This window comes from Rutidosis leptorrhynchoides, chromosome 1, assembly GCF_046630445.1.
Source record: "Rutidosis leptorrhynchoides isolate AG116_Rl617_1_P2 chromosome 1, CSIRO_AGI_Rlap_v1, whole genome shotgun sequence".
Lineage (NCBI taxonomy): Eukaryota > Viridiplantae > Streptophyta > Magnoliopsida > Asterales > Asteraceae > Rutidosis > Rutidosis leptorrhynchoides.
In genome coordinates, this window is record NC_092333.1 from 627,497,364 (window position 1) to 627,565,000 (window position 67,637).

General features: G+C 32.4%; 1 protein-coding gene and 1 long non-coding RNA gene across 6 annotated transcripts; both read right to left on the bottom strand.

The window, feature by feature from the left end:
- Positions 1-54,802: 54,802 nt before the first annotated feature.
- On the bottom strand, positions 54,803-55,882 carry LOC139885611 (uncharacterized). Its single transcript, XR_011772015.1, has 3 exons — positions 55,795-55,882; positions 55,435-55,500; positions 54,803-54,931 (listed from the first exon to the last, which is right to left on the bottom strand). It is a non-coding gene; the product is annotated as an uncharacterized lncRNA (long non-coding RNA).
- Positions 55,883-56,032: 150 nt separating this feature from the next.
- On the bottom strand, positions 56,033-59,443 carry LOC139885612 (type IV inositol polyphosphate 5-phosphatase 7-like). 5 transcript variants are annotated; one of them, XM_071869363.1, is made up of 10 exons: positions 59,380-59,443; positions 59,000-59,087; positions 58,504-58,572; positions 58,322-58,397; positions 58,121-58,225; positions 57,515-57,895; positions 57,136-57,370; positions 56,833-57,026; positions 56,590-56,698; positions 56,033-56,416 (listed from the first exon to the last, which is right to left on the bottom strand). In XM_071869363.1, exons 1-10 carry the CDS (start codon positions 59,407-59,409, stop codon positions 56,051-56,053), a joined length of 1,653 nt encoding a protein of 550 aa, XP_071725464.1. In that variant the 5' UTR covers positions 59,410-59,443; the 3' UTR covers positions 56,033-56,050. The 5 variants fall into 5 exon arrangements, with proteins under 5 accessions (XP_071725464.1, XP_071725463.1, XP_071725461.1 ...); XM_071869362.1 differs by having other exon boundaries at positions 58,322-58,427; XM_071869360.1 differs by having other exon boundaries at positions 57,136-57,895.
- Positions 59,444-67,637: the final 8,194 nt, after the last annotated feature.

The window sequence follows — 67,637 nt, forward strand, 5'->3', positions numbered from 1 at the left end:
AACTAGTTTTACTATCATTTAATATTAGCATTAGTATCACTTTTGTAAATATTAGTATCATTATTAGATAAAAGTATCATTATTAGCAATATCATGATTATTATTAATATTATCATATTTTTTTTTTATAAAATTAGTATAATTATGGTTATTAATATTATTACTATTATTATTATACTTATTCTAATATTATTATAAATATTATTTTTTTTTCAAACAAAAGAAATGGCTATAAAGACATATTTAATACATACGTATACTAATATTATTTAATATTAGGATATAATATTATTTATATTGATATAACGATAACTAATTTACATATTGAATAAGTATTATGATATATTATAAGTATTAATAAAATTGTATATGACTATTAATTTTAGTACATAAAAAAAATATATATAAATTCCTCGATTACGATTACATGTATTAATAAATATACACAAACAGTATAGGTTCGTGAATCGAAGGCCAAACCTGCATTGTTCTGTTGTTCAATATCGTCATATGTATTTTTACTACAAAATACATTACTGTGAGTTTCATTTGATCCCTTTTACTCTTTACATTTTTGGGCTGAGAATACATGCAAATGCTTTATTAACTATTTTACAATATTTATATGCGTGAGTTTCATTATTCCCTTTTTAAATGCTTTTGCAATATATATTTTTGGGACTGAGAATACATGCGCTGTTTTTATAATTGTTTTACGAAATAGACACATGTAATTGAAACTACATTCTATGGTTGGATTATCAAATCGAATATGCCCTGTTTATTAAGTCTGGTAATCTAAGAATTAGGGAACAGACACCCTAATTGACGCGAACTCTAAAGATAGATCTATCGGGCCCAACAAGCCCCATCCAAAGTACCGGATGCTTTAGTACTTCGAAATTTATATCATGTCCGATGGAGGATCCCGGAATGATGGGGATATTCTTATATGCATCTTGTTAAGGTCGGTTACCAGGTGTTCAATCCATATGAATGATATTTTTGTCTCTATGCATGGGACGTATGTTTACGAGAAATGGAAATATGAAATCTTGTGGTCTATTAAAATTATGAAATGATTATTTATGTTAAACTAATGAACTCACCAACCTTTTGGTTGACACTTTAAAGCATGTTTATTCTCAGGTATGAAAGAAATTTTCCGCTGTGCATTTGCTCATTTTAAGGATATTACTTGGAGTCATTCATGACATATTTCAAAAGACGTTGCATTCGAGTCGTCGAGTTCATCAAGATTATTATTAAGTTAATTATAGTTAGATATATTATGAAATGGTATGCATGCCGTCAACTTTCAATGTAAGATTGTCTTTTCAAAAACAAATGCAATATTTGTAAAATGTATCATATAGAGGTCAAGTACCTCGCGATGTAATCAACTGTTGTGAATCGTTTATAATCGATATGGACTTCGTCCGAATGGATTAGGACGGGTCCTTTCAATATCAAGTATGAAATTTGATAAGTAGAAGTTGTTATATCATTATTGTTAATATTATTATTATTATCAATAAAATTAAAAGTTTTTATAACTAATAATAATGTTAGTACCATTAATGATATTAATATTTTTAAGATCATTATTAATTCAGTGTTAGATGTGTTATTATTATTATCAATAAATAATATATAACTATGGAAATTGATATATATATATATATATATATATATATATATATATATATATATATATATATATATATATATATATATTATTAGTATTATTGTTATTAATAATATTATTGTTATACATTAATTAATATCATTATAATTAATAACAATATTATTATTACTACTATTATATTTGCATTACTATTAGTTATAATATTAAGAGTATTATTATTGTATTTAGATTCATAAAGAAGATTAATTAAAATCTATAAATGTAAATATATCAAGATAAGAGATATACATTTATGATATTTGATATATATAAAATATCATTATTATTATTGTTATTAGTAGAAAATAATATATTATTATTAACATTAATAATATGATTGTTATTATTATTATGTATTATTAATAATATAATTATTAATATATTATTAATTATTAATATTTATTATATACATCATAAAATCAAGAGAATAGAACTGAATCTGTTAATTTCAACAATCAACTGTGATGAATTTTTGGAAATGTCAGATTCAGTTTCATGTCCATCTCAATCACAATTATCTGTAAAGCCTGTACGATTTGTAGGGGTCAACATCAAGAATTATAATTCAATTAAAATACAAAAATTATGACATGTAAACAGATAAAGTATCGATTCAGTTTAGCATCAACATCAGATATCTTTTTATTTTATCTAAAACCGTCCTTCTTGTCTTCAAAACTTGTACTCGATGGAATCAATTTCTCAATGCCAACAAAGTGATCAAATCATCTTTATTAGCTCAATTATATAATTACTATCTATATACAGTACTAGTACTCACAGCAGGTGAGGATTAAAAACAGAAACTAACAAAATCAAAACTCACTTGATTATCATCTATCCACCTCACACAAACATATACCAAATATACACAACCATGTATCTTTGTTCCTTTCTCTGCTATTCGAAAATCAATCGAACGATCAATCACCTTCAACATTACATTACTTAACTGATTTGAACGACAACCACCACCGAAGCATATCATCATTATTATTCTCGTTTCCTTAGTTTCTGTTTCGGATCTTCAAACCGAGCAAACCATCACCTTTCACCATACACCACCTTCAAACCGAGAATCACCACCCTTCTGTTTTGGCTCGATTCTATAGCAACCTATCACTTTTCTTCTCCTCTCTATTAACATGAACAACTACCAAAACACCACCTTAACCATCTACACTTCTGCTTCTGGCTCCTTTTGTTTTCTATTTTGAACACCATCGAACTACTTCGATTTAATCTCCTGTCTTGCTGCCAACCCCAACCAAGAAACTAGTTGCCTTAATAATCATTCTTAATCGACAATCTTTATAGGAAAGATACCTCACTCTTCAATATAGCTCGATAGTGGGTTACAAGAGGAGGTTTAATCTAATAAAGTTAGAAACAAGTGGTCCTAGTGGAACTAGTAGCAAACATGGCCGACATCCACTTGATAAGATAACCCCACTCATATAGAGAAAAAGTTGATCAGTTTACAATTAATAACTGGAAAGTTATATTTTTTTACAGGCCACATAAGAATACACTTGATGGGCCGATATCTTATTTTTCTGTTTGGGCCAAACGAGTACTCCATTGGCCATGAACGTATTTAATTATTGGACTTTTGTTTAAACTACTCTCCTTTTATCTGCTCGAGTTAAGTGCTGCTGTTGCAGCTGGCATTGCTTCAATGATATATCGTGACCAGGAATGGGTAATGAAACCATGAAGATAGTAATGATAGTGATGATCGTAATTATGATCATGATTATGAAATTATGATAAAGGAAATCACGATGGTGATTATAGTATGGTGAGGATGACGATGTAGCTGATAATAGTTATGATTAGAGAAGATGAATGATGAACGTGATAATGAAAGAATGATGATGATGGATTTCAATAATGATGATAACCGATACTGTGATGATGATGAGATTGATAATGTCTGATGAAGAACCGAGGGTGAAATGTCCCGTTCTTATTGATTAAAAACGTTCCATATTAATTGATTTCGTTGCGAGGTTTTGACCTCTATATGAGACGTTTTTCAAAGACTGCATTCATTTTTAAAACAAACCATAACCTTTATTTCATAAATAAAGGTTTAAAAAGCTTTACGTAGATTATTAAACAATGATAATCTAAAATATTCTGTTTACACACGACCATTACATAATGGTTTACAATACAAATATGTTACATCGAAATCAGTTTCTTGAATGCAGTTTTTACACAATATCATACAAACATGGACTCCAAATCTTGTCCTTATTTTAGTATGCAACAGCGGAAGCTCTTAGTATTCACCTGAGAATAAACATGCTTTAAACGTCAACAAAAATGTTGGTGAGTTATAGGTTTAACCTATATATATCAAATTGTAACAATAGACCACAAGATTTCATATTTCAATACACATCCCATACATAGAGATAAAAATCATTCATATGGTGAACACCTGGTAACCGACATTAACAAGATGCATATATAAGAATATCCCCATCATTCCGGGACACCCTTCGGATATGATATAAATTTCAAAGTACTAAAACATCCGGTACTTTGGATGGGGTTTGTTAGGCCCAATAGATCTATCTTTAGGATTCGCGTCAATTAGGGTGTCTGTTCCCTAATTCTTAGATTACCAGACTTAATAAAAAGGGGCATATTCGATTTCGATAATTCAACCATAGAATGTAGTTTCACGTACTTGTGTCTATTTTGTAAATCATTTATAAAACTTGCATGTATTCTCATCCCAAAAATATTAGATTTTAAAAGTGGGACTATAACTCACTTTCACAGATTTTTACTTCGTCGGGAAGTAAGGCTTGGCCACTGGTTGATTCACGAACCTATAACAATATATACATATATATCAAAGTATGTTCAAAATATATTTACAATACTTTTAATACATTTTGATGTTTTAAGTTTATTAAGTCAGCTGTCCTCGTTAGTAACCTACAACTAGTTGTCCACAGTTAGATTTATTACTAACTTTCACGTAGGTAAAATGAGTAGTTTTTATCAATCTTGTTTTACTCGCCATTTCTTTGTTTCTAATCCGTTTTGAGTGATTCCAGTGGCCACGGTTTCGTATTGAACTTAACTTTATGAATCTAAATAGAAAAAGTATAAGTTTATAGTCGGAAATACAAGTTACAAGTCATTTTTGAAAGAGGTAGTCATTTCTGTCGAAAGAACGACATCTTGATGACCATTTTGAAAAACATACTTTCACTTTGAGTTTAACCATGATTTTTGGATATAGTTTCATGTTCATAAGAAAAATCATTTTTCCAGAAGTATAGCTTTTAAATCAAAGTTCTTCTTAGCTTTTAATTATCCCAACCAAAACAGCCCCCTGTTTTACTACGACGGCGTATATCCAGTTTTATGGTGTTTATTGTGTTTTCGGGTTTTAAATCATTAAGTTAGCATATCATATAGATATAGAACATGTGTTTAGTTGATTTTAAAAGTCTAGTTAGAAGGATTAACTTTATTTGCGAACAAGTTTAGAATTAACTAAACTATGTTCAAGTGATTACAAGTTTATAACGTTGAATAAGACAGCTTTTTATGTATGAATCGAATGATGTTATGAACGTCATTACTACCTCAAGTTCCTTGGATAAACCTACTGAAAATGAGAAAAATTGATCTAGCTTCAAAGGATCCTTGGATGGCTTGAAAGTTCTTGAAGCAGAATCATGACACGAAAACAATTTCAAGTAAGATTTCCACTCGAAATAAGATTGTTATAGTTATAGAAATTGAATTAAAGTTTGAAGATGATTATTACCTTGTATTAGAAAGATAACCTACTGTAAGTAACAAAGGTTTCTTGATCTTGGATGATTACTTGGAATGGATTTAGAAAACTTGGAAGTAAACTTGCAATCTTGGAAGTATTCTTGATTTTATGAAACTAGAACTTTTGGAATTTATGAAGAACACTTAGAACTTGAAGATAGAACTTGAGAGAGATCAATTAGATGAATAAAATTGAAGAATGAAAGTGTTTGTAGGTGTTTTTGGTCGTTGGTGTATGAATTAGATATAAAGGATATGTAATTTTGTTTTCATGTAAATAAGTCATGAATGATTACTCATATTTTTATAATTTTATGAGATATTTCATGCTAGTTGCCAAATGATGGTTCCCACATGTGTTAGGTGACTCACATGGGCTGCTAAGAGCTGATCATTGGAGTGTATATATCAATAGCACATACATCTAAAAGCTGTGTATTGTACGAGTACGAATACGGGTGCATACGAGTAGAATTGTTGATGAAACTGAACGAGGATGTAATTGTAAGCATTTTTGTTAAGTAGAAGTATTTTGATAAGTGTCTTGAAGTCTTTCAAAAGTGTATGAATACATATTAAAACACTACATGTATATACATTTTAACTGAGTCGTTAAGTCATCGTTAGTCGTTACATGTAAGTGTTGTTTTGAAACCTTTAGGTTAACGATCTTGTTAAGTGTTGTTGACCCAATGTTTATAATATCAAATGAGATTTTAAATTATTATATTATCATGATATTATGATGTATAAATATCTCTTAATATGATATATATACATTAAATGTCGTTACAACGATAATCGTTACATATATGTCTCGTTTCAAAATCATTAAGTTAGTAGTCTTGTTTTTACATATGTAGTTCATTGTTAATATACTTAATGATATGTTTACTTATCATAATATCATGTTAACTATATATATATATCCTTATATATGTCATCATATAGTTTTTACAAGTTTTAACGTTCGTGAATCACCGGTCAACTTGGGTGGTCAATTGTCTATATGAAACCTATTTCAATTAATCAAGTCTTAACAAGTTTGATTGCTTAACATGTTGAAAACACTTAATCATGTAAATAACAATTTCATTTAATATATATATAAACATGGAAAAGTTCGGGTCACTACAGTACCTACCCGTTAAATAAATTTCGTCCCGAAATTTTAAGCAGTTGGAGGTGTTGACGTATCTTCTGGAAATAAATGCGGGTATTTCTTCTTCATCTGATCTTCTCGTTCCCAAGTGAACTCGGGTCCTCTACGAGCATTCCATCGAACCTTAACAATTGGTCTCTTATTTTGCTTAAGTCTTTTAACCTCACGATCCATTATTTCGGCGGGTTCTTCGATGAATTGAAGTTTTTCGTTGATTTGGATTTCATCTAATGGAATAGTGAGATCTTCTTTAGCAAAATATTTCTTCAAATTCGAGACGTGGAAAGTGTTTTGTACAGCCGCGAGTTGTTGAGGTAATTCAAGTCGGTAAGCTACTGGTCCGACACGATCAATAATCTTGAATGGTCCAATATACTTTGGATTTAATTTCCCTCGTTTACCAAATCGAACAACGCCTTTCCAAGGTGCAACTTTAAGCATGACCATCTCTCCAATTTCAAATTCTATATCTTTTCTTTTAATGTCAGCGTAGCTCTTTTGTCGACTTTGGGCAGTTTTCAACCGTTGTTAAATTTGGATGATCTTCTTGGTAGTTTCTTGTATTATCTCCGGACCCGTAATCTGTCTATCCCCCACTTCACTCCAACAAATCGGAGACCTGCACTTTCTACCATAAAGTGCTTTAAACGGCGCCATCTCAATGCTTGAATGGTAGCTGTTGTTGTAGGAAAATTCTGCTAACGGTAGATGTCGATCCCAACTGTTTCCAAAATCAATAACACATACTCGTAGCATGTCTTCAAGCGTTTGTATCGTCCTTTCGCTCTGCACATCAGTTTGTGGATGATTGGCAGTACTCATGTCTAGACGAGTTCCTAATGCTTGCTGTAATGTCTGCCAGAATCTTGAAATAAATCTGCCATCCCTATCAGAGATAATAGAGATTGGTATTCCATGTCTGGAGATGACTTCCTTCAAATACAGTCGTGCTAACTTCTCCATCTTGTCATCTTCTCTTATTGGCAGGAAGTGTGCTGATTTGGTGAGACGATCAACTATTACCCAAATAGTATCAAAACCACTTGCAGTCCTTGACAATTTAGTGATGAAATCCATGGTAATGTTTTCCCATTTCCATTCCGGGATTTCGGGTTGTTGAAGTAGACCTGATGGTTTCTGATGCTCAGCTTTGACCTTAGAACACGTCAAACATTCTCCTACGTATTTAGCAACATCGGCTTTCATACCCGGCCACCAAAAATGTTTCTTGAGATCCTTGTACATCTTCCCTGTTCCAGGATGTATTGAGTATCTGGTTTTATGAGCTTCTCTAAGTACCATTTCTCTCATATCTCCAAATTTTGGTACCCAAATCCTTTCAGCCCTATACCGGGTTCCGTCTTCCCGAATATTAAGATGCTTCTCCGATCCTTTGGGTATTTCATCCTTTAAATTTTCCTCTTTTAAAACTCCTTGTTGCGCCTCCTTTATTTGAGTAGTAAGGTTATTGTGAATCATTATATTCATAGATTTTACTCGAATGGGTTCTCTGTCCTTCCTGCTCAAGGCGTCGGCTACCACATTTGCCTTCCCCGGGTGGTAACGAATCTCAAAGTCGTAATCATTCAACAATTCAATCCACCTACGTTGCCTCATATTCAGTTGTTTCTGATTAAATATGTGCTGAAGACTTTTGTGGTCGGTATATATAATACTTTTGACCCCATATAAGTAGTGCCTCCAAGTATTTAATGCAAAAACAACCGCGCCTAATTACAAATCATGCGTCGTATAATTTTGCTCGTGAATCTTCAATTGTCTAGACGCATAAGCAATCACCTTCGTCCGTTGCATTAATACATAACCGAGACCTTGCTTTTATGCGTTACAATAAATCACAAAATCATCATTCCCTTCAGGCAATGACAATATAGGTGCCGTAGTTAGCTTTTTCTTCAATAATTGAAACGCCTTCTCTTGTTCATCCTTCCATTCAAATTTCTTCCCTTTATGTGTTAATGCAGTCAAGGGTTTTGCTATTTTGGAGAAATCTTGGATGAATCTTCTGTAGTAACCAGCCAATCCTAAAAATTGATGTATATGCTTCGGAGTTTTTGGGGTTTCCCACTTTTCAACAGTTTCGATCTTTGCCGGGTCCACCTGGATACCTTCTTTGTTCACTATGTGACCGAGGAATTGAACTTCTTCCAACCAAAATGCACACTTTGAAAACTTAGCATACAGTTTTTCTTTCCTCAATACTTCTGGCACTTTTCTCAAATGTTCTTCGTGCTCTTGATCATTCTTTGAGTAAATAAGTATGTCATCGATGAAAACAATAACAAACTTGTCAAGATATGGCCCACACACTCGGTTCATAAGGTCCATGAACACAGCTGGTGCGTTAGTCAATCCAAACGGCATAACCATAAACTCGTAATGACCATAACGCGTCCTAAAAGCAGTTTTTGGAATATCATCCTCCTTTACTAGCATTTGATGATATCCAGAACGTAAATCGATCTTCGAATAAACCGACGAGCCTTGTAGTTGATCAAATAAGTCGTCAATTCTCGGCAGTGGATAACGGTTTTTGATGGTAAGTTTGTTCAACTCTCTGTAGTCAATACACAACCTAAATGTACCATCCTTCTTCTTGACAAACAAAACAGGAGCTCCCCATGGTGATGTGCTTGGTCGAATGAAACCACGTTCTAATAGTTCTTGCAGTTGGCTTTGCAGTTCTTTCATCTCGCTGGGTGCGAGTCTATAAGGAGCACGAGCTATTGGTGCAGCTCCTGGTACAAGATCTATTTGAAATTCAATGGATCGATGTGGGGGTAATCCCGGTAATTCTTTCGGAAATACATCGGGAAATTCTTTTGCGACGGGAACATCATTGATGCTCTTTTCTTCAGTTTGTACTTTCTCGACGTGTGCTAGAACAACATAGCAACCTTTTCTTATTAGTTTTTGTGCCTTCAAATTACTAATAAGATGTAGCTTCGTGTTGCCCTTTTCTCTGTACACCATTAAGGGTTTTCCTTTTTCTCGTATAATGCGAATTGCATTTTTGTAACAAACGATCTCTGCTTTCACTTCTTTCAACCAGTCCATACCGATTATCACATCAAAACTCCCTAACTCTACTGGTATCAAGTCAATCTTAAATATTTCGCTACCCAGTTTAATTTCTCGATTCCGGCATATATTATCTGCTGAAATTAATTTACCGTTTACTAATTCGAGTAAAAATTTACTATCCAACGGCGTCAATGGACAACTTAATTTAGCACAAAAATCTCTACTCATATAGCTTCTATCCGCACCCGAATCAAATAAAACATAAGCAGATTTATTGTCAATAAGAAACGTACCCGTAACAAGCTCCGGGTCTTCCTGTGCCTCTGCCGCATTAATATTGAAAACTCTTCCGCGGCCTTGTCCATTCGTGTTCTCCTGGTTCGGGCAATTTCTAATAATGTGGCCCGGTTTTTCACATTTATAACAAACTACATTGGCATAACTTGCTCCGACACTACTTGCTCCGCCATTACTCGTTCTGACACCATTTGTTACTTTCGTTCTGTTAACCCCTGGTCCGTAGACCTCACACTTCGCCGCGCTATGACCATTTCTTTTACACTTGTTGCAAAATTTGGTGCAGAACCCCGAGTGATACTTTTCACACCTTTGGCATAGCTGCTTCTGATTGTTGTTGTTGTTGCGGTTGTTATTGTTGTTGGGATGATTGTTGTAGTTGCTGTTGTTGTTGTTGTTGTTGTTGTTGTTGTTGTTGTTTGGCCGTTTGTTGTAGTTGCGATTGATGTTGCGATTGTTGGGATAATTATTGCGATTATTATTGTAATTGCTGTTGTTGTTGTATTGGTGATTCTTATCACCGTTTTCCTCCCACTTTCTTTTGACTTGCTTCACATTGGCCTCTTTAGCAGTCTGTTCTTTAATTCTTTCTTCAATCTGGTTCACTAGTTTGTGAGCCATTCTACATGCCTGTTGTATGGAGGCGGGCTCGTGTGAACTTATATCTTCTTGGATTCTTTCCGGTAGTCCTTTCACAAACGCGTCGATCTTCTCTTCCTCATCTTCGAACGCTCCCGGACACAATAGGCATTAAACTGTGAATCGTCTTTCGTACGTGGTAATATCAAATCCTTGTGTTCGTAACCCTCTAAGTTCTGTCTTGAGCTTATTGACCTCGGTTCTGGGACGGTACTTCTCGTTCATCAAGTGCTTGAATGCTGACCACGGTAGTGCGTAAGCATCATCTTGTCCCACTTGCTCTAGATAGGTATTCCACCATGTTAACGCAGAACCTGTGAAGGTATGCGTAGCGTACTTCACTTTGTCCTCTTCAGTACACTTACTTATGGCAAACACCGATTCGACCTTCTCGGTCCACCGTTTCAATCCGATCGGTCCTTCGGTTCCATCAAATTCCAAAGGTTTGGAGGCAGTGAATTCTTTGTAGGTGCATCCTACACGATTTCCTGTACTACTAGATCCAAGGTTATTGTTGGTATGTAGCGCAGCCTGTACTGCGGCTATGTTTGAAGCTAGAAAAGTACGGAATTCCTCTTCATTCATATTCACGGTGTGTCGAGTAGTCGGTGCCATTTCCTTCAAAATAGTCAAATGGAACAAGTTAATCATACAGAATATTAAGAGTAGTTAATAGTATTTCGTAGCATAATATGAACTCATTTATAAAAGCTTTTTCTTGATATTAGCGTTTTATAAGTTTAAATTCGGGTAGTACCTACCCGTTAAGTTCATACTTAGTAGCTAATATACAATTCAACTACTACAATTCTATATGAAAAACTGATTATAATAATATTTCGCGTTCAAACTTTTATACAATATTTTACAAACTTACAATACCGCTTATTTTACATAAAGCATGAAATATAGTACACAATAACTTTGATACAAGATAGTTGTGAAGATAATTCTAGCTAGTACACAAGTCGTTCAGCAAAGGCAATAAAGACACGTAATTCATACGTCCAGAAACAAGTCATGCATTCTGGTTTTACTAGGACTACTTCCCATCCTTGGTCTTGTGGAACATGTCATAACCCGTCCTTAACCATAAGAACGTGTTAGATAACGTATGATTTCATTGCGAGGTATTGACCTCTATATGCGACATTTTTAAAAAGGAAAACTGCATATATTATACATTACAAACCAAACCATTATTTTTGTTACAAGCTTTAGACAATAAAAAGATGATTATCGTTTAACGATAATCTTCGACTTACAAACTTTACAAATGATAATAACAACACGATTTCTAGCATATTTTACAACACACGTCCTCGGATATGCAGTTTTATTTTTGACACAAATATGAGTACGCATGATCCTGCTTAGATTCAACATAATGCAGCGGAAGCTTTAATTATCACCTGAGAATAAACATGTTTAAAAACGTCAACATAAAGTTGGTGAGATATAGGTTTAGTGCGCAGCAATATATATATATAGACCACAAGATTTCGTATATAAACATTTCAATAAAAATATTCTAAGTGGTTGAGCACTTGGTAACCATACTTAACATTTTCACGTCGCATATTCCCTTTAATATGAAATCTTACTACACCGTACCAAGTGTAGTCACAAAACGAAGTACTGTGCAACCGTTGAATACTGGTCGTCCAGTCCGGTTGGGGTTGTCAGGCCCGATAGATCTATCAACAGGATTCGCGTTTACAATACCGCTGTAAATATTAGTTACCAAGCTACAGGGAAGTATGCCAGTGGTACAACTCAACGTAGAACATATTTTTCAGTTACTTGTGTCCATATCGTAAAACATAAAATACATGTATTCTCATCCCGAAATATTTAGAGTTTAAAAGTGGGACTATATACTCACTCTTGTCTTGATGATATATATATTTTGACTCGGTCTTCCGGTTGATATCACGAACCTATCCATATATAATATATCAATATGTTTTCATTTTTAAACAAACGTTATAAATATATACTTGTTATACTTTTAATACTTTGAATAATTCCTTAGTCCGTAGTTAGCAGTCCGATGTTAGTAATTCAATTTTAATGGTTCATTTTTAGATGTTTAATATACCCGCAATAAACAAAACCCCCAACGAAATAAATAAAACCCCATCGTATATGTGTTGGTCGAGATTAATCTTGACCCATGGTACCGGTGTTGTCAAATGACGTGTTGCGTACATAAAGTACCGGTGTTGTCAAATGACGTGTTGCGTACAATCATGGGATCTTATGATTAATCTTCTCGTGTTGTTTACGGGTGATCCTGAACCATATAAAATTGAATTATAAGTACATATATATAAAATATCATGTTATCTTAGAAATATGTGATTTATATCATTTTTTCCAATTGATCCCGTAGTTGAAATGATCTAGGATAACCAATTTTGTTTCGGTCATAGTTTCTTCGTTACAAATCCGTTTTCGTTGATTCAAATTGCCATCTTCTTGGATCGAGTTCTTCTTTAAGACTATGAACTGTAAATACCTTGGTTTGTATTCAAAATCATACGGCATAAGTGAAACATTAGTGAAACATATGAAGTTAAACATTTTTGTTACAACAAAATCAATTAATGACCATTTTTCTAAAAATACTTATACTTTGAAAAACCAAGTTTTACCTTGTTAAATTAACATATAAATAAGTTATGTTACATGTCTTGAAGTATTTTAAAAGTTAAGTTAGAAGGATCTATTTAGTTTGCAAACAAGTTTGAAAACATTCAAACTATGTTCTTGTTGTTAAACTTTTGTACCACAAAATAAGATAGCTATATATATATGAATCGAATAAGGTTATGAACATAGATTCTACCTCAAGTTCCTTGGATAAGTTTGCTGTAAAAGAGGAGTAAGAAGCTAGAATCAAAAGGGTGATAGAAGTGGATGAAAGATTAGAAGTAAGTTGGTGTTCTTGGAAGGTTTTCTTGAAGTGTTTTTGTATGGTTTTCTTATGGTGTTTTAGTATGGTTTTTGAAGCTAGATCTTTATGGAACTTTGCTGGATTGTTATGGAGTTTAGAGAGTAAGAAAGAGTGTGTGTTTTTAGTTAAGAGATTGAAATAAAAATGAATCAAAAATGATGATACATATATACTCCTAAAAATGTGATCTTTAAGGATAACATGACAAAATTTTAGTTTGTATTTTTGTTAATTAGTCAAGTAATCATCCAAAAGTAATTACCTAGCTCTAAGGGCATGAATAATGGCTGGTTAGGTGGTGATTTTGATGTGTATTTACTATTAGTAAATACGTATAGGAGCTAGGTATGATACGAGTACAAATACTCTAAATATACGTATAGAAATTTTGTGAAAAATGGAATGAGGATTCAAATATAGCTATCTTTTGTGAATACACTTATATGATTTTATGTATTTAAGTTCTTAAAAGTGATTAAATACATTACTTATACAATATATGTATAAACATTATAGTCTTAAGTATTTAAGTCAAATAACGTTACGTATTGTTATCGTTTTGAAAACTTAAATTAGTAGTTTCAAAATACACATATAACTTGTTGTTATTAATACAAAATGAGATATTAAAACATTCATTAATCATGTTAAATATGTATATATACATATATATACACAAACGTATAATTATCATATATTGTATAGTTCGTGATATCATCGGTCAAACTAGACGGTCAAACGTTGTGTAAAACTCTTTTCGGAAATATAAGTCTCGACAATTTGGATTGCTTATCATGTTGGTAAGGTTTAATTTATGTAAATATTAATCTTATAAGTATAGTATGATCGAAAAAGTGCAGGTCGTTACATTACCTCCCCGTTAAATAAATTTCGTCCCGAAATTTTAAAATTGTACCTATTTTGCGTTATCGAGAAACAAGTGCGGATACTTTCGTTTCATCTGATCCTCTCGTTCCCAAGTAAACTCAGGACCTCTTCTAGCATTCCAACGAACCTTAACAATCGGTATATTGCTCTGTTTGAGTTGTTTAACTTCACGGTCCATGATTTCGATTGGTTCTTCGACGAATTGTAGTTTCTCGTCGACATGGATTTCTTCAAGAGGAATGGTGAGGTCTTCCTTTGCAAGACACTTCTTAAGGTTCGAGACGTGAAATGTATTATGTGCTCCGGCGAGTTGTTGTGGTAACTCGAGTCGATAAGCTACCGGTCCAATGCGTTCGATGATCTTGAACGGGCCTACGTACCTTGGGTTCAGTTTACCCCTTTTGCCGAACCGTATTACACCTTTCCAAGGTGACACCTTTAGCATAACCATGTCCCCGACCTGAAACTCTAATGGTTTCCTTCGGACATCGGCGTAGCTCTTTTGGCGACTGCGGGCTGTTTTTAATCTCTCCTTGATTTGCACTATCTTCTCAGTCGTTTCATGTATGATCTCGGGACCAGTTAATTGTCGATCTCCTACTTCATTCCAACAGATAGGAGATCTACACTTCCTTCCATACAATGCTTCGAATGGCGCAGCTCCAATGCTCGCATGATAACTATTATTATACGAGAATTCTGCTAACGGTAGATATTTATCCCATCCGTTTCCAAAATCGATCACACATGCCCTGAGCATGTCTTCGAGAGTCTGAATCGTTCTCTCACTCTGTCCATCGGTTTGTGGATGATATGCGGTACTCATATCCAACCGAGTTCCTAGTGCCTCCTGTAGTGATTGCCAGAATTTTGAGGTAAATCTACTATCACGATCGGATATAATGGAAATAGGTATTCCATGCCTTGAAACAACTTCCTTTATATACAATCGTAATAGTTTCTCCATTCTATCCGTTTCCTTTATAGGCAAGAAATGTGCAGACTTGGTGAGACGATCAACAATCACCCAAATGGTGTCGTAACCCCAGGCAGTCTTTGGTAACTTCGTGATGAAATCCATGGTAATACCGTCCCATTTCCATTCTGGAATTTCTGGTTGTTGAAGTAACCCTGACGGCTTCTGGTGTTCTGCTTTGACCTTGGAACAAGTTAAACACTCCCCAACATATGTTGCTACGTCTGTCTTTAAATTAGGCCACCAATAACGTGTCTTAAGATCTTGATACATCTTTCCAACTCCAGGATGTATCGAATATCTTGTCTTATGTGCCTCGTTCAATATCAACTTCCTTAATCCACCCAACTTCGGTACCCAAATACGGTTTGCAAAATATCGAATTCCATCTTCCCGCATAACGAGTTGCTTCTCATACTTCTTCATTATTTCATTTCCTATATTTTCTTTAGTAAGTGCTTCTCGTTGAACTTCTTTGATTTGTGAGTTGAGATTCATGCGAATTTTTATGTTCATTGCTCGAACTCGAATTGGTTCTCGTTCCTTTCTGCTTAGAGCGTCGGCCACCACGTTCGCTTTCCCGGGATGATAACGAATTTCACAATCATAGTCATTTATTAACTCAACCCACCTACGTTGCCTCATGTTCAGCTGTTTTTGATCGAAAATATGTTGAAGGCTTTTATGATCAGTAAACACAGTGAATTTAACCCCATACAAGTAATGTCTCCACATCTTCAATGCAAACACGACTGCTCCCAGTTCTAGATCATGCGTCGTATAATTCCGCTCGTGAATCTTCAATTGTCGGGATGCAAATGCAATTACTTTCTTTCGTTGCATAAGAACACAACCAAAACCTTGTCGCGAAGCGTCACAATATATTTCAAAATCATCGTTCCCTTCAGGTAACGATAAAATAGGCGCCGTAGTTAACTTCTTCTTCAATAATTGAAATGCGTTCTCCTGCTCCGAGGTCCATTCGTATTTCTTCCCTTTTTGCGTTAATGCTGTCAACGGCTTAGCTATTCGAGAAAAATCTTGAATAAACCTTCTATAATAACCGGCTAAACCCAAAAATTGGCGTATCTGCATTGGTGTCTTAGGAGTCTCCCATTTTTCAATGGCTTCAATTTTTGCTGGATCAACCTGAATTCCTTTGCTACTAACAACGTGGCCAAGAAATTGTACTTCTTTCAACCAGAAAGCACACTTAGAAAATTTAGCATAAAGTTGTTCTTTTCTCAACAACTCCAGTATCAACCTTAAATGCTCTTCATGCTCTTGCTCACTCTTGGAATAGATAAGAATATCATCAATGAAAACGATAACAAACTTATCTAAATACGGACTACAAACTCGATTCATGAGGTCCATGAATACAGCTGGCGCATTCGTCAATCCAAACGGCATAACCAAAAATTCGTAATGACCATAACGTGTCCGAAAAGCAGTTTTCGGAATGTCCTCTTCTTTGACGCGTAGTTGATGATAGCCCGATCTTAAGTCGATTTTTGAATAAACACATGATCCTTGCAATTGATCAAATAAGTCATCAATTCTCGGTAGTGGATACCGATTCTTGATAGTTAACTTATTTAATTCACGATAGTCTATACACATCCTAAAAGATCCATCTTTCTTCTTAACAAACAAAATTGGAGCTCCCCACGGTGAAGTACTCGGTCGTATGAATCCACGGTCCAGTAATTCTTTTAACTGACTTTGAAGTTCTTTTAACTCGGACGGTGCAAGTCTATATGGAGCACGAGCCACTGGTGCAGCTCCTGGTACTAAATCTATTTGAAATTCTACCGATCTAAATGGAGGTAATCCCGGCAATTCTTCCGGAAAAACTTCGGGAAAATCTCTTGCCACAGGCACGTCATTGATGCACTTCTCTTCCTTTTCGACTTTATTAACATGTGCTAAAATAGCGTAACATCCCTTTTCTAAACACTTTTTGGCTTTCAAACAGCTAATGAGTTTTAGCTTTGAATCACCCTTCTCTCCGTAAATCATCACCGGCATTTTATCCTTACCAGGAATACGAATTGCCTTCTTGGCACAAACAACTTCCGCTCCTACTTTGGACATCCAGTCCATGCCGACTATTACATCAAAACTTCCTAATTCTACGGGTATCAAATCAATCTTAAATGTTTCTCCGGCTAAATTTATCTTACAATCACGACAAATTTTATCGGCTTTAATTAGTTTACCATTAGCTAACTCAATCATGTACTTAGCATCTAGAGGTAATGATGAACAATTCAATTTAGTGTAAAAATTTATACACACGTAACTTCTATCGGCGCCAGTATCAAATAAAATAGATGCTGATAAGTTATTAATGGTAAACGTACCCGTAACAAGCTCCGGGTCTTCTCGTGCCTCTCTAGCATTAATAACAAACGCTCTTCCACGTGCAGGTCCGCCATTCTGATTCGGGCACTGGCTCTTATAATGACCTTGTTTTCCACACCCAAAACAAGTAATGTTAGCCAAAGCAGTTCTATTTGCGTTGGTGGCAGGAGTCTTGTTGCCATTTGTAACGAGAGCCTTACAATCTTCCGCAAGATGACCTTGTCGATTACACTTGGTGCATAACACACTACAGTAACCAAAGTGATGTTTGTGGCAACGGTTGCATAAAGGATTTTGTCCTTTATAACCAAAGCTTAAACCACTACCCGCACCTTGCGTGTTTTCTTGTTTCTTAAAAGATTATTGTTGGTTACCTCGATCATAATTTCCATTCCACTTTCTTTTGTTACCTGATACCTTCACATCAGTATTGGATACTTTCTTATCCATGATGACCTGATCCATTAGCTCGTTTGCCATGGTTATAGCTTCATGAATTGTCTTAGGTTTCGATGCTGTAACATTTGCCTTGACCTTTTTGGGCAAACCAGCTTTGTACATTTCAATCTTCCGTTCTTCGGTTGGAACCAATTCAGGGCATAGCAAAACTAATTCCATGAATCGCTGGTTGTAGTTGGTGATTTCAGTACCAACCACCTTCAAACTTCGTAACTCATCTTCTAACTTAATAACCTCATTCCTTGGACAATACTCGGTGATTATCATTGCTTTGAATTCTTCCCATGGAGTATCATAAGCTACATCTCCTCCTACCGCCTTCACATAATTCTTCCACCATGTGAGTGCACTATCTTGTAAAGTGCACGATGCAAACTTGGTCATGTCTTTTTCATCACAACCGCTGATTTTGAACACCGTCTCCATCTTTTCTATCCATCGGGTTAAACCGATAGGTCCTTCCGTTCCACTGAATGATGATGGCTTGCAAGCTTGGAACGTCTTGTAGGAGCATCCTACACGAGGATTTGGATTAACTGCAGCAGCTCTTGCAGCCTCAACCCATAACATTCTGTCGTTCACTCGCTGGTTGATGAGTTCCTCGAGTTCTTGTTCCGTCATTCGATTCAATCGCGCCATTTCCTAATGAAAGAAAATAATTATTCACATGGATTATTATAGATGTAGTGTGTATTTATAGTACATTATAGCTTATTAATAATATGAACTAGGTATTATTATAAAAGCCTTTTCTTCTTATTAGCGTTTTATAATTATATCTTGGGTAGTACCTACCCGTTAATGTTCATACTTAATAGCTTAGTACAGAATCAATTACTACAATCTAAATAATACTTAACCATGGAAAATTATTGCATTTCATACTTCAATATTTTACATATGCTTATCTTACATCGAACATTAAGCAAACCACACTATTAATATTATACAAAACATTATTCGGTTCCATGGTTTGACACAGCAGCGCATCGTTTGATCTATTTTCTAGGACGTTTAGACACAAAGATTTGCTTAACGCTTATCCTAACTGTCTGCCTATATTTTGGCTGTGGGACTGAAGAACTGGATGCCGGGACAGAACGAATAGGAATAGCGGGGATAGGGGTGGTAGTGTTGAGTGGAATTGGTGCCACATCATTCTCATTAAACTCGGGATTTGGATTTTCTAATTCATTAGCCTTTCGTTTCTTTCCTAGTTCGAACTCGTCTTTTGTAATTTCCTGTATTTCTTCCTCGGGTTCACTTTCCTCCTCGGGTTCACTTTCCGATATTTCTATAGTTGGTTCATCCGGAATTTGTGAGTCTTCCCCAAGGATATCATTTTCGTCATCGGACAGGTTAATGACTGGAACGCCATCTGAAGATTCTGATTCGGAGTCGTTGATTGTGATAACAATTTTTGAGCTCGACATCTATCACACAACAACTAACCCATTAGTACTTATATAATATTTACATATAAATTTTAACCAACAGTGATAAGCAATGGTTTTTTTTTTTTTTTAAATCAGACCCGGTCAAAGTCCAGACTTACTAATGTATCCTAACGGCTTCTCGGTTAGACACACTAATGCAGACCTGGTTCGCTAAGACCAACGCTCTGATACCACATGTCATAACCCGTCCTTAACCATAAGAACGTGTTAGATAACGTATGATTTCATTGCGAGGTATTGACCTCTATATGCGACATTTTTAAAAAGGAAAACTGCATATATTATACATTACAAACCAAACCATTATTTTTGTTACAAGCTTTAGACAATAAAAAGATGATTATCGTTTAACGATAATCTTCGACTTACAAACTTTACAAATGATAATAACAACACGATTTCTAGCATATTTTACAACACACGTCCTCGGATATGCAGTTTTATTTTTGACACAAATATGAGTACGCATGATCCTGCTTAGATTCAACATAATGCAGCGGAAGCTTTAATTATCACCTGAGAATAAACATGTTTAAAAACGTCAACATAAAGTTGGTGAGATATAGGTTTAGTGCGCAGCAATATATATATATAGACCACAAGATTTCGTATATAAACATTTCAATAAAAATATTCTAAGTGGTTGAGCACTTGGTAACCATACTTAACATTTTCACGTCGCATATTCCCTTTAATATGAAATCTTACTACACCGTACCAAGTGTAGTCACAAAACGAAGTACTGTGCAACCGTTGAATACTGGTCGTCCAGTCCGGTTGGGGTTGTCAGGCCCGATAGATCTATCAACAGGATTCGCGTTTACAATACCGCTGTAAATATTAGTTACCAAGCTACAGGGAAGTATGCCAGTGGTACAACTCAACGTAGAACATATTTTTCAGTTACTTGTGTCCATATCGTAAAACATAAAATACATGTATTCTCATCCCGAAATATTTAGAGTTTAAAAGTGGGACTATATACTCACTCTTGTCTTGATGATATATATATTTTGACTCGGTCTTCCGGTTGATATCACGAACCTATCCATATATAATATATCAATATGTTTTCATTTTTAAACAAACGTTATAAATATATACTTGTTATACTTTTAATACTTTGAATAATTCCTTAGTCCGTAGTTAGCAGTCCGATGTTAGTAATTCAATTTTAATGGTTCATTTTTAGATGTTTAATATACCCGCAATAAACAAAACCCCCAACGAAATAAATAAAACCCCATCGTATATGTGTTGGTCGAGATTAATCTTGACCCATGGTACCGGTGTTGTCAAATGACGTGTTGCGTACATAAAGTACCGGTGTTGTCAAATGACGTGTTGCGTACAATCATGGGATCTTATGATTAATCTTCTCGTGTTGTTTACGGGTGATCCTGAACCATATAAAATTGAATTATAAGTACATATATATAAAATATCATGTTATCTTAGAAATATGTGATTTATATCATTTTTTCCAATTGATCCCGTAGTTGAAATGATCTAGGATAACCAATTTTGTTTCGGTCATAGTTTCTTCGTTACAAATCCGTTTTCGTTGATTCAAATTGCCATCTTCTTGGATCGAGTTCTTCTTTAAGACTATGAACTGTAAATACCTTGGTTTGTATTCAAAATCATACGGCATAAGTGAAACATTAGTGAAACATATGAAGTTAAACATTTTTGTTACAACAAAATCAATTAATGACCATTTTTCTAAAAATACTTATACTTTGAAAAACCAAGTTTTACCTTGTTAAATTAACATATAAATAAGTTATGTTACATGTCTTGAAGTATTTTAAAAGTTAAGTTAGAAGGATCTATTTAGTTTGCAAACAAGTTTGAAAACATTCAAACTATGTTCTTGTTGTTAAACTTTTGTACCACAAAATAAGATAGCTATATATATATGAATCGAATAAGGTTATGAACATAGATTCTACCTCAAGTTCCTTGGATAAGTTTGCTGTAAAAGAGGAGTAAGAAGCTAGAATCAAAAGGGTGATAGAAGTGGATGAAAGATTAGAAGTAAGTTGGTGTTCTTGGAAGGTTTTCTTGAAGTGTTTTTGTATGGTTTTCTTATGGTGTTTTAGTATGGTTTTTGAAGCTAGATCTTTATGGAACTTTGCTGGATTGTTATGGAGTTTAGAGAGTAAGAAAGAGTGTGTGTTTTTAGTTAAGAGATTGAAATAAAAATGAATCAAAAATGATGATACATATATACTCCTAAAAATGTGATCTTTAAGGATAACATGACAAAATTTTAGTTTGTATTTTTGTTAATTAGTCAAGTAATCATCCAAAAGTAATTACCTAGCTCTAAGGGCATGAATAATGGCTGGTTAGGTGGTGATTTTGATGTGTATTTACTATTAGTAAATACGTATAGGAGCTAGGTATGATACGAGTACAAATACTCTAAATATACGTATAGAAATTTTGTGAAAAATGGAATGAGGATTCAAATATAGCTATCTTTTGTGAATACACTTATATGATTTTATGTATTTAAGTTCTTAAAAGTGATTAAATACATTACTTATACAATATATGTATAAACATTATAGTCTTAAGTATTTAAGTCAAATAACGTTACGTATTGTTATCGTTTTGAAAACTTAAATTAGTAGTTTCAAAATACACATATAACTTGTTGTTATTAATACAAAATGAGATATTAAAACATTCATTAATCATGTTAAATATGTATATATACATATATATACACAAACGTATAATTATCATATATTGTATAGTTCGTGATATCATCGGTCAAACTAGACGGTCAAACGTTGTGTAAAACTCTTTTCGGAAATATAAGTCTCGACAATTTGGATTGCTTATCATGTTGGTAAGGTTTAATTTATGTAAATATTAATCTTATAAGTATAGTATGATCGAAAAAGTGCAGGTCGTTACAGAACATAACCGTTATGGCCGTTGATAAGACAGCGTGTTGTAACGTCGTCAAAGGGACGAGGGTTACGTAATGACCAACAGTCTCGTAATAACCTAAAAACCTCATTTCTTACCCCAATTACCGACTCCGTCACTTGTGGAAACGTTTTGTTTAATAGTTGTAGCCCGATGTTCTTTTTCTCACTTTGGTGAGAAGCGAACATTACTAACCCGTAAGCATAGCATGCTTCTTTATGTTGCATGTTAGCTGCTTTTTCTAAATCATGAAGTCCTATATTCGGATACATTGAGTCAAAATAATTTCTTAACCCGTTGCGTAAAATAGCATTTGGGTTCCCCACAATATATGCGTCAAAGTAAACACATCGTAACTTATGGGTTTCCCAATGTGATATCCCCCATCTTTCAAACGAAAGTCTCTTATAAACCAAGACATTCTTGGAACGTTCTTCGAATGTCTTACAAACTGATTTCGCCGTAAATAGTTGTGCCGAAGAATTCTGACCGACTCTAGACAAGATTTCATCAATCATGTCTCCGGGTAGGTCTCTTAAAATATTGGGTTGTCTACCCATTTTGTGTTTTTATACTGTAAAATAGACAAGAGTTAGATTCATAAAAAAAATACTTATTAATACAAGCAATTTTTACATATATCATAAAGCATAAGCACACTATATTACATATATTACACCATACGAATACAACTAGCTTATTTCGACTCGCTCGTTTCTTCTTCTTCGGTTTTGGTTCGTTTTGCCAAGTTTCTAGGGATATATGATGTTCCCCTAATACTAGCTGTCGTTTTCCACAACGGTTTAGAAAAACCTGGTGGTTTAGAGGTTCCCGGGTCATTGTTACAACTTAAGGACTTCGGGGGTTGACGATACATATAAAGTTCATCGGGGTTGGAAATAGATTTCTCTATTTTTATGCCCTTTCCCTTATTATTTTCTTTTGCCTTTTTAAATTCAGTTGGGGTAATTTCTATAAAATCATCGGAATCCTCGTCGGAATCCGATTCATCGGAGAATTGGTAATCCTCCCAATATTTTGCTTCCTTGGCGGAAACACCATTGACCATAATTAACCTTGGTCGGTTAGTTGAGGATTTTTTTTTACTTAACCGTTTTATTATTTCCCCCACCGGTTCTATTTCCTCCTCCGGTTCCTCCTTTTCCAGTTCTGATTCTTCTTCCGGTTCCTCTTCGGGAACTTGTGAATCAGTCCAATATATATTCGACTCTTCGTTATTATTAGGTGAGTCAATCGGATTTGTGCTAGAGGTAGACATCTATCACACAATATCAAACATGTTAAGAGATTAATATATCACATAATATATACATGTTAATAATATATAGTTTCCAACAAAAATGTTAAGCAATCATTTTTAAAGAAAACACGGTCGAAGTCCAGACTCACTAATGCATCCTAACAAACTCGATAAGACACACTAATACAAATTTTCTGGTTCTCTAAGACCAACGCTCGGATACCAACTGAAATGTCCCGTTCTTATTGATTAAAAACGTTCCATATTAATTGATTTCGTTGCGAGGTTTTGACCTCTATATGAGACGTTTTTCAAAGACTGCATTCATTTTTAAAACAAACCATAACCTTTATTTCATAAATAAAGGTTTAAAAAGCTTTACGTAGATTATCAAATAATGATAATCTAAAATATCCTGTTTACACACGACCATTACATAATGGTTTACAATACAAATATGTTACATCGAAATCAGTTTCTTGAATGCAGTTTTTACACAATATCATACAAACATGGACTCCAAATCTTGTCCTTATTTTAGTATGCAACAACGGAAGCTCTTAGTATTCACCTGAGAATAAACATGCTTTAAACGTCAACAAAAATGTTGGTGAGTTATAGGTTTAACCTATATATATCAAATCGTAACAATAGACCACAAGATTTCATATTTCAATACACATCCCATACATAGAGATAAAAATCATTCATATGGTGAACACCTGGTAACCGACATTAACAAGATGCATATATAAGAATATCCCCATCATTCCAGGACACCCTTCGGATATGATATAAATTTCGAAGTACTAAAGCATCCGGTACTTTGGATGGGGTTTGTTAGGCCCAATAGATCTATCTTTAGGATTCGCGTCAATTAGGGTGTCTGTTCCCTAATTCTTAGATTACCAGACTTAATAAAAAGGGGCATATTCGATTTCGATAATTCAACCATAGAATGTAGTTTCACGTACTTGTGTCTATTTTGTAAATCATTTATAAAACCTGCATGTATTCTCATCCCAAAAATATTAGATTTTAAAAGTGGGACTATAACTCACTTTCACAGATTTTTACTTCGTCGGGAAGTATGACTTGACCACTGGTTGATTCACGAACCTATAACAATATATACATATATATCAAAGTATGTTCAAAATATATTTACAATACTTTTAATACATTTTGATGTTTTAAGTTTATTAAGTCAGCTGTCCTCGTTAGTAACCTACAACTAGTTGTCCACAGTTAGATGTACAGAAATAAATCGATAAATATTATCTTGAATCAATCCCTGACCCAGTGTATACGTATCTCAGTATTGATCACAATTCAAACTATATATATATTTTGGAATCAACCTCAATCCTGTATAGCTAACTCCAACATTCACATATAGAGTGTCTATGGTTGTTCCGCAATATATATATAGATGGGTCGACATGATAGGTCGAAACACTGTATACGTGTCTATGGTATCTCAAGATTACATAATATACAATATAAGTTGATTATGTTATGGTTGGAATAGATTTATTACTAACTTTCACGTAGGTAAAATGAGTAGTTTTTATCAATCTTGTTTTACTCGCCATTTCTTCATTTCTAATCCGTTTTGAGTGATTCCAGTGGCCACGGTTTCGTATTAAACTTAACTTTATGAATATAAATAGAAAAAGTATAAGTTTATAGTCAGAAATACAAGTTACAAATCATTTTTGAAAGAGGTAGTCATTTTCGTCGAAAGAACGACATCTTGATGACCATTTTGAAAAACATACTTTCATTTGAGTTTAACCATGATTTTTGGATATAGTTTCATGTTCATAAGAAAAATTATTTTTCCAGAAGTATAGCTTTTAAATCAAAGTTCTTCTTAGCTTTTAATTATCCCAACCAAAACAGCCCCCTGTTTTACTACGACGGCGTATATCCAGTTTTATGGTGTTTATCGTGTTTCCAGGTTTTCAATCATTAAGTTAGCATATCATATAGATATAGAACATGTGTTTAGTTGATTTTAAAAGTCTAGTTATAAGGATTAACTTTATTTGCTAACAAGTTTAGAATTAACTAAACTATGTTCTAGTGATTACAAGTTTATAACGTTGAATAAGACAGCTTTTTTTGTATGAATCGAATGATGTTATGAACATCATTACTACCTCAAGTTCCTTGGATAAACCTATTAGAAATGAGAAAAATGGATCTAGCTTCAAAGGATCCTTGGATGGCTTGAAAGTTCTTGAAGCAGAATCATGACACGAAAACAATTTCAAGTAAGATTTCCACTCGAAATAAGATTGTTATAGTTATAGAAATTGAATTAAAGTTTGAATATGATTATTACCTTGTATTAGAAAGATAACCTACTATAAGTAACAAAGGTTTCTTGATCTTGGATGATTACTTGGAATGGATTTAGAAAACTTGGAAGTAAACTTGCAATCTTGGAAGTATTCTTGATTTTATGAAACTAGAACTTTTGGAATTTATGAAGAACACTTAGAACTTGAAGATAGAACTTGAGAGAGATCAATTAGATAAAGAAAATTGAAGAATGAAAGTGTTTGTAGGTGTTTTTAGTCGTTGGTGTATGGATTAGATATAAAGGATATGTAATTTTGTTTTCATGTAAATAAGTCATGAATGATTACTCATATTTTTGTAATTTTATGAGATATTTCATGCTAGTTTCCAAATGATGGTTCCCACATGTGTTAGGTGACTCACATGGGCTGCTAAGAGCTGATCATTGGAGTGTATATATCAATAGTACATACATCTAAAAGCTGTGTATTGTACGAGTACGAATACGGGTGTATACGAGTAGAATTGTTGATGAAACTGAACGAGGATGTAATTGTAAGCATTTTTGTTAAGTAGAAGTATTTTGATAAGTGTCTTTAAGTCTTTCAAAAGTGTATGAATACATATTAAAACACTACATGTATATACATTTTAACTGAGTCGTTAAGTCATCGTTAGTCGTTACATGTAAGTGTTGTTTTGAAACCTTTAGATTAACGATCTTGTTAAGTGTTGTTAACCCAATGTTTATAATATCAAATGAGATTTTAAATTATTATATTATCATGATATTATGATGTATAAATATATCTTAATATGATATATATACATTAAATGTCGTTACAACGATAATCGTTACATATATGTCTCGTTTCAAAATCATTAAGTTAGTAGTCTTGTTTTTACATATGTAGTTCATTGTTAATATACTTAATGATATGTTTACTTATCATAATATCATGTTAACTATATATATATCCTTATATATGTCATCATATAGTTTTTACAAGTTTTAACGTTCGTGAATCACCGGTCAACTTGGGTGGTCAATTGTCTATATGAAACCTATTTCAATTAATCGAGTCTTAACAAGTTTGATTGGTTAACATATTGGAAACACTTAATCATGTAAATAACAATTTCATTTAATATATATATAAACATGGAAAAGTTCGGGTCACTACAGAGGGCACCATCTTATTTTTTTTCCCTTGTTTGCGGCTACTAATCCAACTCTTGATACACGAAACTGTATTGTAACCAATGAAGATTGGGATAGGGTAATTAAATCATTGGGCTTCTGATTGCAACATGGGCCGTAAGTTTTTAGATTCTAAGCGGGCTGTTTAACCCGAACAGATGAGGGTTAAATAAATTGAAGTTATTACTTGAATCAGAAAAATTGAAACGGGGGAATGGTGGTGTGCGTTTGTGTGCTATCGAGAGGTCGGGGGTTCGAGACTGGTTCGTGACAATATTTTTTTTTAAAGCTTCTTGTGAGGTAGTAACCTAATATCTTTATTACTATTATTATTATTATTATTATTATTATTATTATTATTATTATTATTATTATTATTATTATTATTATTATTATTATTATTATTATTATTAACTATTGATATTATGATGATAACTATTATTATTACTAATGTTAATAACATAATTATTATTATTACTAATGTAATTTATATTATTATCCTTATTATTACCAGTATTATCACTTAAAAATTATTAGTATTATCATTACTAAACTTATTATTACTATTAGTGCTATTATCATTGTATTATTATTGATAGTATTATTATTATTATAAATATTGTCATTTATATTTAATATGAGTTTTCAATATTAGTATTGTCACTACTAAAAGTATCATCATTAATAGTAAATGTTTTTTTTTTACTAAAGTTATCTTTTTGTAATACTTAAAAACCATCATTTTTATTATTATCAATAATATCTATATTATTATTATTATTAAGATAATTATAATCATGAAAATAAAAGTTTAAAAGACATGGTTAAGATTATAAGTATAAAAATTGAATGTTATATATATATATAAAGATATATTCAATATATACACCTTAATTATAATATTATTATTATGTACAAAAATGAAAATATATAAATAGATAATGAAACCTATAAATTAATAAATATAACAATTGCATCATTAATAATAATATATAGATTTATAAGAGTACAAGAATATGTCTTAATATATATACCAATAATATAGGTTCGTGAATCCAAGGCCAACCCTGCATTGTTCAGTATCGTCATATGTATTTTTACTACAAAATACAGTATCGTGAGTTTCATTTGCTCCCTTTTACTCTTTATATTTTTGGGTTGAGAATACATGCACTGTTTTAAAGACTGTTTTACAATATTTATACGCGTGAGTTTCATTTGCTCCTTTTTTACTCATTACATTTTTGGGCTGAGAATACATGCAAATGCTTTATTAACTATTTTTACAATATTTATATGCGTGAGTTTTCACTACTCCCTTTTTATATATATTTTTGGGACTGAGAATACATGCACTGCTTTTATAAATGTTTTACGATATAGACATAAGTAATCGAAACTACATTCTATGGTTGAATTATCGAAGTCGAATATGCCCTTTTTATTAAGTCTGGTAATCTAAGAATTAGGGAACAGACACCCTAATTGACGCGAATCCTAAAGATAGATCTATCGGGCCCAACAAGCCCCATCCAAAGTACCATATACTTTAGTACTTCGAAATTTATATCATGTCCGATGGAGGATCCCGGAATAATGGGGATATTCTTATATACATCTTGTTAATGTCGGTTACCAGGTGTTCAATCCATATGAATGATATTTTTGTCTCTATGCATGGGACGTATGTTTACGAGAAATGGAAATATGAAATCTTGTGGTCTATTAAAAATTATGAAATGATTATTTATGTTAAACTAATGAACTCACCAACCTTTTGGTTGACACTTTAAAGCATGTTTATTCTCAGGTATGAAAGAAATCTTCCGCTGTGCATTTGCTCACTTTAAAGATATTACTTGGAGCCATTCATGACATATTTCAAAAGACGTTGCATTCGAGTCATCGAGTTCATCAAGATTGTTATTAAGATAATTATAATTAGATATATTATGAAATGGTATGCATATCATCAATTTTCGATGTAAGGAAGTTTGTCTTTTCAAAACGAATGCAATGTTTGTAAAATGTATCATATAGAGGTCAAGTACCTCGCGATGTAACCAACTATTGTGAATCGTTTGTAATCGATGTGGATTTTGTCCGGATGGATTAGGACGGGTCTTTCAGTTGGTATCAGAGCGGAGGTCTTAGCGAACCAGGTCTTGCATTGGTGTGTCTAACTGATAGTCGTTAGGATGCATTAGTGAGTCTGGACTTCGACCGTGTCTGCATGTCAAAAGTTTTGCTTATCATTTTCGTCGAAAATCATCTGCTTATCATCCTTAGAAAATTACCTGCTCATTATTCTTAGTCTAGACACGTTTTACTGCATTGACTGCATGAATAGTGTATAGACAATTCATATCTTAGCGTATATGACAATTCATATTTTTGCGTACTTGTTATTGTTACCTTTGCCTGACAGCTTCCGTAGATTCCTCCGTAACTTATGGGATTTTGGTATTATACATGCATATGTAAATTATGTACTGCAGGGTACTAATCTACATTCTATAATCTATTTCTTATCGAAAATCCTTCATCTGATCGTACGAAATGAATCCCACAACTAGTTCTAGTCCCACAAATTTCGATAGCTATTCCAAAAGTTATTACGATAACTATTCCGATCTGGATATTCACCTAAATTCCGAAAGCGGTGTCACCGGAATGAATCAATCAATCAATCATCCCCAATTCATTTGATGAGTTCGTAGTCGACTTAAACAATGGAGACGCGAAGAAGGCGATCCCTTCCACCAACCGAATTCACCTCTTGACAATGAACCTGAAGCGTTTACCGGCGAACCTATTCGAGACACCATTTTCAGTCTCATTTCCAGGGTAACTCGACAAGATTATATTCTATCCATAATTCTGAACCTTAATCATCCGCTCGTTTAAACCGACAATCATCCTGGAGTGATAAGTCAACGAACTTCGCGATCGAAAAATCAATTCGGAGAATATGGTCAAAATGTACCAGCTTCAACAACATCACCGGCACCAACAGTACCATCAGTAACAGCACCAGTATCATCAACAATCCATGCTTCAATATCACTATCTGTACCTCAAGTATAATCATCGTTCTACGAATCGTTCTACATAAACTATCTTCGTCCTTCATGGCGATTACGAATGTTTTAGATATTATGTACTCTAGTTCTAGCCATAAGCCTAATGAGTTTAATATCGCATTGACTCATTAAATCCATGATTATGTCTGAAGAAAATATATATGAATATATATTGTTTCATAAAGATTGTAATTAAAAATTCTTTCGTACAAACTGTTAATGGTGAAAATATTTTAACGGGTAAGTAATACCCGAGGAATATTTAGATTTCACATTAATAAGTTACATTGTATATTCTTCGAATCTGATTTAACGGTCCTTTACTATCCTATTTACATCTACAGAGATACGTATCTGTTCACCGCAGAATAAACATTTTCATTCAATTTTATATTTAGATTTGACCTATCAGAATCCAACAAGTGGCATAATGAAGAAATAATGGACACAATAAAAATTGATTAGAAACAGACTAATTGACAATATGAAATTTTGTTAAGAAACCACGCTACAAAATCCTAGCTAACTGTTCCTAGCTAACTGTTAATTCCATATTACATTTTATTTATCACAATTTAATTATCGCAATTTATTTTATCGCAATTTTAATTCTCGCAATTTTATTTAACGTCATTTAATTTATGTTATTTACTTTACGCACTTTAATTATCGTCATTTAATTTTTGTTATTTATTTTTGCGCACTTTAAATATCGGGACACGTATACAAGGTTTTGACATATCATATCGACGCATCTATATATATTATTTGGATTCACCAAAGACACTCTATATGCAGTAATGATCGAGTTCTCTATACAGGGTTGAGGTTGATTCTCAAATAATATATATACTTTGAGTTGTGATCGAGTTTGAGACATGTACACGGGCCACGATACGTATTAATTAAATTGAACATTATATATTAAACTATATATGAATTATTGAATTGCAAACTGTGGACTATCGACTGTGGACAAATAACATTAGACAATTAAAATGAATTAAAATATTGTTTATAACATATGAAACTAAACAATTCTTCAAGTTGCCACTTGATTTCATCTTAAACCTCATTTGTATCTTGACGATTACAATCTGCGTTCAAACCTTTCATGATTCTTAAAAATACTTCAATCGAGAGGATGAACCAACCGCACTACATCTACGGAAGAAAAGATTGATGCATATAGTTATGCACCTGAAAACACTCGGAACCTGAGTAAACGTTTAACACGCAGCTGTGCTAATTCCTTTAGCATTATTATTACCAAAAATAACTTTGCAATTTCTTTCCAAATTAGCCAATTTTGTCACAGCTTCAACAATTCAACTTCGACTTTTCATTCGAAGTAACCTTACTATAAATCCTGATATATACGATTACCCTTTTAATACCGGAGAATTCTTTTATATTCCACCATATTACCAGCAGACGTACCAGCAATCTTGTTGCTTCCTGACTTAAATCTCTCTGACAAATCATAATATTTATTCATTGAAACCCTATCATATACTCATCCACATCTTGTAACGAGAACTGCCATACCAATTACCGGGAATCAGCAATCAGTACTTTGAAAACTCACAGCATATCTACATCAACAGTTATATGTATGACATTTATCGCTTAGAATTATGATCTCTCATTCTGAAATCCTAAAAAGCACTCAGTCACAAACCAATACTCTGAATGTTGAAAAAGCTGAATGAAGCAGCAGAAACCATAGACAACTATAAACGCCCTTAATCATCGGAAGTTTGATGATAAAGAATAGTATGTTGGAAAAGCTCAGAAAGGTTGGAACTGGAAAACGGATTGAGCTAACCACGAAGGAGACCAAGGACAAATACAAGGACCATACCATATATTCAAAGAATCCGGATATTTCTGGATCTGATGAAACCTTCAATGAATATTTTGCTCTGAAGTCATGTTAAAATCTTGCGGAAAATCTTTCTCCATCAACCATCGAACTTAGAAATTCCAAAATATCATCATCAATATCTTCGATATTTCTGAGGATATTTTCATAAATATTCTCGTCCGAAATTATATACCTCCTCGTGCTTCCTGTGTATCATTATATTGGAAACATTCAATAGAAAAGTTAGTACCGAAAAGCAGATTATGCGGAACTAGGAAGAAAGCCGTGGACAAATCACAAAGAATAAGTTTGACTTCAAAGAATCCAAATGATGCAATGTCTGCTAAAGTCTTTAGTGAGTATCTTACTCCTTACTCTAAACCCTTGCAGACAATAGTTTCTATCATCCGCTGATCTTAGATATTCTGAGATATTATCGTATCTTTCATTATAAATATCCTCCATATTTCTGGAGATATTTTTATAACTATTCTAATCTGAAACCATTAATCTCTTCGTGCTATCAGTATTACATCATATAGAAACTGTTAGTTTCTATATTCTGTAAACTTTCGAGCTTAAAATATGAATGTTATTGAAGTAATGTTGGAAACTGATGCATGAGTTAGGATAATATAATGACACTTGATCAACGAGATTATATTACAGTAAGTCATGCTGAGTTTCTAATGGAATGTGATGATTCACAGTACCATCATTATGTGCCATGTTACACGATTCTTTCATTCTACTTAACCTCTAAACATATCAAGAAAATATCTTCTTGATGGTTCTGTCTTTTTCGTAACTTCTGGTAATTTGACAAAACAAATCGTGCTACTACCTTTCCTTTCTATCTTGTTTATTATGATAATTCGAAACTCCATACCTATGAATTCTGGACCGTTACTTGCAAAAATTAAACAAAAGCATGAAGCTCCGAAATAGAAAGGGGGTATAAATCGCAGCAAATAAGAGAGTGCATTAACGGTGGATGACAATAATTATAAGAGACAGAAGTAGGGACATTGAAATATAAGGGAAGATATAAAACCCAATAACAACACAGAAGTTACAAACAGTGGATATTAATACGAATAGCAATATAAAGACACGATATAATTAAGAATAGTATTCCCCAAGGCAATAGTAGAAGTAAACAGATTTTCTGGTGGAAGATGGAAAAGAAGGATGACAGATACATAGATAGGAAAATATCAAGAATCAGAACTGGATGGAGCATTTCCATAATATTTTAGAAGTAGGAACAGAGGAAGAAAGTATAGGAATGGTGAAAGTAATGGAACGGAATAAGTTCATTTATAGTGAAAATACCAGACAAAGAAATCAAGGCAGATTTCCGTATTAATTATAGAGATCTTAATTTTCTTACTCGCCGAAGAATCAAATCTTTTAGATTTCGAAGATTTTCTTCAAATTCCTTGAATTCTGGAATTCAAGCAAAACAACGTCAAAAGCTAAGACGCATCTTATTTTTCTAAATTCAACCCTGACTCTGTCAAAAGTTAAGATGAATCTTTACTTTTCCTATTTCAATCTTTTGCGATAGCTTCACTCATACGCTTCAAGTAATCGAATCATTTTATTTAAATTACTCACTAATGATAAAACTCAAATTTCTAACTCGTATGCGTCATGAAAACATACTTATTGTCAGCCATGATGATCCCACTCAAATTTCGGGACGAAATTTTTTTAACTGGTAGGTACTGTGATGACCCGGGAATTTCCGATCAAAATTTAAAATTAATCTTTATATGTTTCCGACACGATAAGCAAAGTCTGTAATGTTGAGTCTCGAAAACTTTGAAATTTATATTCATGTAATCAATTACCCTTTGACTGTACTCGACGATTCACGAAGAATGGTTTGTAAATAAATATATATAAATATATAAAGAGTCTCTATTCAGTAAATGTTATAAAAATAATAATAATATTAAATAACTAATAAATGGTAATATATTATATGCTATATTGTTATCATCAATTCTATTAATATTAATATTAGTATTTGTATCATTAATATTAATATATCAAGTATGAAATTTGATAAGTAGAAGTTGTTATATCATTATTATTAAAATAATTATTATTATCAATAAAATTAAAAGTTTTTATAACTAATAATAATGTTGGTACCATTAATGATATTAATATTTTTAAGATCATTATTAATTCAGTGTTAGATGTGTTATTATTATTATCAATAAATAATATATAACTATGGAAATTGATATATATATATATATATATATATATATATATATATATATATATATATATATATATATATATATATATATATATATATATATATATATATATATATATTATTAGTATTATTGTTATTAATAATATTATTGTTATACATTAATTAATATCATTATAATTAATAACAATATTATTATTAGTACTATTATATTTGCATTACTATTAGTTATAATATTAAGAGTATTATTATTGTATTTTGATTCATAAATGTGACAACCCGTAAATTTCCGGCAAAATTTAAACAAAAATCTTTATATGATTTCATTTAACCTCGACTAATTCCGATGATTCACGAACAATTATTTGTAAATAATTACGCATTAATTTGATATATTAATATTATTATTATTAATATCCTTTTTAAACAAGATATCAATAATTAATATCTTTATTATCAGTATTGTTATTATGAATAAAAAAAATATTGACAAATATTCTTGGGAAAGTAGTAAATCAATTTGTTTATTAAAAAATATATATATATAAAAATCCTTAAAATAAATGATTTTTTTTAATAAAATAAATAAATAAATTACTTTTTAATTAAAAATTATAATGGAAAACTACTTTTATTATTTTATTTTGTGCATTATCCCATGACCTAACATTTAATACTTTTGAATTTTAAAATCCCATTAAAAATTAAAATATTTCTTTTTCTTTTAATTATTTTATTCTTTTTACCTAATTTTTTCAAGTACAAATACCCCTAATTTCTCATTCAAACTCACACCAAAATTTCTCTCATTCTCTCTTTGAAGAATTACTACTAGTAAGTATTCTTTTCTTACTTTTTACTTTTTACTTTTTATTTTTTTTACTTTTTACTATTTACTTCGGTTTATTATTTTTTTACCGAAACATGTAAATAATGTTATAAATTATATGCAATTAGAATTAAAATAAATAACATGTTATAATTAGTAATATATGTTACTAAAAATTATAAAAGTATTTTTATGAATTAATATATAGGAGTTATAATTAAAATCGAATTAATGAATATATATGTATATACGCACCTAACGTGAAGGTTATAATTAAAGATAGGGTACAAAGACTACAAACATCACCGCTACTTGTGACCTAGGGTGATCCTTGTTACCATTATGGGACGCTTGTGGATCTCGAATGCCAAGACTTAGATTCTGGTCAAGAGATCCTGGGCCGCTCGGTAACAATAGATCATTCGAGTGACTTGCATGTTAGCGACAAAGTTTGGGCGAGATTGCACAACATCTTTGTTAAGAGTTATAACCTGAACATTCTTAAACTAGAAGCTTACTATAAGTGGAAGTTTTTCATAAATAGTAGGTTTTCAAAAATAGAAACTTTTGAGAAATAGGAACTTTTCTCGAAAATCGTCACTGTCAATATAGTTGCTATATTAATAAATATACTTTATGTCAAGTTAGACATTAACTAATCAAACGTTATACCTCAAGGTTGATATCCAGATCACTTACTTGCTTTACTTTCCTTCTTGCGTGGAATACTTCAACTGCTATTTAATGTGAGTTTCATATGATCTCTTTTACTCTTTACATTTTTGGGCTGAGAATACATGCGCAACTTTTATAACTGTTTTACACGTATCAACTATTAAACTGTGATATGTTGGGCTATTGATAAGGCTAAAAAGGAACATATATTTCATAGCAATATCCCTTCTAAATAATAGGTTTTCATATGTAATTGTATTATATTTTCATTGTAATTGTTTAAATAAATAAGTGCGAAGACAAAAGGCGAAAACGAAGATTTGAAGACACAAACGTCCAAAAAGCTCAAATGTACAAGATACAATTCAAAAGGTTCAATTTATTGATGAGAAACGTCTAAAAATGACAAGTGTACAAGTTACAAAACGCAAAGTACAAGATATTAAATTATACGAAAGGACGTTCGAAAATCCGGAACCGGTACCCGAGCCAACTATCAACGCTCGACGCAACGGAGCTGAAAGTACAAGTCAACTATGCACAAGAATATAATATAATATTTAAATAATTCATAATAATAATAATAATAATAAATAATAAAAAGTTGTTAATTGAGCATAGTTAAGGGGTCATAAGTGAAAATTTCAATTCAATATTTGCCTATAAAAGGCAATTCATTTGATCGATTTATGTACACCTTTTCTTCTTTCTTTCTCTTTACATGTAATATATATATTTATAATTATAATTTTAATTTTAGTTTAAGTTTAATAATAATTGGGTTATTGTAAGGAATGTTTTACGGGTTTTAAAGTCGAAACTCTGTCCGTGTAACGCTACACGATTAATAATCACTGTAAGTTATGTTCTTCCTTTTTAAATTAATGTCTCGTAACTAAGTTATTATTATGCTTATTTAAGCCGAAGTAATCGTGATGTTTGACTAAATATTAAGACGGGGTTATTGGATTTTGTACCATAATTAAGGTTTGGGCAAAAGACCGACACTTGTGGAAATTGGACTATTGACTATTAATAGATGGAGGGTATTGTCTAATTGAGTGACAACTCATTGGAGTCTGTCGAACCTATCTTCAAATTAATTATCCTAATAATTAATAATGATTATGGTTGTCCTATTTAGTGACGTTCATATGGAATCTATTATAATCATTTAATTAATTATTCGGGTTGGGTAATTGATTATTCAAACTGATCAAGTGGGTAAATTAATATTCATATCTAATCAAAACAGGGGTGGATTACATACAGTGATAACTGGTGTAATTGTTGACAGAAGTGATAACTGCGTCACAGTTTAAATCCTTAATTAGTTGGAATATTTGACTTCGGGTATAAGGGTAATTTGACGAGGACACTCGCACTTTATATTTATGACCGATGGACTATTATGGACAAAAACCAGATAGGTATCAAATAAACCATGACAAAGGACAATTAACCCGAGTAACAATTAATTAAAATCAAAACATTAAACATCATGATTACGGAAGTTTAAATAAGCATAATCCTTTTATTTCATATTCTATAGCAATTTTATTTATTGTTATTATATTTATCGTCATTTATATATTTTACGCACTTTAATTATTGTCATTTATCTTTACGCTTAAAAATATAAAATCGACAAACCGGTCATTAAACGGTAAAAAATCCCCTTTTATAATAATATTACTACTTATATATATATATATATATATATATATATATATATATATATATATATATATATATATATATATATATATATATATATATATAAATATAGTTTTATAAAAATATAGTACGTAATCACTAGCTCCCTGTGGAACGAACCGGACTTACTAAAAATTACACTACTCTACGATTAGGTACACTGCCTATAGTGTTGTAGCAAGGTTTAGGTGTATCCCATCCGTAAATTAATAAAACTTGTGTCATATTTTGTAGTATTTTGTATTAAAAATAATACTATTTCGTACCCTCACGCTACATCATCAAGTTTTTGGCGCCGCTGCCGGGGAGCGCTAAAACGCTATATTTTTAATTTATATCTGTAAAAATATAGTTATAAAAAAAAGTAATTTCGGGAACACTTTTTGTGTTTTCACGGGGTATTTAAGTTTTTTTTTAGTTTTTTATTGATTAAAGATATATTAATTTAAATATAATAATTTAATAAATATAATAATATAATAATATTGAAATAAAATATAATAATATAATAATATTTTAGAATCCAATTTGATACGTAAAAGTTTTAAAAGTTTTAAAAATTCGTATTTATTAAATATTTCAGGGGTATATTATGTAACTTGCAATTAATAATTTCTATCATGTCGCTTTCATGTGAATAGTAAATTAATTAATTTCTTTTCATTTACTATTCATGAATAGTAAATGAGTTAAAAAAAAGTTTTGAAAAAAAAATAATAATAATAAAAAAATTATTAATTCCTTTAAAAAAAAATTTGTGTAAAAAAAATTTTTTTTTTTAGAAAAAAATTCGTTTTAAAAAAAAATTGTAAAAAAATCGTTTTTTTTAAGAAAATATTTTTTAAAAAAAAAGTTTTAAAAAAAAAATATATAAAAAAAAAAATTTTTTAAATTTTTTTTTTTAAAATCCTTAAAAAACGAAATATAAAAAAAAATTAAAAAAAAGTTTTTTTTTTTTATTACCTTTAGATTTTTAGACTCTAGTTACAATTTTTAGTATTAAGTTTAGTTTTGCCATAGTTATTTTTATTTCTAGAATTTTTAGGTTTGCCGTAAAATCCCTTAAGTGCTTATTCCTTAGACTAAGATTTATGTGATTTAGAATTTTGCGACGCCGTTTTTCGCGCTACTTTCTTATTTTTATTTTTCGACGCCTATTTTTCGACCTTTTATTTTTCGACCTTTTTCGACGCGTTTTTTTTTCTTTCTTATTTCTCGCTATTCTAGTTTTAGGATAAGATTTTTATTCTACTTCTTATCTAAATTTCTTAAAATTACGAAAATTTATTTTAAGTAGTTAAATTGATAGACATCAAAATTTTCTGGTTCGTAGTAATAGTTGGATTTGTACGTGGACCGGGTTATTGGAGCCAAACAGTACTCAATTATATTGAGACCAAACGAATCCTGCCCCTCTGCTGCATCTTTTGGCTATTCGAAACGTGGGCAAAATCAGAAAAGTCTATTAATTGGATAACTTATATAATTTTTCTTTCCTTTTAAAAACTAATAGGATATTCAGTGAATGCACCGAGTAAAACGTTCACCACCTTTCATACGTTCACCACCTATAACTCGATCAAGACATCTAGCCAATATTGTCGCCGTTGATTTTTCTTTAGAATCATCATCTAGTCGACCAAGAACTCCAACTCAAATTTCCGATAATCCATCTTTTGAACCCGACCTCACAATTGAGAATCCGGAGAATATTCAGGGACAATTCCAAGATCCAGAACCACTAATCATTCCTCCTGAACCATAAACCATTAAATCAGAATCTTCTAGTGATTCGTATTCAACAAATTCAATTATGGAAAATCTGGAACCTCTAAGTATGGAAGACCGAATGAGAGCCACACGCACGGGCCAAGGTCACGCCATTATTAAGCCAGACATTAATGCGCCAGATTATGAAATCAAAGGATAAATCCTACACATGGTAACTAATCAGTGCCAATATAGTGGTGCGCCGAAGGAAGATCCAAACGAACATCTTCGTACGTTTAATAGGATCTGTACACTATTCAAAATTCGAGAAGTTGAGGATGAACAGATCTACCTCATGTTGTTTCCCTGGACTTTAAAGGGAGAAGCCAAAGATTGGTTAGAATCGTTACCTGAAGGGGCGATTGACACATGGGATGTTTTAGTTGAGAAATTTCTTAAAAGATTCTTTCCGGCATCTAAAGCCGTGAGACTTCAAGGTGAAATTGTTACGTCCACACAAAAATCAAATGAAACTCTATATGAGGCGTGGACAAGATTTGGAAAGTTGTTGAGAGGATGTCCTCAACACGGTTTAGACACTTATCAAATAGTACAAATATTCTACCAAGGTGTCAACGTTGCTACACGAAAAGACATCGACATAACAGCTGGTGGTTCCATTATGAAGAAAACCGCAACTGAAGCTTACAAAATTATTGATAACACAGCCTCTCACTCTCATAAGTGGCACCAAGAGAAAGATATATATCGTTCATCTAAAGCGGCTAGAGCCGATTCTAGCCATAACTTTGATTCCGTTTCCGCAAAAATAGATGCTTTCGAGAGACGAATGGAAAAGATGAATAAAGATATTCACGCAATACGAATCAGTTGTGAGCAATGCGGTGGACCACACTTAATGAAAGACTGTCACATTGAACAAACGATGGAACAACGTGAGAATGTTGTCTACATGAACCAAAGGCTGGAAAATAGTTATCAGAATAATTATCAACCGCCAAGGCCAAACTTCAATCGAAATCAAAACATTCTTTACAATCCAAAAGGACCCGACAATAACTCGTATAACCAACAAGGTCCGAATAACCAACCAACTCAAAACAACACTTTCAATCAACAAAGACCTGGCTTGTATAAACCACCACAACAAACCGAAGAGAAAAAGTCAAATCTGGAAGAAGTGGTATTTAAGCTAGTTGAATCTCAAACACAATTTATTGAAACTCAAACGAATGAGAGGTTTGATCAGTCATTTAGAACTCAACAAGCTTCTATTTTGAATCTAGAAAAACAAGTAGGTACTCTTGTTAGATTGATGAGTGAAAGGAAACAAGGAAAGTTACCGAGTAATACTGAAGTAAATCCTCAGAATGAAAATGTTAATATGGTTTCAACAAATTCTGAAAAACCAGCATCAGAAGATGGGGAGGTTTTAGATGTAAGTAACAATGAAGAAGTTACACCACCACCACCACCCGAGTATGTAAAGCCAGTGGTGGCACCATACAGACCACCCATCCCGTTTCCAAGAAAAGGAGTTGAGTATGAGCAAGTAATAGGTAATAAAGTTTGTGATACCTCTGGAAAGAAGAAGAAGAAGAATAAAAAAGTACAAGAAACAAAAACAGTAGAAGTAAACCCGGTGAAGACAGTTCCACCAAATCCTCCACCTAGGGTAGGTGATCCGGGTGAATTTATTGTTCCTTGTCTACTTAGTGACTGTGTCATGTATGATGCACTAGCAGATTTAGGTTCAAGTGTGAGTGTTATGCCTCTTTCATTATATAAGAGATTAGGTGTAGGTGAGTTAACTCCAACGGATATGAGTGTTCGACTCCTTGATCAAACCATTAAGCACCCAGTTGGAATTGCTGACAACCTACCCTTTCAAGTAGGTAATTTAACCTTTCTAGTCGAATTCATTGTCATTGACATAGAAGAGGACTCAAACGTTCCTCTAATTTTAGGTCGACCATTCTTAGCATCCACCGGGGCGTTATTTGATGTAAGAAAGGGTAGAATGACACTTAGTAATGATGAGAAATTGATCACCTTTATGATTCGAAAGTCTAAATATCCACAAACCAAAACCGTTGAACCGACAAAAACGATTGGTAAGAACCATGTTGTTTTACCAACTCCAACGGTAATGCTTATCAATAATAGAATGCCTAAGTGTGGGGAAAATGAAGTAACACCTAATGATGACTTGATAATAAAGAACCCCATAGTTGATACGAAATTAAATGACCCCGTTATTAACAGTTCAATGAAGAAACTTTTTAAATGGGTTATTGATGCTAAAAGTAAGGGGAACTTTAAGTTATATAACCGGTTAGTATCCAATCTGTCGCCTAAAGAAAAGGTGAAGCTAGTTGAATTTGTGGATATTACTGAAAAAGCTGGTCACTGGCTTAAAGCAAAAGTCACAGATATGCAAGTTGATTATGGTCCAAGAGAAATTGACGATGAAGTTAATCACAATTTCGACACCACATCTACCTAAGTGTGAGGAGATTCAAATATTATAAAAAGAAAATGTTGTTTGGAGTTAGTAGTTCTGTTCTCGTGTAGTTCCGAGAATGGAATCCGATTGGTCTTTTCCACTAGCAGACACTAAAGAACTAGTTTTCTCCCCCCATTCTGAATTTTTTTGTTTTTTAGGTTTTATATGAAATTAATATGTTTTCTTTTTAAGTTTTGTGTGAATTTAAAAACAAAAATTTACTTTATTTTATTAAGTTGAAAAAAAAATGATTTCTAAAATTCGTCGTGAGTTGAAGACTAGGTCGTTGAGCCGAAATTACTTTACCCGAGGGCGGGGCGAAAAATTTTGTCATCATTATTTTTAATTTTATTGATTTAAAGTATGCAAAAAAAATATATATTTGATTTTATAAATTTTTGAACGTGGGGTAATATACCCAACTTTAAAAATATGTATATATGTTTGTATTTTATCATGTAAACAACAGGGTAAAACAACGCACTTTCAAAGACTAACATTAAGTTCAGCAAAAGCTACTGATTTTGACGACAAGATGCAAAACAACAAATGTGATATAATAAATGAAGGAATGAACGATGAGGCGCGCCATCTATCATTCAACTAGCTTTGTAATTACAAACTGGGTATTTTTAATCACTTTCCTACACTAATCACCCTCATGAATTTATAATTATAGTCTGATTTCATGCAAATGAGGGCATTGCATGATCTCAAGTGTGGGGAAGGGTTATAAATTCTCTCGGGTTTATACTTGGCTTATTTTCTAAATATTATGAAAATTTTAAAATTTTTTAACTAAATGAATTCAAAATCATGTTTATACATATTTATGAACGATAAAACTAGGTGTTAATGCCGAAATTATTGTTACCTCGGAAAGGACATAAATTGAGAAACAACTAAAACGCTTGAATTTATTTATTAAGATATAAAAAGACGCATGAAAAAAGCCAAGTGTGGGGAGAATGTACCAAGTTATTCAATTAAAAACTATCTATCACATGTTTTTGTAAAGTTATTGCAGGTGCTTTTACTTTGGACTAAATTAACTGGTTTACCCGATTTACTGTAAGAAAGATGGATCTACACGATGAATCAATTCCATCATTAAAAGGAAGTAAAGTCTTCCGAAAAAGAAACGCGCTTCTTGATTTAGGTCATGAAGTTGTCGTCCAGACCAGCTGTAGGTTGACGAAAAATCTAGAAAAGTCATCTCTAAAATCAGCAAAAAATCCACGGACCTCAGCATCAAACAGGGTTGCCAAGTGGTCAGATTTATCCTAACCATGAGAAGGATTTATCTCGTACAATGGGGGGGCACCGTGCAAATTAGCTTGATAAGACTAATGAATCAGATCCCCAGAAAGGATAATCTCCTTAAAGATTAAAAATCAGCTTTTAAGACTGATATTACTCAATCCTTGAGATTGACCTTAAAGATTGAGAATTCAAACTCATGGAATTCAATGATATCTAAACTCGAGCTTGAACGAGAAAATATTTTGATCAAAATTACAAACCGATTTGTTTTCTGAAAACCCATTTTTAATGCCTTCATTACCATTGAACGTAAAATCCTGAGAATTCATCAGAATTCATTAGGTCACCTGAACCAAATCGGGTGTCAACCGTAAGAAATGGTGGTTGCATAGCATGGTCGGAGACAGGACCTTGTGCCAGACCGAAAAATCATAGGATGATCTTTACTATTGCTCCTACAAAGGATAGTACCAGCATCCGACACGTTTTAAGACCATAATCATATGCATGTCATTGGACATTGCCTTAACAGTTTCTTGTTCATCGCTTTCCTTTACAACCGGACGGTAGTTTGCCGAAAGGTAATATACGGGACAAGTAAACTGGACGTGTTGCTTTCCCAATACAAGGTTAGCAAGTGGGTAACACAAAACCACAAGTGTTGAGCTAAAATTTTCAAATCTGAAACCCACACAACCCACAAAAATATTTTGCAAACACCGGTGAAGGGTTATTCCGGAAAACTTGTCTAGGGTAAAAGCTAGATTGAATTTTCAAAAGATCAAATGTTTTCATAAAGATCCAATTTCCTAACGGATCTAAATTTTCATAGTCATGTGGAACTGTAAACCGCCTTTCAAATGTGCACTTTGCTTTGGAAACAGAAAGTAAATCGGCTATTTGATTGCAAGTGTCGTTGACCTAAACCCGAGGCAACTGTGGATGACACACCCGCCTTCAACCATGGTTCTATCGTTACTATCATTGTTTATACCACCATATCAAAATCACTAATGTACAAAGTGTGATGAATAAAAAAGTGATTCATGTATGTTTTTATTTCAAGTTCTGTATTGCTTGAGGACAAGCAACGCTCAAGTGTGGGGATATTTGATAAGGCTAAAAAGGAACATATATTTCATAGCAATATCCCTTCTAAATAATAGGTTTTCATATGTAATTGTATTATATTTTCATTGTAATTGTTTAAATAAATAACTGCGAAGACAAAAGGCGAAAACGAAGATTTGAAGACACAAACGTCCAAAAAGCTCAAATGTACAAGATACAATTCAAAAGGTTCAATTTATTGATGAGAAACGTCTAAAAATGACAAGTGTACAAGTTACAAAACGCAAAGTACAAGATATTAAATTATACGAAAGGACGTTCGAAAATCCGGAACCGGTACCCGAGCCAACTATCAACGCTCGACGCAACGGAGCTGAAAGTACAAGTCAACTATGCACAAGAATATAATATAATATTTAAATAATTCATAATAATAATAATAATAATAAATAATAAAAAGTTGTTAATTGAGCATAGTTAAGGGGTCATAAGTGAAAATTTCAATTCAATATTTGCCTATAAAAGGCAATTCATTTGATCGATTTATGTACACCTTTTCTTCTTTCTTTCTCTTTACATGTAATATATATATTTATAATTATAATTTTAATTTTAGTTTAAGTTTAATAATAATTGGGTTATTGTAAGGAATGTTTTACGGGTTTTAAAGTCGAAACTCTGTCCGTGTAACGCTACACGATTAATAATCACTGTAAGTTATGTTCTTCCTTTTTAAATTAATGTCTCGTAACTAAGTTATTATTATGCTTATTTAAGCCGAAGTAATCGTGATGTTTGACTAAATATTAAGACGGGGTTATTGGATTTTGTACCATAATTAAGGTTTGGGCAAAAGACCGACACTTGTAGAAATTGGACTATTGACTATTAATAGATGGGGGGTATTGTCTAATTGAGTGACAACTCATTGGAGTCTGTCGAACCTATCTTCAAATTAATTATCCTAATAATTAATAATGATTATGGTTGTCCTATTTAGTGACGTTCATATGGAATCTATTATAATCATTTAATTAATTATTCGGGTTGGGTAATTGATTATTCAAACTGATCAAGTGGGTAAATTAATATTCATATCTAATCAAAACAGGGGTGGATTACATACAGTGATAACTGGTGTAATTGTTGACAGAAGTGATAACTGCGTCACAGTTTAAATCCTTAATTAGTTGGAATATTTGACTTCGGGTATAAGGGTAATTTGACGAGGACACTCGCACTTTATATTTATGACCGATGGACTATTATGGACAAAAACCAGATAGGTATCAAATAAACCATGACAAAGGACAATTAACCCGAGTAACAATTAATTAAAATCAAAACATTAAACATCATGATTACGGAAGTTTAAATAAGCATAATCCTTTTATTTCATATTCTATCGCAATTTTATTTATTGTTATTATATTTATCATCATTTATATATTTTACGCACTTTAATTATTGTCATTTATCTTTACGCTTAAAAATATAAAATCGACAAACCGGTCATTAAACGGTAAAAAATCCCCTTTTATAATAATATTACTATATATATATATATATATATATATATATATATATATATATATATATATATATATATATATATATATATATTTATATAAATATAGTTTTATAAAAATATAGTACGTAATCACTAGCTCCCTGTGGAACGAACCGGACTTACTAAAAACTACACTACTCTACGATTAGGTACACTGACTATAGTGTTGTAGCAAGGTTTAGGTAAATTATATTACAGCAAGTCATGCTAAATTTTTTATGGAAGATGATGATTCATAAACTTTATAATCATCATTGCCATGTTACACGACTCTTACATTCTACTTAAATCTCTAAACATATCAAGAACATATTTTCTTGATAGTTCTATCTTTTCCGGATATTCTGGTAATTTGACAAATCAAATCGTGCTATTACCTTTCCTTTCTACTTTATATATTATGATCATTTGAAACTTAATACCTACGAATTCTGGACCGTTACTTGCTTTACAAAAGCATGAAGCTTTGACATATAAGGAAAAATATAAAGCTCGATAACAACACCGAAATTACAAACCGTGTATATCAATGCGTATAGCAATATAAAGACACGGGAGAACTAAAAACACAATAAATCCTAGAGCATAATAGAAGTAAATAGACTCCTCTGGTGGGAGTTGGAAAAGAAGAAAGATTGTGGCGATAACCAATATAAGGTCAAGAACAAGAACTGGATTGAGCATATTAACAAATCTTTTGGAAGTATGAATTGAGGAAGAAAGTATAGAAGTGGTGAAGATAATGAAATGAAAGAAGCTAATTTATAGCGAAATTCCAGATACAGCAATCGAGGCAATTCACCACATTTAATTAAAGAAAATCATAATTTCCTTAATTACCGGAGAATCAAATCTTATAAAGATTATGAAGATTTCTTTAAATCCCTTGAATTCCGGAAATCAACTTTAACCATATCAAAAGTTAAGGCGAACATTTAGTTTCCCCATTTCAATCTTTTACAATAGTTTCATTTATACTCTTTTTATAATCGAATCGTTTTATCCATATTATTTAATGTCGATAAAACTCTATTTTTCAACTCATATTCATCATTCTTGTTGTAAAGAATGACGATCTCTATCAAATTTCATGATTATGATTTTCATGAACTCCTCTCTATTTTGTCTATCCTAATATTGTGGCATAAACGCTCAAGGTTTAAATAAGCTCACTATTGTTCATCACACATTTCATGTATATTGAAATGCTTGTATAACGTCATCATCTCTTTCTGAGGAAAACCTAATCAATGACACTCTTGTTAAATCCTTTAGATAACCTCCGCATTAATAATAAAATGCACTTCGTAGAATTTATGGATCGTAAGATTTAAACGCTAGAAACAAAACAATATCCTATTAGTTGGAATTCACGAAAGGCCCCGAGCATACCTGGGAACGTGAAGACCAAATAAAATGAAAATATCCTCACCTGTTTACAAACAACGCCGACTGATTGCAACAACTAAATTTCGGGAAGAAATTTCTATTAACAGGGGGATACTGTGACAACCCGTAAATTTCTGGCAAAATTTAAACAAAAATCTTTATATGATTTCATATAACCTCGACTAATTCCGACGATTCACGAACAATTATTTGTAAATAATTACGCATTAATTTGATATATTAATATTATTATTATTAATATCCTTTTTAAACAAGATATCAATAATTAATATCTTTATTATCAGTATTGTTATTATGAATAAAAAAATATTGACAAATATTCTTGGAAAAGTAGTAAATCAATTTGTTTATTAAAAAATATATATAAAAAAAATCCTTAAAATAAATGATTTTTTTTAATAAAATAAATAAATAAATTACTTTTTAATTAAAAATTATAATGGAAAACTACTTTTATTATTTTATTTTGTGCATTATCCCATGACCTAACATTTAATACTTTTGAATTTTAAAATCCCATTAAAAATTAAAATATTTTTTTTTCTTTTAATTATTTTATTCTTTTTACCTAATTTTTTCAAGTATAAATACCCCTCATTTCTCATTCAAACTCACACCAAAATTTCTCTCATTCTCTCTTTGAAGAATTACTACTAGTAAGTATTCTTTTCATACTTTTTACTTTTTTTACCTTTTACTATTTACTTCGGTTTATTATTTTTTTACCGAAAGATGTAAATAATGTTATAAATTATATGCAATTAGAATTAAAATAAATAACATGTTATAATTAGTAATATATGTTACTAAAAATTATAAAAGTATTTTTATGAATTAATATATAGGAGTTATAATTAAAATCGAATTAATGAATATATATGTATATACGCACCTAACGTGAAGGTTATAATTAAAGATAGGGTACAAAGACTACAAACATCACCACTACTTGTGACCTAGGGTGATCCTTGTTACCATTATGGGACGCTTGTGGATCTCGAATGCCAAGACTTAGATTCTGGTCAAGAGATCCTGGGCCGCTCGGTAACAATAGATCATTCGAGTGACTTGCATGTTAGCGACAAAGTTTGGGCGAGATTGTACAACATCTTTGTTAAGAGTTATAACCCGAACATTCTTAAACTAGAAGCTTACTATAAGTGGAAGTTTTTCATAAATAGTAGGTTTTCAAAAATAGAAACTTTTGAGAAATAGGAACTTTTCTCGAAAACCGTCACTGTCAATATAGTTGCTATATTAATAAACATACTTTATGTCAAGTTAGACATTAACTAATCAAATGTTATACCTCAAGGTTGATATCCAGATCACTTACTTGCTTTACTTTCCTTCTTGCGTGGAATACTTCAACTGCTATTTAATGTGAGTTTCATATGATCCCTTTTACTCTTTACATTTTTGGGCTGAGAATACATGCGCAACTTTTATAACTGTTTTACACGTATCAACTATTAAACTGTGATATGTTGGGCTATGACCAGCAAGTCCCCAACCGACAAGTATAAACGATAACTTGTTACGGGGCAAACTTGAAAGTCTAGTCTAAATACAAGTACCAACTATTAAACTGTGATATGTTGGGCTATGACCAGCAAGTTCCCAACCGACAAGTATAAACGATAACTTGTTACGGGGTAAACTTGAAAGTCTAGTCTAAATATCAGTACCAACTGTTAAAACTATGCTATACCCGGCTATGTCCGACTAAGTCCCTACAGTGATATTTTTAATTGCTGCGGCATTCTTAATTATTGGGGATAGGCCTATCGGGAGTAACGTCCCCGATACATTTGACTAAGTCTTTGTATTACTTAATAATGAAATTAAAACGACAAGGACAGAACAACTTGTCACGGGGCAAACAACGTTTAGTCTAAATATCACGCACTGGCATAACTTTTTGATCCTGCGGGAGATAAACTTTTGGATCTTGCGAGATCTACTTTACAAACTAAATCTTGTGGTCTAACACTATTACTGAAATCATTATTTATGACAAACCTATGAACTCACTCAACCTCGTGTTGACTTTTTAAGCATGTTTATTCTCAGGTACTTAAATATTGCTTCCGCTGTATATCTACTGCTTTGATGATGATTGCTTGTTATGCTTGATGTCTTCATTACATATCATATCAATTAAAGACATATTTATCTTCCGCTGCAAAACGCAACAAAACGTCTCATGTAGAGTCGTTCTCGTTTATACAACTGTGACTTGATATAATTAGACACAAATACCCCATGCCCTATTTGGGGGTGTCAAAATAAAGAAGATTAATTAAAATCTATAAATGTAAATATATCAAGATAAGAGATATACATTTATGATATTTGATATATATAAAATATCATTATTATTATTGTTATTAGTAGGAAATAATATATTATTATTAACATTAATAATATGATTGTTATTATTATTATTATGTATTATTAATAATATAATTATTAATATATTATTAATTATTAATATTTATTATATACATCATAAAATCAAGAGAATAGAACTGAATCTGTTAATTTCAACAATCAACTGTGATGAATTTTTGGAAATGTCAGATTCAGTTTCACGTCCATCTCAATCACAATTATCTGTAAAGCATGTACAATTTGTAGGGGTCAACATCAAGAATTATAATTCAATTAAAATACAAAAATTATGACATGTAAACAGATAAAGTATCGATTCAGTTTAGCATCAACATCAGATATCTTTTTATTTTATCTAAAACCGTCCTTCTTGTCTTCAAAACTTGTACCCGATGGAATCAATTTCTCAATGCCAACAAAGTGATCAAATCATCTTTATTAGCTCAATTATATAATTACTATCTATATACAGTACTAGTACTCACAGCAGGTGAGGATTAAAAACAGAAACTAACGAAATCAAAACTCATTTGATTATCATCTATCCACCTCACACAAACATATACCAAATATACACAACCATGTATCTTTGTTCCTTTTTCTACTATTCGAAAATCAATCGAACGATCAATCACCTTCAACATTACATTACTTAACTGATTTGAACGACAACCACCACCGAAGCATATCATCATTATTATTCTCGTTTCCTTAGTTTCTGTTTCGGATCTTCAAACCGAGCAAACCATCACCTTTCACCATACACCACCTTCAAACCGAGAATCACCATCCTTCTGTTTTGGCTCGATTCCATAGCAACCTATCACTTTTCTTCTCCTCTCTATTAACATGAACAACTACCAAAACACCACCTTAACCATCTACACTTCTGCTTCTGGCTCCTTTTGTTTTCTATTTTGAACACCATCGAACTACTTCGATTTAATCTCCTGTCTTGCTGCCAACCCCAACCAAGAAACTAGTTGCCTTTATAATCATTCTTAATCGACAATCTTTATAGGAAAGATACCTCACTCTTCAATATAGCTCGATAGTGGGTTACAAGAGGAGGTTTAATCTAATAAAGTTAGAAACAAGTGGTCCTAGTGGAACTAGTAGCAAACATGGCCGACATCCACTTGATAAGATAACCACACTCATATAGAGAAAAAGTCGATCAGTTTACAATTAATAACTGGAAAGTTATATTTTTTTTACAGGCCACATAAGAATACACTTGATGGGCCGATATCTTATTTTTCTGTTTGGGCCAAACGAGTACTCCATTGGCCATGAACGTATTTAATTATTGGACTTTTGTTTAAACTACTCTCCTTCTATCTGCTCGAGTTAAGTGCTGCTGTTGCAGCTGGCATTGCTTCAATGATATATCGTGACCAGGAATGGGTAATGAAACCATGAAGATAGTAATGATAGTGATGACCGTAATTATGATCATGATTATGAAATTATGATAAAGGAAATCACGATGGTGATTATAGTATGGTGAGGATGACGATGTAGCTGATAGTAGTTATGATTAGAGAAGATGAATGATGAACGTGATAATGAAAGAATGATGATGATGGATTTCAATAATGATGATAACCGATACTGTGATGATGATGAGATTGATAATGTCTGATGAAGAACCGAGGGCACCATCTTATTTTTTTTTCCTTGTTTGCGGCTACTAATCCAACTCTTGATACACGAAACTGTATTGTAACCAATGAAGATTGGGCTAGGGTAATTAAATCATTGGGCTTCTGATTGCAACATGGGCCGTAAGTTTTTAGATTCTAAGCGGGCTGTTTAACCCGAACAGATGAGGGTTAAATAAATTGAAGTTATTACTTGAATCAGAAAAATTGAAACGGGGGAATGGTGGTGTGCGTTTGTGTGCTATCGAGAGGCCGGGGGTTCGAGACTGGTTCGTGACAATATTTTTTTTTTAAAGCTTCTTGTGAGGTAGTAACCTAATTTCTTTATTATTATTATTATTATTATTATTATTATTATTATTATTATTATTATTATTATTATTATTATTATTATTATTAACTATTGATATTATGATGATAACTATTATTATTACTAATGTTAATAACATAATTATTATTATTACTAATGTAATTTATATTATTATCCTTATTATTACCAGTATTATCACTTAAAAATTATTAGTATTATCATTACTAAACTTATTATTACTATTAGTGCTATTATCATTGTATTATTATTGATAGTATTATTATTATTATAAATATTGTCATTTATATTTAATATGAGTTTTCAATATTAGTATTGTCACTACTAAAAGTATCATCATTAATAGTAAATGTTTTTTTTACTAAAGTTATCTTTTTGTAATACTTAAAAACCATCATTTTTATTATTATCAATAATATCTATATTATTATTATTATTATTAAGATAATTATAATCATGAAAATAAAAGTTTAAAAGACATGGTTAAGATTATAAGTATAAAAATTGAATGTTATATATATATAAAGATATATTCAATATATACACCTTAATTATAATATTATTATTATTATTATGTACAAAAATGAAAATATATAAATAGATAATGAAACCTATAAATTAATAAATATAACAATTGCATCATTAATAATAATATATAGATTTATAAGAGTACACGAATATGTCTTAATATATATACCAATGATATAGGTTCGTGAATCCAAGGCCAACCCTGCATTGTTCAGTATCGTCATATGTATTTTTACTACAAAATACAGTATCGTGAGTTTCATTTGCTCCCTTTTACTCTTTATATTTTTGGGCTGAGAATACATGCAAATGCTTTATTAACTGTTTTTACAATATTTATATGCGTGAGTTTTCACTACTCCCTTTTTATATATATTTTTGGGACTGAGAATACATGCGCTGCTTTTATAAATGTTTTACGATATAGATACAAGTAATCGAAACTACATTCTATGGTTGAATTATCGAAGTCGAATATGCCTTTTTTATTAAGTCTGGTAATCTAAGAATTAGGGAACAGACACCCTAATTGACGCGAATCCTAAAGATAGATCTATCGGGCCCAACAAGCCCCATCCAAAGTACCGGATGCTTTAGTACTTCGAAATTTATATCATGTCCGATGGAGGATCCCGGAATGATGGGGATATTCTTATATGCATCTTGTTAATGTCGGTTACCAGGTGTTCAATCCATATGAATGATATTTTTGTCTCTATGCATGGGACGTACGTTTACGAGAAATGGAAATATGAAATCTTGTGGTCTATTAAAAATTATGAAATGATTATTTATGTTAAACTAATGAACTCACCAACCTTTTGGTTGACACTTTAAAGCATGTTTATTCTCAGGTATGAAAGAAATCTTCCGCTGTGCATTTGCTCACTTTAAAGAGATTACTCGGAGTCATTCATGACATATTTCAAAAGACGTTGCATTCGAGTCGTCGAGTTCATCAAGATTGTTATTAAGATAATTATAATTAGATATATTATGAAATGGTATGCATATCATCAATTTTCGATGTAAGGAAGTTTGTCTTTTCAAAACGAATGCAATGTTTGTAAAATGTATCATATAGAGGTCAAGTACCTCGCGATGTAACCAACTATTGTGAATCGTTTGTAATCGATGTGGATTTTGTCCGGATGGATTAGGACGGGTCCTTTCACCAACACGCCTCGAAAGTTAAAGACGGCCTTATAATGCAGCGTGTTAGAACTCATGTGTCCGGAGCACCCCTGGAACACACCGGTAACACCATGTGTTGGGCTTCAAAATTTGTGGCGTGCTTGTTTCATGCGCATGAAAAAAAATGGGGTGCAATATTTGTTTAATATATTTTAATACTTTTCATTTTTTCTTAACCCAACTTTCAATTATATTTTAATACATTATCCAACACGTCACCCAACACGTCACCCCACTACTCCCTATATTTCCAACGCATTTCTCACATCATCACCAACTATCCACCCCACCCACCAGGCCACCAACACGCCAAAAAACACCATTACTAGTAAAATTGGTCTTATAGTTAATTCATATAACATATTGTTTAGCCATATGACCATATCTGCCTGTTCATGCTAATCCTTATTGAAAGTGAGAGGCGTTGCCGTGTGGCATGATTGTTCACATAAAATCCCACACCCACACATACAGACTCGCAATGTTGGTTTATATAATTAGAGAAAGAGAGATGTTTGATTTTAACTTGAAATTTTTCGAGTTTTATGACCACCAATTATTGGGGAAAAGGTTGTTGGGAAGGTTGTGGGTTATAATTGTGACATAGCTGAGATTGTGGGAAAGGGGCTATTGTGAGGAAGGTTGTAGGCGATGTGTCAATGTACTATCGAAATTCGTTTGAAAAGGTAAGAAAAATGATTAAAATACTTACAAATAATCTTTTATTGGAAAACGTCTAGTCTTCATCGTTGTGGGAATACCCCACGCCCTCAACAACGCCGCCTCATAACAGGCGTTGTGGGCATGCCCCACGCCCTTTTCTGATGAGTAAACTAGTGGTCTAATAAAATTCAATAAGTTGATCACATTTGTTCTTGACTTCTTTCTACAAATTTTTCTTATTGTTTACTTTTTAGATTTGGATGCATTCCCTCTCTAATCCCACCTATGTAAAAATAGAATGAGTAAAGAGTATGCAAAGTCACTATCCTTCCACCAAATTTACCAGGCATGCCTCAGACAATGTTTACTCTCTTGTATCCCAATATCTACTTTTTAAAACTCCTCACAGAATAAATAAAGAAAAAGCAAAAGAAACAAGATAACATAACAGTGGACTGGACATGAGACTACTTTACCAGGCATAAAGCATACTAAATTCTAAAAAAAAAATTAAGTATATACTGTATATTCTTTTGGCAGCAATGAGTATACATTATACAACATCTGATTCCTATTTCACTAATTTCATTTTCTACATAATTTTTATAACAATAAAAAAAAAAAAAAATCTACAAAGCAGAATGATTATTTTGACCATGTTGTTTCATTCACTTCTGGTCACAGTAAAGAATCTTGAATTAAATAATCTTCATCTCTCTTCCATTTGGCTATTTTTATCATGCTGCAAATATACAAATATAGTTTATTTTTAAAGGAAGGAACAATGCTAATAATCATCACATGCTCTAAACGTGTTAAACAATAATCATTCTTCTCAAATTTCAAGAAAATAAATCAGAGTTAATGTTTGTGCATTTTTGTCCAAGAATATTCTAATTGGTTATCATCCATAACTAATACTGTATAAATTTGAGTAGGCATTTGATAATTTGACAAGTGGGGTACCAAAAATATATATATATATTTGAATTTAAAAATGTAAGTTTAATTTTTGACATATCTTTGAGTTATAAAGTTTAATTCTAGATGAATTTAGGGACCCAAATATAGTAAATTTTTTTATGAAATTTGTCCTTTGTTTTTGAATACTGAACTTTACCTTCTTTTGATGGGTGGCAGATTTTTGGTACCCCACTTATCAAATTTGGGACCTTTGGTTACTTGGCAGTATTCCTATTAAGATACCAGTTTATACAAGCACAGATGAAGGTGATGAAGATGTACCAACAAATGAATGATCGCGCGAGCCGATGTTAAGTCAGTTTAGGCGCTTTGTTTAGCTACAGTTAGCTGGATAAAAGAACAGGCAGATAATTAGATTATTAAGTGACCAAATAGATCTTCTAGCAAAACTAACAATGGGTCAAACGAAAAATGCAGTTAGCTAAAATGTAACCGGGCCAAAAAACCATTTTTAATGCATAAAACCGCCAAAATCGTTCTAATTGAAAAGTGTTTGCGGGTGGGCCTCACCCATTTTTACCTGTACTAAAAATTTACAATATTTGACTCGTGACCACACCAACCAACCCGCCCGTTTTACGACCTCTACTGATAGTACAAGGAGAAATAAATGACAACTACCTTTTGTATACAAACAATGTGGGCTCCGTCACTCTAGCAAACGAAGCCGGTCCATTTTTCGTGAACTATTTTGTTAGTGGGTCAGAAATACAATATTTGACTCGTCACCACACCAACCAACCCGCCCGTTTTACCACCTCTACTGATAGTACAAGGAGAAATAAATGACAACTACCTTTTGTATACAAACAATGTGGGCTCCGTCACTCTAGCAAACGAAGCCGGTCCATTTTTCGTGAACTATTTTGTTAGTGGGTCAGAAAAAACAGAGTTCTGTATAGCCATGCGGCAACAACGTCTCAGCATCAATTCTCGAGCTAGAGTAGCTCATGCTTCTTCTAAAACGGCTATGAACTGATTCAACCTCTGCCCAGAATACGCTGTACACTGGTCTGTGATCAGAAAATCGGGATTCACCGCGCACGTATGATAACTGATGAAGACCTCCCCCGTACCACAAAATTCGGTCACACCATGCGGGTGTTCGTCTTTTTTCCTTATGGTGCAAACTGTCACCCGTATATCTATCTGAATTCGTGAGGTATTTATACGTTGGTGGAAAGTATATCTTCCCTTCGTTCCATCCCTGAAATACGCGTCCTCTTCTTTGCTCGATTCGCAACTATTAAATATATCGCACATTTAGCCCAAGAGTTAAAAATTACACTTATGAAAAGAACCAAAAGGTTAAAATTAACTTTTAATTAAAAAGTTTGTTTAATGCATAAAAAATACACTATGGGTCAAAAATACCCTTTTGACCCATAAGAGAAAGCATGTGACCCGAACGGTTACCTGATCTTTCTCCAATAATGCTCTCCAGTTTTGCATCTCAACAAGGGCCTTAGCTGATCGATAAGAGAGCGCAATTCGGTAATTTAGATCCCCAAGCCAGATAATTCGACTGCACCAATGTAATAATATAAGATTATAATCACTTAACAAGCCATCAAATATGCTATTTTCCAACATTCTAACACGGGAAAATAAATATTTGATCCATACTGTTTAATATGAAACTAAGTTAATGAATCTTACTCGTGTTCCATTATTGTTTCTGGGGACTTTTCATCATTCAACCCTTGAACACGTGGAAACCTCGTTTTCTTAACGATTTCCATAAAATCAGAGTTCCTTCGTAGCTCATCACCCTCCTTTTGACCCGAAGTCAAATGACTACAAACGAAACAAAAACTCGTCTGATGCAATAACATACTCACCGACACAGATCCCTGCAAAACAACGCAAATGCTCACAATTCCCTTTCGATCTCCATAAATAAATATCACTAAATATAAGATATATAGTTTTAAAAAGGGAGTATCAAGTATGTATCTTTACCTTATTTCCAAGATAACCCATTAATCCTCTTCCAACACAAGAAACTTTCATGTTCCTAACATGCTCTCGTAAATCCGTCTTCACCCATACCGTCAAATAAACGCCAACCATCTGTTTACTCGAAACCAAACAATACCTCGAGTGACCAAATCTCGACCCATCAGACGCGGGCGAAAATGAATTAGTGCTGGGAGAATCTTCCATTGGGCCATAATCATCGTCAGATGAACCCCATCTCGAAACGTCACTCGGTCTTTGACCCCACGACGAGTAATCACTCGGTCGATTACCAGACGAGTAATCACTCGGTCTATAATTAACCGAATAATCACTCGGCCTATAACTAGAAGAATAGTCACTTGGTCGGCGACTAGAAGACGAAAAATCACTCGGTCTATGACTAGATGAATAGTCACTTGGCCTTTGACCAAAAATAGCCCGGTCACATACACTATATCGTCTGTCGAGACGTGCTTGACTCATTGACGGGTCGTTTTCATTTCTATAGCTTCTTCTAGGAGCCTGAAACGACCTTCGATGGAACATATTAGCCGTTTTTTGTCTTGATGAACCCTCGAAATCAGCATCGTATTCGGCAACAGGATCGGGAATCGGGGAAGGTGTGTAACAACCACTTCCGCCACTTGTACCGGGCCGGTTGTTGAGTGTCCTACGAATTAACGATAGCCATTTTTTCGCGGGCCCATTATCCTCAGCTCCAAGAATATTGGCAGCATTTAAAGGAACAACTTCTTGAAATCTGAAACCAAGTGAATTTCATCATCAAGATTTAAACTGAACTTTTTATTTTTATATAAAAACAAAACAAAAACTAAAGTGCCATTGCCCTTGGCGGTATTGAGGTGCCCCTGACTTTGAGGTCATGGGTTCAAGTCCTGGTGGACATTATGTACTTATTCGTGTTGGATGTGTGTGTCTGCCTTTCAAAAAAAAGAAAACAAAAATACTCCAATAACATACATACCCAAGTACATAAATATCTGCAGGTGGAGCAGCATGTAACCAATCATCAAGATTCATATTACTTGAAGGTGATTTTCCTCCTACATTCCATGTAGCTGCAAAAATACTGAAAATCCACGGAAATTAATTAATAAATTTGTCTTCTTTTTAAAAAAAAATTCTTATAACGAGTTTGAAAAGTTATCGAAGCTCAAGTACAAACCTGTAGTTATGCACGTTAATAATCTGAGGGTGATCAAGATCAACTCTACTCCGTCGGACACGTTCAGTTGATTTCTCTAAACATCCATTTTGAGAGTTTAAATTTTCTTGATTAATCAATTAATAATTGATAACCAAATTAACATAAATTAATATTTCTAATTTGATGGTTGAAAAGAGTACCTGTTTTGGTCTTCTTGATAGCAGGTGGTTCCCTTTCAGAAAAAGTATTCCTCCATTCACTATCACCACCTATAATATTAATATGATATATGCTTACATCATCAAATCTACTGATAATGTATTCAACCCAAACACCAATTGAATTTAAAACAAGAAAACAAAATTGGTAGCTCATGTGTACTGGCAGCCTCTCTTAGCGAGAGGTCAGGAGTTCGACTCCCATGGAGTGCAACATTGCACACAAGGTTGCCTTTTTACCCTTAAATTCCACCCAAGGGTGCCTTCCGCGCGCACGGGGGCAGTGGGGAGAGGGTATGCCCTTGGATTGGGCCATGTTTCCTCCTAGGCGGCAGTTTGTGGCGGGTTATGGAACTGCCGGAGATTAAACGTGTGGCTGGTTAAGTCCTAGGATACCGTAGTGCTGTTCAAAAAAAAAAAAAAAAAAAAATAATTTGGTACTAAACCAATAGTATTGCTTGATGAAGTGTAAAATCACCTCCATGAACAACTTTATCAGCCTGAAATTCCCCACATTTGCTCTTGATTCTGAACCATTTTCTAATCACTGACTTTGACCAAGAAAACTGTACCCAAATTAAAAAATAAGATAAAAAATTAATAATTCAGCAAAACCAACTTAGGTGGTTATTTGGGCAAGCTTAATTTCCGACTTACCAACTTACAAAATTTTTAAAAAAGGCCCGATAAACCCTAAGCTAAAGCTAATAAACTTGTTAAAAGATACAATTTTTATCGGTTTTTCAAGATTTTAATTTTAATAAACGTGAAAATAAACTTACCCAACCACCTACAATAAAAACAAATCCACCAAGTATTAAATATGTAAAAATGCAGTTAAAGAACAAGAAAACCAACCTTGTTTTTATTGGAAATTTCTTCTCTCATTGTTACCAATTCATGCACCTAACTGACTGTAATCTAATTGAATCAAAGATTGTATCTTTAATAATAAGAAGAATATAATAGCAACAGGACAATGCAGCAAAATGTGGCAAAGATTAAAGTGTTAATATATAATTATCGATTAATGTTTAGAGAGATTGGGAAATTAAAATCAAGAAAGAGAGACAAACCCTCGTTGTTTGCTGCAGAAACAGAGCAACAAGTGTCGATTTTGAACGGAATAAAGTGCAGTCAGTGGTCTATTTCTTTATGGACAGACGGTGATGACTTTTTTATATTTCATTTTTTTCTTTACTCAAAAACCAATGTCTGCCCGGAATGGTGGGGCAGTTTGTAAAGTTGTTAGTCAACAGCTGCCCGAGAAATAGGGTCAGATGAAGTTCAAAGAAAGTGAAAAAAAAGCAAAATATGATAAAGATAAAGTGAGAATGAATGAGATTGAAGGCTACTATTGTAATCCATATGGGATTCCTACCCTTCTTTTTACTTCTTACGTACATCATTTCTTGAAACTTTTATATGTTCATTTTACTTATATCTAATAGCATCCCTTAATTACTTTAACATATAAATGTAATAATTTTGTTATAAGTTGTAAAGATTGATTATCACTAAAAAATTGTATCATCATATAATTGCTATTAATCGTGAGTATGAGAATGTCCGAGTGGCTCGATAAGGGTTGGCTCCTAAAAAGAGGGTAAACTTTAACGGGTTTTAGTATGTGTATTCATCAAAAAGTCAATATGTTAAAAATAAGTAATGACAAATCAAGTATAAAGTGTATTGGACTTCATCGAGGTCGCGAAGAACTTCATCAGGGTTGGAATGGCCTCTGAAATTTAAGTCGTAACCATCGAGAGGATCGCAGTACACCATCGCGGTTGAGATGCATACCATCGCGATTGCTATGAATCCCAACGAGGTTGAGATATGTTCCATCGCAGTCGCTATGTAACCTGTGACGAATTCTTAATTGCAGTTTTATTTTTCTATTATTTTAGTCTTTGGTCAACAATTAGTGACCATATATATTTCCTTGTTTTATGCTTCTTCATTGTAATCTTGTTTTGTACACTTGATTGATAATCAAATACACGTTTAAGGTTTCAAATTCCGTGCACTTTATTTCCTAAAGTTCTCATTATAGCACTATGCTTTTGTCACTTAGTATCGGGGCTCTGTTAGGCGATTGCTTCTTGGTTAGACGCATTTTACTTTGTGTTCTTATAGTCAAAGAAGGTTGAAGAAAAGCTTCGTTCTTGCTAGCAACAATGGAGGTTACAAATAAAAATGGTGGAAGCATGCAATAAGGAATGGAGAACTTGTAGGGAGCACCTACAAGTATTGACGTATGTGTATGGAGGCGTATCTTCAAGGTCAAGATTTATGGGTACTCGTTGCGGGGACGGATGCAATAATTCCCATAGATGTGCCAGAACAAGCCGATTCGTGAAGGAAGTGGAAGATCAAATGTGAAAAAAGCTCTCTTTGTGTTGAGGACCTCAATTAACAAAGAATACATTGATCACTTTTATGATGTAAGTTTACCAAAGGAAGTTTGAGAGATTCTTGAGAAACTCTTCACCAAGAAGAACACTGCAAATTGCAATTATTGGAGAATGAGTTATCAATCTCAAGAAAATAAGGTATGACAATTTCTTAATACTTTTTCCGTATTAAAAGATTTGTGCTGAAATTTCAGAAATTGATGATAACGAGTGTATTAGTGAATCTCGGTTGCGTCGATACTTGATTCGTGGGTTGAAAAAAGAGTATGTGCCTTTCATTACATCTATTAAAGGGTGGTCTACTCATCCATTAGTTGAAGAATTAGAGAATCTTCTTTCTAATCAAGAGGCTTTGGCTAAGCAAATGGCCAAGAGTTTTGAGTCCGATGCGGTGTTGTTCTCGAAAGGGAAGAACTACAAGAAAAGGTTTTCATCCAATAACGACAACAATGAAGCTTCATTCAGCAAGAAGAATGAGGCGGAGGAGTCAAGTGAGGATGAAAGTGGGAACAAGGGAAGGAAGAATTTCACATGTTTCAAGTGTGGAAAGGTTGGACACATCAATAAATTCTGTCCATCTAATGTTACTAAGGCAAATGTGGCTTGCACAAGGAATGAGAATGTTGATGGAAATTGAGAGCATTGTCTTTCTATTGAAGTTGGTGATTCGGTTAAAAATTCTCATGGTAAAGGCGATTCACAAATTTTAGAATAAAGCAATAATGATGCTGAAAATGCAGTTGAAATGGACAAGTGTGTGTAAAATTGATGGTATGAAAATGTGACGATCGCTCCAAATCCATATGGACGAACACGTCATTCATCGATTTCATTGCGAGGTATTTGACCTCTATATGATACGTTTTGTAAATATTGCATTCTTTTGAAAAGACACACCATAAATGAATATTTAAATCAAAGGTTTTCGACATCTGATGATTTCTACATATAGACAATCACCGTAATATAATAGTTTACAATAGTACTTCCGTTGACAATGCAGTCAAAATAAGATACATGGTGATGATTTGGTGAATGCAACGTTTCCTTGAAAAATCTGCCATGTAAGACTCCATGCACATAGCTTGTCTAACATATAAGCAAACAGCGGAAGACTTCTAGGGAACCTGAGAATAAACATGCTAACAAGTGTCAACACAAAGGTTGGTGAGTTCATAGTTTTAATGTTTTGCATAATCTGTACATAAAGGTGGATCACAAGATTTCAGTTGTTTCATCCAGAAACGTTTATCAAAATATTCTACGAAATTGAGCACCCTGGTAACTAAACTTAACGTATATATAATTTATACCCTTTGTATAATCATCTTAATAATACACGCAAACCAACGTGTACGCTTCTCAAATAGCATACGTCCGTTAAAAGGCTAGTGCTCTAGCTCGGACGGGGATGTCAAGCCCTATGGATCCATATACAACTACTCGCGCCCACCAGTTCTTATAACCGGCAGTTACTAGTTACCAAAGCTAAGGAATTTTTGGTTCAAACTCGGTGTAGAATTTAGTATATACTTGTATCCATTGCGTTTAAAATAAAGTGCATGTATTCTCAGCCCAAAAATATAGATTGCAAAAGCAATTGAAAAGAGAGCAAATGAAACTCACCTTAGCAGCACATAAAGTCGTTCACCGAAATGTGACCGAAACTTGGAATACCAAATAACCGTAGATCTCAACCTAGAGAACATATGTTGGTCAATAATTGTCTATCAAGCTAGGTCGGGTCATAGTGTATCACAATCCTAATGCTTGAGATCGACATACAAAAGTTATCAAAAGCCATTTCAAAAAGTCAATCTGACTCAATACAATAGTTGAATGATCATGGCAATCGAAACATTTTAATATTTCACATAGTTTCCTAATTTTTGTAAAATTAAACTATAGTTTTTATAAGGCTTTAAAATATGATAAAACAATCAATTTTGACAATTGTTCAATAAAACGAGACGTGCCTTATATAAGAATTCATTTACTCCGCTGGTAATATTTAAAAATTCAATTTATCAATCTTATAAATAAGTTGTTTAAATATTAATTGCAGATTCAAAAGCAATTTCAATTAACGTTAATCATAATTCAGTTGATCATATCTTTTAATTCGTTCATCGAAATCATACGATATCTAAAGGAAAAGTTATTGATTTTTCGCCAGCTTTCTAAAAACATGCATATCATATACCTTTTATTAGTAATATATGTATTTAATTCGTGATTCATCATAAACTGTTTAACGACGAAATTTAGCATACTAGCATGCATAAACATATATACTCGAGCACTAGACATGTATACACTATTAATATATAAAAGATAAGATATGAATGCTCACGTATCAATATTGCGATTCAATATTGCAGAAAGTACGTAGACGCAACGGAGATGATAAACACTAGGTTAGACTTGCGAATAATACCCATGAACATTACTCATAATCTCCATAGCTATAACCCATAGTTTCCTTAGCTTAAACCCGTTTGAAAACTTGTTTTGAATGTGACATGCTCATGACCTCGTCGTAGTATTTTATGTATAATACTAATTAATAATACTCCGGACTATAAGATTAATAATAATATTAATCTTAATAATAATAATAATAATAATAATAATAATAATAATAATAATAATAATAATATTAATAATAATAATAATAACAATTATATAACAGAGGGAGTAAGAAATAGAATATGGGTGTGTGTGTACGTTGAGCAAACTGGCCAATTTATAGAATGTTTCTGAATTCTGACTGCCATACGATCGCATGGGTTTTATGCCTATTTCTCATGCGATCGCATGACCCCAAAATCCAGCTCACAATTTTTTTGTTGTTTTGTTTGTCGACATATTTTTATAATATATATATATATATATATATATAATATATATAATTTATATTAATTAATTATATATTATATTATATTATATTCACGTACATAGTTGACTTTTAATTTTTGGTCCGATGACTCGTACGTTTATGCTCGACTAATGTCTCAGTTCTGGTTTCTAGAATGCATTTTCGTATGCTTAGAAAACTTGTACTTTACGTTTCGTGATTCGTACCTTTTTCAAAATATAATCTTAAATTATCAATAAACTATATTACTCAAAGTATAACTTATACATTTTAGTATTTTGGTCATTTGCTTCCATAAATCAACTCCTCGTTGTTTATTAAAATATATATTTAATAATATCGAAACGTTTTATATCTAATTCAATTCTATGCATTATCACATTGTAAAATATATATTTTCGTTTAGAAAAATATAAATTTGTATATAATATTTATTTATCAAACGGAACAATAAATGGGTGTTACTATTGTTTACAAAAATAATTTCGAACCTTAATATATATATATATATATATACAATATATATAAATACTTTTTCTATACACGTTGCAAGTTATTTATATATCAAATACAGTTAAAAAGGAAAGATTTCTTAAATCAAGGTGGACCTCTCAACAAAGACTTATCACAATACTTACGGGATTTATAATTGTTGAAATATCTGCTAATCCAATCTTTGGTATTATCTTCTAATTTCGTAGATGAATATATTAAGCATATATTGAGACAAATACGTTTAATCTAAAATATTATACATTTAATATTTTGTTAACGTTTTCAAGTTATAATATATATATACATATATATATTCATATCCATTTACATATTCGTTCGTGAATCGTCGAGCATAGTTAAAAGGGTAATTGAATGTATGAACATAGTTCCAAAATTTTCGAGACTCAACATTACAAACTTTGCTTATCGTGTCGGAATCATATAAAGATTAAAGTTTAAATTTGGTCAAAAATTTCCGGGTTGTCACAGAAAATCAACAAAGAAGTATAGACAACTTGTGCATCTCAAGGATTTTGAGACTGGAATGATCAACATTGAGAAACCATCAAGTTGTTAAGGAATCGTTGATCGAAATTTCGCATTAAGGGGGTGTTAAAAATAAGTAATGCAAAACCAAATATAAAGTGTACTGAACTCCGACCTCGATGGATGGCCTATGAAAATGAAGTCGTAGAAATCAAGCGGATCGTAGTACTCCATCACGGTTGAGATGCATACCATCGCGATTGCTTTGAATCCCATCGAAGTTGAGATGCATTTCATCGCAGTTGCATTGGAACATGCGACCAGTTCAGAATTGATGTTTTATTTTCCTATTATTTTAGTCTTTGGTCAATAGTTTTTTTTTTTTGTTAATATAACGATAACATATAACCAAGTCTTTTCATCAATCGACGAAAAAGACGAACAAAAATACAATCGATCCAAACACAAAGCAAGGCTCGGAGTAAACGTTTCCTAAAACTAAACAAAGAGCCTAAGTTAACTAAGCATGAGCCTTGATCACATTAGTGGCCATGTTTATTTCCTTGTTTAATGCTTCTTTATTAGTGGTCTGTGGTATTAATAAAGTAGTGAAGATGTGATTAGTGGTATTATTAGCTTAGTGGTATGTTGCTTTTGTTAGTATTTATAGAGTCATTTGTAATATTGTTTTGTACCATTGATTGATAATCAAATACACATTTAACTAAGGTTCTAAATTTCCTGCACTTTATTTCTTAAACTTCTTATTAAAGCAATTAGCTTTTGTCACACAATAGTTTAGTTTTATCAAACTTATTAAGGTCACTCCCTATCGTAACTAAACTATTCATCCTCTTAATCTTCCACATCAGCACCACATCAACACCAATATTCTATAACGAACCCATAACTAAACACTCCCTATAATCGCTAAAACAATACTCCTCTTAATATACAATGTACAAGCAATAAAGCATCAAGTCCAAACAATAAAAAGCCATTAGGACCCACAATTGCTATAACTAACATATATACTTCCATTAAATCCATGGTGAGTGCGGGTAACTAAGGCGGATAACTAATCCGTGCCTATGGTTCATTACGGGTAATGACGGATAACTAGCGGGTAATGAGCGGGTAATTGACTATAGGGAGTGGTCCTATAAGATTAAGAGGTTGTGAGTTAAAAAAAAAACCTTTAAAAAAACTACGTCAGGCGAGATATCAACATACTAATGTGAATATGTGATCAAGGTAGTGTATAACTTTACCAATATATAATTATCTCAAGATATCTATAGTTAATATTAAATCTCTATCATTGTGATGTCATAAATTAGCAATTATTCTTTATAAAAATAAATCAAAAGAAAAAAGAAAAAATTAGAAAACGTGTAGATGATGTCATAAACACTAATTAAAATAAATTAATTAAAAAGGAGTAATTATTTATCTTCTACTTTATTAATAATTAGTTTTTCCTTTTCATAATAACAACTAAATAATTATTCCGTATTACTTTTAACGAACGTTATTATCTTCTGCATCATATCTTATTCTTTTCTTCAATCATAACAACTAAATAATTTATGTTGCTAAAATGCCAAGTCAGATTGTGACTGATATTGTGTGATATATTTGTGTGGAAATATCAAATCTCTTAAAACATACTTAAAATAAAATTTCTTAAATACGACAAAATATCATTCATTAGTCAACTTTTTAAACACAAAAAATCGGATCACTTTTTAAAATTATGATATAACATCCACGTGACCATATGTACAAACTTTAAAAAAATTATACAATCTTTTACAAAAGACCCCATTAACACATGTACAAACTTTGAAACACATTATACCACCTTCATATAATAATTGTAATTTTAATTTTTTTAATAAAAATAAGGAGACATTTGTTATTACTAATAATTATTATTAAAAATATAAATACTCAATTTTATTTAGAGCAAAATTTATTATTATTATTATTATTATTATTATTATTATTATTATTATTATTATTATTATTATTATTATTATTATTATTATTATTATTATTATATTATTATTATTATATTATTATTATTATTATTTAACTATGAGTTTTTTTACCGGATTAATTACGTTACACATGTATACAAAATACACGTCTCAATAAAATGTTGTAATGTAGACTTTTATGACAACGAAAATAGCAATTGTGATGAAAATTAGAAGAAGGTCGTGGGAGAATAAATGTAGTTCATTTATTCTGACCAAGTTAAGTATATCAATATGTTTATAAAATAATGACAAGTTTCTTAGTCGAAATCTGTGATTTCACGGGTCATTAAACTAAATGACTTTAACATTTACGTTCACTTAATACTTAAAACATATCATTAAATTATTTTATTAAAACAAACTCGTGATTTCACGGGTCATTTCACTAGTAGATAATATATGTAATGTAATTGTAAAAGCTAACTCGAGATATAATCGAAATTTACTTAATAGTGAAGTCGAATTGATAAGCTAAGCTTCTCTCTTGATCTACATCGCCTTCATTCTTTGTTTTATGCTAGATGGGGTAACGTTTGTTGTCTATATATGTATGTGTGTTGCTGCTATTAAAAATTAAATGATTATAAGACCATTCCCATCCATGACACCGTCATGGGCATTTTCTCAGCGCCACATCAGCTTTCTCTCCCCACCTTACTCAACACTTCCTCCCATAACACACCACTACTAACCATGACATACTCCATTCTCATTACATACCCCACAAAATTAATTAAATAAATAAATGTACAACTTCAATAACAATATGTACAAGTTTGTTAAGCAAAATAAAGA

What these genes read in the sequence shown, in the direction of transcription:
- LOC139885612 (XM_071869359.1), bottom strand. Translation starts at nt 59,409, where the DNA reads ATGAGAGAAGAAATTTCCAATAAAAACAAG. An exon ending in GCAGATATTTATGTACTTGG is followed by an intron (nt 57,896 to 58,120) that starts GTATGTATGTTA and finishes ACTTGGTTTCAG; the next exon opens with ATTTCAAGAAGTTGTTCCTT. An exon ending in TGGGTTATCTTGGAAATAAG is followed by an intron (nt 57,027 to 57,135) that starts GTAAAGATACAT and finishes GTTGTTTTGCAG; the next exon opens with GGATCTGTGTCGGTGAGTAT.